The 72089-nt window shown below is 33.6% G+C and overlaps 1 protein-coding gene across 2 annotated transcripts; it reads right to left on the bottom strand.

Moving 5' to 3' along the window:
- Positions 1–23380: 23380 nt before the first annotated feature.
- On the bottom strand, positions 23381–54044 carry LOC131844611 (neuroligin-4, Y-linked-like). Of its 2 annotated transcripts, none has more exons than XM_059193547.1 (10): positions 53359–54044; positions 52166–52383; positions 46609–46758; positions 38592–38792; positions 36794–37289; positions 33057–33147; positions 30554–30748; positions 28816–28967; positions 25686–25804; positions 23381–24525 (listed from the first exon to the last, which is right to left on the bottom strand). In XM_059193547.1, exons 1-10 carry the CDS (start codon positions 53973–53975, stop codon positions 23543–23545), a joined length of 3222 nt encoding a protein of 1073 aa, XP_059049530.1. In that variant the 5' UTR covers positions 53976–54044; the 3' UTR covers positions 23381–23542. The 2 variants fall into 2 exon arrangements, with proteins under 2 accessions (XP_059049530.1, XP_059049528.1); XM_059193545.1 differs by having other exon boundaries at positions 33063–33147.
- Positions 54045–72089: the final 18045 nt, after the last annotated feature.

Here is a 72089-nt window from a genome sequence, read left to right as displayed (position 1 = left end):
GATAGTTGGTTATGTGTTACTATTTGCTGAAATCTGGTCTCGTTTCATACTGTAACTAGAGCGGGAACGACTATTTTATTAAAAATCGGAATAACTTTAATAAATTGGCTCTGATGATCTGAACTTTAAATTTTAAATAAATTTTAAGAAATATACAATTTCCTAAAAGGGCTCAGAGCGATGGAGAAAAAATAGACAAAAATGATATATAATAATAATAATCTCAGGACAATAAACACAGCGCCATCTTGGTCCAAGTAAAGCTAGCTAAAGCTTGTGTTATGTGTACTAGACAACTCATAGTTTTTTTTTTCGTAAATACATACATATTATACATAGAAAACACGCAGACTGACGCAAACAATCATACTCACAAATAAAAATGTTTGTGCCGTGCGAGGAATCGAACCCGCGACCATTGGACGAAAATCGGTGTGCTAGACCGCTAGACCACGGAGATCGTCAGAATATATAAAAAACAGTTATCAAATATACATAGTGTTAATTTGTTTTGTGGTAAAGAAGAATGTTCTAGATGAAACTTGTGACCTCTTCTCATGAAGCGGTTATTGCAACAACTTAACATTTTTTAAATTACATACGGGTGGAGTATCCACCCTTTTGATTGGTGCTCATATATATCGCGTGATGAGCGGTGCTTCCTACTGGCTGGCGATGGTGTGATGCCGTCATCGACGCGTTAGACATCGACCAGTGGTTGTTGAGGATGGCGCCTGTGGAGAATTATACTGCTCACAGCAGAATTGCTACTGTTTTAACATAAAGTTTATAAAAAGAATGGTGGACAAGCTGCCAGCAACACATACCTTTAAGGTATGGGTCTAGTTTTCCATACTTCGCCTAAATAATATGTACTGTGTTAATTATTTACCCACGTATAATTTTATTAAAAGTAAAAAAAAAACCGAACACATTTTGATTCGATTTTTTTTTCTGTCCGCTACTACGACTGATTTAATCTTATTGTGTATTTAATAATAAAATGGTGTAAGTTGGTAGTTTGTAATCATACATTTAGACTTAAAAATGTAAAGTTACAACGATTACTTAAAAGAGTTTCTTACTCATTCTTCTTGTGATCTGAATGAGCGGTGGATTTAAAGAAGGATATCTATGACTATTGAAAAAAGATTAAATTAAATATATTTAATAAATGATTTTATTCTATTATATTCTTTCAACTAGAAACTTAATGCCTGAATATAAATTGTAATTAAAAACAAGTTCAATCATATCAGTTCCATTAATCACCATCAAACAAAAAAAAAACTGCGGCTGAATCGGTTCATGCATTTGAACGCTATCATACCACAGACAGTCAGATAAATCGACTTGTTAAACTTATAACAACCCTCATAAAAGTATTTTTAGTATATTAGTTTTAAAGTCAGTCAATCAATTTTGCTGCAAATGAAAACTGTTTCAAATAGCAAGATCTACGATAAAGCATGCTTGTCTAAATATTAAGAATTCATCATTATCTCGGAATGTTTTTCGATAAAAAAAATCTTTTCTTTATTATCGATAAAAAAAAAAAAATTATTTCAATTTGTCTCGCTAAAATTTATGAAATTATTTGATTTAATATCGAAACTTTAACTATTTCGGACATCAGGATATCATGGACGTTATATGATAACGTGACATCCAATATATATATATGAATATATAATTAAACACGAATATTTTTTGACAAATCAAAGTGTTTACCTCGACGTTACGAATTTGCGATTTTTCCTCGGACAATCTAATGACGGTAGATGAACAAACTGCCGGCATCTATACATTTGCTGTTACTCCAGTCAGCTCGTGACCACGGCTAGTACAACCTAGTCTAAATATCGAGAGATATTTCGACTAGGTTGTTCTAGGCCTTTATCTTATTAATATTATAAATGCGCAAATTTGTTGGTATGGATGGATATTTGTATGTTACTCTTTCACGCAAAAACTACTGAACGGATTTTGATAAAATTTTACTGTAAAATACTTTATACACCAGAATAACACATAGGTTATAATTTAATAAGATATTATTTAAATTGTGCGAAATATAATGATAAATTTCAAGTAAGCGTGATGCGGACGAAGTTACGCGAGTCAGCTATTTACCATAAAATTATTCGTGTTAAAACCTATTTTACTATATTCACAGTATCCTATATAGTTTGTCTATTTTCACCAATCCAGTTAAGTAAAAAGAACACCATCTTGTTATTTGGATTTCGACGATTTGCCTCCGTATACAAAACAACTACATTTCGTTAGAACATAACAAAATTCACCAATATCCGATATGACGTAGAGCACGAGGGGATTTCCCTCGAGTCACACTCCGATATTCCCATAACAATATACGTATTGTTTTGCATCGCTGATTTTTCAATACTACCTGTGAAATTTTGTACGGGACTGCTTGCATGTAAATGTTTTACATGCGTGTTTGGTCGTATGCAAAATGATTGGATTGATCTCATTCTTCTTCAAGGAAGATCATTGGAATTTTATAATACCTAAGTCCAAATATTGCGTGTTTGGTCATATGCAAAATGATTGGATTGATCTCATTCTTCTTCAAAGAAGATCATTGAAATTTTATAATACCTAAGTCCAAATATTGCGTGTTTGGTCATATGCAAAATGATTGGATTGATCTCATTCTTCTTCAAAGAAGATCATTGAAATTTTATAATACCTAATTCCAAATATTGCGTGTTTGGTCATATGTAAAATGATTGGATTGATCTCATTCTTCTTCAAAGAAGATCATTGAAATTTTATAATACCTAAGTCCAAATATTGCGTGTTTGGTCATATGCAAAATGATTGGATTGATCTCATTCTTCTTCAAAGAAGATCATTGAAATTTTATAATACCTAAGTCCAAATATTGCGTGTTTGGTCATATGCAAAATGATTGGATTGATCTCATTCTTCTTCAAGGAAGATCATTGGAATTTTATAATACCTAATTCCAAATATTGCGTGTTTGGTCATATGCAAACTGATTGGATTGATCTCATTCTTCTTCAAAGAAGATCATTGGAATTTTATAATACCTAATTCAAAATATTGCGTGTTTGGTCATATGCAAAATGATTGGATTGATCTCATTCTTCTTACAAGGATGGTCATTGGAATTTTATAATACCTAAGTCCAAATATTGCGTGTTTGATCATATGCAAAATGATTGGATTGATCTCATTCTTCTTCAAGGAAGATCATTGGAATTTTATAAAACCTAAGTCCAAATATTGCGTGTTTTATCATATGCAAAATGATTGGATTGATCTCATTCTTCTTCAAGGAAGATCATTGGAATTTTATAATACCTAATTCCAAATATTGCGTGTTTGGTCATATGCAAAATGATTGGATTGATCTCATTCTTCTTCAAGGAAGATCATTGGAATTTTATAATACCTAAGTCCAAATATTGCGTGTTTGATCATATGCAAAATGATTGGATTGATCTCATTCTTCTTCAAGGAAGATCATTGGAATTTTATAAAACCTAAGTCCAAATATTGCGTGTTTGGTCATATGCAAAATGATTGGATTGATCTCATTCTTCTTCAAAGAAGATCATTGGAATTTTATAATACCTAATTCCAAATATTGCGTGTTTGGTCATATGCAAACTGATTGGATTGATCTCATTCTTCTTCAAGGAAGATCATTGGATTTTTATAATACCTAACAGTTGTCTTTTTCTGAATTAATTTTAGCGTTTCCTTCATCGAAGGATCAGTCTGAAATATGTAGCGTGATGGATAATCACTTCGCCGCTGTAGCGTTACGATATATTACAGCTGTTATACTGCCGCTACTTTACATTATAAAGAGGAAAGATTTTATCGTTTGTTTGTATTACATAAGCACCAAAGCAACTGGACCAATTTAAAAAAATGTTTTAGCGTTAGAGTCCTACATAATGCCAGATGAACATAGTACAAATTATATATTGCAAAACGTTAGGGATCTGTATGAAAGCTTCGATAATGTAATACAAAGTTTGAAAAAAAACATATAAAAAGATATACTTATATCACGTACGTTACATTTCTATAGAGGACATCAATATTGAAGGGTGTATAAAATTAATATATGAATTTTGATATTTTTGTTAACCAGTGTGAACCCGGGGCCGGTCGCTTGTCTCTCATATACAGACAGCGTTCTGTTGCACAATTGATTAAATTCTTGTTTTCACAAAATTTAAGTGTTACTTAGTTACTTGTCTAATACCCGAAATACGCTAAAATTATGAACTCCAACCATCTGGGAGTCTCGTCCAGGAGTTCAGAAGCCTATATTGTATCAGTCACCTATTTTCAGTGGAGATATACAATTGACCTGATCTCATGCTCATCCTATCATCCTCCACTGGTGCCCCGCCAATGTATATATCGCAATGGACTACTAACATTTATAACGAACTTGAGCGTAAAAAAAAAAATACCAAAACATAGAAAAAAATACCAAAACATAGAGGATGTCAATATCGAAGAGCGTTTAAAATTAATATTTTTTATTCTTTTTTTAAATACCCGTGTGAAGCCGGGGCGTGTCGGTAGTCTCATATCTGTATATGTACTGCGATCAGCTGTATAGTTTATTAAATTCTCGTATTCACAAAACTTAAGTACGCCTATTACTTGTCTAGTACCCGCAATACCCTAAAAATATGAACTCCAACCGTCTGTGTGAGTGTTTAGAGGAATCATTTATAATAAGCGACCGTGAACGTCCCATTGTATCCGTCCCATCTCCTCTGGTATCCGCCTCGCTGTTATTTAGCAAAATATTTTTCGTCCCAAGAGATCAGTTTAATAAACTCAACGTTCGCGCTTGCCAAGCGCATTTCCATTTTAATATTTCAGAATTAGCTGTGTGGGGGTCTCGTCCAGGCGTCGCTGTTATGTATTTAGTTTTGAATGAACTCATTTCAACTTTGCCGGTTTATACAAAAGGTTATTGTATGACAGACCGCTTACGTGGTCGCTGACTGACTGACTGGAATTTATTAAAGTTTATGTTACTATACATATGTTAAATATATTGCATTCATATTCAGCTACTACTACCAGAAACAATATTTTACATTAGATTTCAATAAAATTCAGACGCACTCAATCTTTGTCTAATCATAGTGATTAGACAAAGATTGAGTGCGTAGCGGTTTCTATATTGAATATCACATGCCTCAACCTTGTTAATGTGAATTTACTTAGAACAACTTAAACGATCAACATGTAAGTTTCTTGCTCATTCTTCTTGTGATGTAGGTAATCGTTCCTATATTGATTCTGTATTACAAATCTGTATTTTTGCATAGAATTTCACATGCCTCAAAAGCTCTGCAGCACTCTATATTATGTATGATTATATGGAGAAAAAAATAAAAATATTTTTATTATATTATTAAAAAAAATATTACCACATACCTAATCCTTGTTAATGTGTATTTACTTAGAATAATATTTAAAAGAGCAATACGCAAGTCTCTTGCTCGTTCTTCTTGTGATGAATCTGCGTTCCAAATGAGTGATAGAATTAAATATTATATAAGCAAAAGTGCGTTTATTTGAATAAATATTATATCATTTCTATTTCTCTTTTTGTTACCGTCAGTTCCACTGTCAGTTTGTTTAGAAAGCGTGTTTCCAATTATGTAAATATATATATATATTTAATACTTGTTTTGTGCAAGAATGACCACTAGAGTGAGACAGTGTGTTAAACAGCTATAAAATCAAGACTATAAAATATAGACCTAACTTACTCTATTATTCATAGTTACTATTTCGTTTTAATCTTATTTACAAACAAGTATAGTATATATTTTAATTAATTAGCCATTGTTTGCGGAAGTCCGTTTCATTGTTTAAGGCATTTATATTATTTTGTTTAATTCCGCTAGCATTAGAGATGTTACTATTATTCTAATGGTAACGGAATTAAACAATAATATAAATAAATAGGGCACATAGCTCGTAGGACAGATGGCCGTTGGGGCAGTAAAGTCCTCGAGTGGCGACCACGGACCGGAAGACGCAGCGTGGGAAGGCCTCCAGCAAGGTTGACCGACGATCTGGTCAAGATCGCTGGAAGGCATTGGATGCTAGCAGCGCAGGACCGATCGTCGTGGAGATCTTTGGGAGAGGCCTATGTCCAGCAGTGGACGTCTTCTTAAATATAAAATATACGTGATAAATTCATTTTGAGCATATTCCTAAAGTGATTAATAAAGACTGTACGGCAATTTTTATTATTTGTTATCACACAAATATGGTCGAGCGCAGATATTTTTATGTGATAACAAATAATAAAAATTGCCTACAGGCGTAGGGACTGGTCTGCTCTAATCACTACGACTGATTTACTCTCATTTAGTTACTCAACCAGTTGGTTGTATTTATTATTTTCAGTATTTGAGTATTTAATTGAATTAGTGCTAGTTGGTAGTTTGTATTCACACATTTAAACTTAAAAATGTAAAGTAACAACAAAATTATTTAAAAGAGCAACACGCAGTTTCTTGCTCATTCTTCTTGTGGTGAGACTAAAAAAATGTGATGACTATTTAAAAGTGCTTCAATGTAAGTTTATTTGAATAAGTGTTTTCAGTTTTATTCTAAATTTATGTACATAATCAAGCCGCGAAATTGCTTAGCAGTTTGTAGCGAACTCACTTAATACTTATATGTACATACTTACACCTATATGTATGTATGTATGTTTTTCTATTCTTTCTATTCTAATCTAGTTTTTGTCTACGAACAAAAAATATAATCAGGCCGGGAAATTGTTTAGCAGTTTGTAGCGAACGCACTTAATACTTATATGTACATACTTACACCTATATGTATGTATGTATGTGTGTACCTTCGATTTAAACGTCACAATCCTAGCAAATAGTACGGGAAGCTGGCTATCGCATATAACGTAGGGTTACATCCTTTTAATCGGATTAGAGGACAAACACGTTCGAACAGAGGTCTGTAAATTTACTGAACTATGTGGGGTGCTTTCAAACGATTAAAAATATATACGCTTCTCTATTATTTGTGTTTCGCAATGTTGTATTATCTATTTAATTATTATATAGCTTTACCATTATTACTTAGAGAGGTCTCTACCTCCTAGAGTAGAGGTAGAGTAGACCAAATTTTTTTCCACATGATCAAAAAAAGGGAAGAGTGGATTTTCAATTATTGATGTCTTGTTAAATATATTTATTTATATAACTTCAATTCACAAAATACAATGGTAAAAGTACATATGGCGGACTTAACGCCTTACGGCATTTTCTACCAGTCAACCACAGGTTGTGCAGAGAAACTGTAGGCGGTGCAAATGTATTCAATAAGAAAAATAATATAGCACCTAACAATCTAATATTTGTCTGAATATTGAGAAATAAGTAGATACACAAATTAATAATAATATACATTTTTTATTGATATCAATTATTACATAATTACAGTTATACTCACAAACTAACATTCTTATTAAATACGCAGTATACGATTCAGAGAATACTTCTAGTATTGAAACTAGGCCGAGCCTGTATCTTAAATACTAGTTTCTTCCATCAACAAATAAGTAAAAATTAAAATTTAACGTTTTTTGGTATTGAACAAGATTTTAATCTTACAATATAAGTCGTTGTAGTAAAGGTCAAAATACACTCATTGAAAATAATGTAAAAACTCATATGCATCAGTGAGTAATATTTTACATCAAAAACTGCAAAAAAGATTGTACTAGTTCACGTAAATATATTTGTTTTATGTCAAGTCTAATCTCTTGACAATTCGGTCATTAGTTTGAGCTGAGCAGAACTGATAAGAAACTCGGGTTATCTTTTTGACACCTAGCACAAACACACCAAAAATCTATTTGGCTTTCCTTTAAAATGTATAATAATAATAATATATCAGGATAATTCATACAGCGCCATCTAGTCCTAAGCTAAGCAGAGCTTGTTTTACTAGAGAACTGATATGAACAATATACATTTTTTGTGTAAATACACATATAATATACATAGAAAACACATAGACCGATTCAAACAATTCATCAATACAAATTTGAATATGCGACCATCGGAGTAAGGCTGTGTGCTGAACCGCTAGATCACCGAGGCCATCTAAAGGCATAGTTTGTGTTTTCATTAATTTTATTGTAAAATTTATACAACCCCTATTTAAGCGTAAAAGTTTATTAGCCACATAATTTTTAACGGGCCAGATAATTAGGTACGGCCAGCCGCGGCATTAGCATAGAACGTCAAAGCATTTCCACATCAAAGAGTAACCCGGTTTACGTTATTCTTAAAGTGCCTACAGACGACCCTAAAATCAATAACGATATCAGATCAGTGATGGGGCGAGCCCTAGAATGTGTCCTTTATCGTCTCTTGTATAGGGAAGAAGCATCCTCACTTTAGCCTAAAATCGGTGACGATATTAAAGCAGTGATGGGGAGTGCCCTAGATTACTCCTGGTAATTTTTTTATGTGGGTATAAAGCATCTTTAGATTACTCTAATATATGTGGCGATAAGGAAACAGTGACGGGAAGTGCCCTTAACGGCTTCTAAATTATTTCTTGTGTAGACAAAAAGTGTCTTTACATCACCCTAAAATCGGTAGTGATATCAGATCAGTGATGGAGAGTGCCCTAGAATGTTCCTTGATTGTTTTTGTGTAGACAAAAAGTGACTTCGTATTACCTTAAAATTATTGGCGATATCGAAGCAGTGATCAAGAGTATCACAGACTGGTTTCTTAATCAGCTTTTGGGTCCTTACTTAACAGCAAACCACACGCACAAAATACAGGTCGCTCTAAAATATATTATAGCTGACTATACTATCAAAATATTCCGAATCATTATATTATTATTGACCCTAAAAATTTAACTAAATAAATGGTGATTTAGGACACAATCTAGGGAGCTCCCCATCACTCCTCTGATATCACCAACGATCCTCTGTCCGTGTGTAGACGCTTGGAGTAACCCGGTTTACGTCATTCTTAGCGAAATTATTCCGGTTTGACGCTTCGGCAATCTCTTGGCCCTCTGCGTGTCCTTTGGAAATAATTTATGTCGCCCCAACACGTACGTAGTAAGACATTTTGTGGGGTTTATTTGGGGGAAAAATTATGGCGCAATATATAAGTTGATGGCGATTTTGTTTCGTCATCAGAGTGACAAACAATAAAAAAAATAAAAAAAATAGGAGTATTTTTATAGATGACGAGATAAAGCTAATAATAATAATTGCTTTAATAAGTGTACTCCAGGATGATGGAGCACCAGTGAAGGATACAGCATTCACAAAAGTGAAGGATAAATTATCGTACATATCGACCATCGGTCGTAAAGTGGTGTGCTAGACCGCTAGACCACCGAGGTCGTGGTCTAGTGGTCTAGCACACCGCTTTACGACCGATGGTCGCGGGTTCGATTCCTCGCACGGCACAAACATTTGTATTCATGAGTATGATTGTTTGTATCGGTCTGGGTGTTTTCTGTGTATAATATGTATGTATTTTCAAAAAAAAATATCTATGTACATATCAGCTATCTAGTACCCATAACACAAGATTTAGCTGGCTTAACTTGGGTCTAGATGGCGCTGTGTGAATTGTCCTGAGATTATTATTATTATTATTATTATTATTCACGTCACATATCGCACATCGTAGCAAATTTACATTAGTAACCGACTCTACACAAGCAGTTATACCTCCATGTATAACTGTCGTATCTTACCTTTCACGCCATTAATTTCGACGCACTTAATTAGCCACTGAAATAGGTAATTCTTTGAAAAAAGCTAAGAATAAGGCACAGAATGGCAAACTTAACAACTCTAAAGTTGTCTTCAGAGGGACTCTAAAATATGACCACAAATATTAATAAGAAGCTTATATATTTTCATAATTATGTTAGCAATTAAAAAGACATGAATAATAATATACACGTACAGATAAAAGTCAAGTAAAATACAACGTGTTCACTAAAATATCATAATATATTTACTGTAATATAAAATACCTATGTTACCTCTGTACTCTTGTTTTTGTTCATGAATTTGTAAATGAACGAATTTACATTCTCTCAGCGAAGAGGTATGATAAAATATTTTTATCTAAACGTAACCGCTTAAACTTATTGTTTGTACCACACGTCCTAAATGGCGTAGGAGCGCGTAGCTCAAGGTTCTAAGAAATTTGTATCTCCAGAATGGGACAGCGATATGATAACATATAATAGGAAAACGAGACGGCAACTGTATAAAGAATGTTGTGTGGTCGATGGTAAACACTTAGATTAAAAGCGATATGATGAAAATGTATACTTAATAATATACGCCTATAATACTTATATATACACGTTATATAACGTAACATATATATATACAATTAATATCTATACATATAAATAAAATTGGAGTGTCTGTTTGTATGTAATATTGAAATAACCGTTTTTTACTACTACTATGCATATGAATATAAATACAGTACATACACCAAAATAACATTTTTTAGAATTTTTGTCTGTCTGTCTATCTGGCTGTTTGTTCCGGCTAATCGTTGAAAAGCTGAACCGATTTTGACGGGACATTTTTTGACAGGTAGCTGATGTAATAAGGAGTAACGTATTATATTACGTATTATATAATATACTAGCTGTACCCGCGACTTTGTCCGCGTGGAATTTAACTTTATGTTTCTAAAATAAAAGTAGCCTACTTTTTTCTAGAAATATAAAGCTGATTTTCAGCTACTATATTATATAATACGTAATATTATATATACAGACAAATGAAATTGAAGTGTCTGTTTATAATTTCAAATTAACAGTATACTTTAAATGCGTACGAAAGTGTATACAGTACTTATATAAAAACATTAAATGAAAAAAAAATTGTCTGTCTGTTTGTTCTTGCTAATCTTTAAGACGCAAGCTGTTTAGCGCAGGCGACTTTTTACATATGTGTTCATAATATATTATGTTATATCCTAATATATTGTATATACGCAGCTCACCCTTATATTCGCGAACGGGCGTTGCTTGTAGGGGCTGGTCTGCTCTGATAACTGTGACTGATCTTTCTTTCTTTCTTTATTTCTTTCTTTCTTGATTTATTTTGTTACTCCAGTAAATATTTATTATTATTTTTTTTTTCACCTATTTCGCAGTGTCTAGTCACACGAATTTTAAATAATAATAATAAATCTCAGGACAATTCATACAGCGCCATCTAGACTCGAGTTAAAGTTAGCTGTTAAGGGTACTAGACCACTGATACAAATAGATTTTTTTTCGTGAATACGTACATCTATAAATAGAAAACACCCAGACTGATACAAACAAATACAAATAGATATTTTTTTTTCGTAAATACATATATATTACACATAAAAAACACCCAGATACAAACACTCATACTCATGAATACAAATGTTTGTACTATGCGAGGAATCGAACCCGCGAGCATCCGAAGTAAAGCGGAACGCTAAACCGCTACACCACCGAGGCCATCAATATATACATATTGATATATATATATATATATATATATATATATATATATATATATATATATATATATATACATATATATATATCGGTTAAGAACATATTCAAGTAATGAATATTGTAGAAAGAAGATGTATCCTGCTAGAAGTTTGATTAGAAATCATAAAATATACGCAACTATTTTGTAAATAAGAACTTATCCTTTACAAGAATAAGGAAAAGATTGCAAGCTGAAAGGCAGGAAAACTTCCTTGGGGTGTTGACAAGGCGTACGTGCTCACCCTGACGTTGCAGGTCTACAAGGAATAGTAACCCTTATCTACCAGGATGAAAGACTTTCTTATTTATTTATTTAGTTTACCAACAGGAATAATATACGTATTTTAGATAGATAGACAGAATATGCTTTATTCGTTAGCGACAATAATGCTTTTATAGAAAAACTTATAATAAAATCTATAGCACTGACAATATTATGTGATTACGCTAATAATGAGTGCGTAGCGAGTACTATGTTGATTATCGCATACCTCTTACTTGTTATACTGTAATTATTGTATATAAAAAAACATCTATTCAAAAGAGCATTCTATTTCTCGCTCATTCTTCTTGTGATGAATCTGCATTCCGAATGAGTGAATCAAAATATGACTATTAAAAAGTGCTTGTAATGAGTTTATTTGAATAAAGATTATTTCTATTTCTATTTCTACTGCTATGTGATTAGTGTCATGATTGTATATATATCTTTGTAGTATTTATAGTTTGGTTTAGTCTGTATTTATGTTGTTTATTATATATTTATTATAAATGTAATTTTGTTTAAGTATTCAAGTACTTATATATACAGGGCGAAGTAGCTAGTATATATATAAATAAGAAACACAGAAACACTTTCGATAAATCTATGAGGTATCTTGGACTGGCTAATTATGTATTACTAAATAATGTATATAAATTGTAAAACCTGTTAAAAGGCTAAATAAATAAATACAACAAGCCGGCCTTATTGCTAAAAGTAATTATTTCAAAGCATTCATCTTAGGATGACGGATACAATAGTAGGAAATGGTGGGTTATACGCAAGTGTATAGGCGACGGTTATCACTTACCATCAGATCGTGGTTGCTTTTCATGCTACTTATATAAAAAAATATTCAAATAGTTATTGTACAAACAAACATACTCAATGATATAATATTCATCTTCTAAGTTTCGTCCTCATTCTTCTTCTCCGATCGATCCCTATGTAATTCAAACGGGGATCGATACGACGGCCTGAGCCGAGGTTCGAACCCCTAGTGGTATCCGTCAGGCAGGAGTTGGCCTTCAGCCGCTTGACTTGACTTGTTTGATTGCCGGATATCTATTTAATACTTTATACAATTTTAATTATTAAACTATACCGACTTCTCGTACCTCTGGACTCCCTAAGGTTTGCTTGTACAGAATGCTCCTAGCATTAAGCCTTGTACAAAAATTCAATAAAGTTTCAATAGATATTTATACATCTTCGCTGTATACAAATATACAGAGTTCCTTAGTACAAAAACTGTCTATAAAAAGATTGTCCCGGCACCAAAACTTTTCGACTATAACAATTTGCACACGTGATAAACATGGAACTAAATAATATCTGCCCTCTCTGAGCGACGTTACTTAGTTTCGCTTACTCGCACAAACTTCTAAAGTTACTGCGCACTCAGTTGTTGATATCTATAAAGCAAGAGAATTTAATAAAAAAAGGTCTTTGTGTATGGCCGTAACAGATATTGTGACACTCACGTCGAAGTTACTTTTGTTAAGCATTTGTGTTAGGAAATGGTATTTTATAGGGTTCTTCGGGCCGAGTGAAAACAAAATCGTAATTTATTACATCAAATATAATTAAAATTAACAAAATTCTTTTTTCAAAATTTAAAACAAAATATGCTGGCTAACAGAACCGTCCGGCACAGACTTATTACTAACATACAAAATACTCATCGCACAGAGTACAATGATTATCGTGCAGGCGTAGAGACAGCCTTCGCATGCGTGAAAATTGTAAGAACGTGGGGTTGCCAGGTGCCATAATTTCTAAGCATAATTTTTGTAATTAAGCATATTTACATAGTATAAAATGAAATCGCACCCGGTGTCTGTTCGCTTAGATCTTTTAAACTATGCCAACGGATTTCAAATCCGTTTTCTAGCAAGAGATAGAGTGATTCAAGTGGAAGGTTTATATGTATAATACAGGTGCACTAGTGCTAAGCGGGGCCAGATAGATAGCATTAGTAGAAAATTTGTTGTTTTAATTAATAATTTTGAAATGGTGCACCAATGGTATATGTTGGCAGAATACAAGCGGAGGATGTGATGAGCATGAAGTCTGGTCATTTGACTCATCGAGTCATGATGGTATGGAACCGCGTGGAGGTCAACCTGACTTGGTACGTTACTGGTATCATTGGTAATCAACGTCTATGTGACAGACTCGACCCATTGGCTTTGCGGCGAGTTATTGCATCTCTGTGCATTTTCTACCGCATATATCACGGGGAGTGTTCTGAGGAATTGTTCGGATTAATACCAGCTGCTGAGTTTCACCACCGTACCACCCGCCAGAAACTGAAATACCATCCTGATCATCTGGATGAATGGCGGTCTTCCACAGTGCGGTTTTCTAGAAACTTTTTGCCTCGCACAACCACATTATGGAATCACCTTCCAGCAATGGTATTTCCGAACCGATACGATATTGAAACCTTCAAGAAAAGAGCTTATTTATTTTTAAAAGGCCGACAACGTAGTTGCAATTCCCCTGGTGTTGCGGATGCTCATGGGCGGCGGTAATCACTTACCATCAGGTGACCCGCATGCTCGTTTGTCCCCTGTGTTATAAAAAAAAAAAAAAGGATGTATAATGAGTTCAAATTACTAACAATCCAATTAAATTTTGTAATATTATATACTGTTTTTAATTTAACGCAGTCATTATTTATACGTATAATTAGTAAAAATCATTGCCATAGAAATACAGAAATATAAACATTTCAATCCTGAAGACGGTTATAGGATCTCTAATGCCTGGATCCAGTGATTGGTTTAATTAAACAAAACCAATAAAAACGATCGGAAAGTGTATTAAATGTACGTGAAGATACTGTGTACAGTTTGCCGAGATGAATATCGAGCCAGTTCCAGTAGTAGCAAAACACGAAGACGTATGAAGCCCTGCCCACAAAAATATTTTATTTACCATCTACTCGCTGCTCTTCAGTCTACCCGTCATCATGGCCGTTGAAACACTGACGAAATATCAGAAACTCAATAAACATAAAACATGGTAAGATCCGGTGATTTACTAATTATACATATTTTGTAATGTTATATTATTTATAAAGAGCTTCTGCAGATAGTAGTTCCAGACATGTATCATATGGTGCTTCGCTTAGACCCAATGGTCGTGAATTCGAAGCTAGCCAATATAAAAAAAATTTTTGCTTCAACTTGACTTCTGACGACTGACTTCCTACAAAAACCCAATTAATCTAAACACGGCAGTGGACTCGCTCGCTGCTATATTTCATTAAATAATATCTAACGAAATGAGGACATGTTAAATGTTGCGTTCAGTAACGTTGATAATGGACTCTGCCTCTGCCTATGTCATCTGGGATAACGCTATAAAGATATATAATAATTATACTTAAATTCAAGAAAATTATAATGAATACTAGCTACCCACCCCGGCTTCGCACGGGTGTACATATATATACATATAAACCTTCCTCTTGAATCACTCTATCTATTAAAAAAACCGCTCCAAAATCCGATGCGTAGTTTTAAAGATTTAAGCATACATAGCGATATTTTATACTATGTAATGATTTCCATACATAAATTAAATTTAATAAGAAAATTAATAAAGAACATATCTCTACATAAGTTGAACTCAATAACACAAGGAGATTACATGTTGTTTCAAAGTAAGAGACAAATGAAAAACATCAACCCCATTTCAGCAACTACAAAACTACTCGTTGTAAAATAAAATAATTTACAAACTGAACTGTAACACAATTTCCTTTCTTATTTTCCAAGCGCTGAAGTTTCTAGAGTAACAAATAAAAAGAGTCTATTGTCAAAAATCACATTCAATAAGACAAAGTGAAGATTCAGCTTTATCTCCTGTAGACCGCACTTACCAAGTTTTAGATGGCATAAAGAAACTTATTTATCACTCGACATCTACCGCCCAGCCAGTCAGATCGGCAGTTTCCATTTGGGATATAGTTTTTTGATGAAGGACCAAGAGACGCAGTGGAACCATAAAACCCCCTGGCCGAAAAATCGGTTTATCGAGTCTCCAATTTTGCAACTTTTCCTGCGGTTACCGTAATTCCGTTCTTAACATTTATACTAATTCCAATTTACCGACCTACCAATGTATAGCTACTTTAAATAAAACTTAAAACATTAATTCCTTCATTATTAAATAATTAATTTATAAAAATAATCTATACATATAAATAAAATTAGAGTGTTTGTAATATTAAAATAACCGTTTTTTACTACATGTATATGGTACATATACAAAAAATCATTTTATATAATTTTTGTCTGTCTGTCTATCGGTCTGTCTGTTCCGGCTAATATTTGAAATGGCTGGGCCATGGGTAGGCAGCTAATGTAATAAGCAGTAATTTAGATTACTTTTATTTAAAAAACATGGCTAATCTCTTAAATGGCTGTACCGATTTTTACGGGACTTTTACTGGCAGGTAGCTGATGTAATAAGGAGTAACTTAGGCTACTTTTATTTTAGAAAAATATAGTTAAATTCCACGCGGACGAAGTCGCGGGATCAGTTAGTGTACAATATAAGTTGAATAAGGTCTTCTGTTGAATGTTTCAATACGGTATCGCTTCAGAAATATATCATGCTCATTATCCTATAATTTCACTGCTTTCAACTAAAACAGCACACAAACACAGCAGTTAAAATAGCTGCAGCATGTTGGAAATTGAAGTTAACCCAATTTGGGAATAACAATAGTGATTTACTAACCGACTGAAAGACTGCCGATGTGAATGCTTCCCATAAATCTGCGACTGGCAACGCACCCCGTTCCCTTTCCAAGAAATTAAACCCTGTTAGACAAATGCTTTGTTTTCAGATACCAGCAAGTAGTTCGCGTTCAACTTTTGCCTCCGTACATTCGTAACATGGCTTTTAGCAGTTTCATTATATAATTAACTAGTAGGTACATGCCGTTCTGACGATTTTATATTTACATCCACATTTCAAATGATAGATAAAATATAATATTTTATTTATAAAAAAAAACACATAAATGTTATTAATATTATAAATGTGAGAGTTTGTGAGTATATCCATACTCATAAACTTACTTAGGTAACGTTACGTGATTTAGATAAATAGATAGATAGAATATACTTTATTTGCAACGTACAGTAAAGAAGAAGCACAAACAATATAACAAAGGACACATGTATCGTTACAATATGGCGGATTTAGCCAGTCTTACTAAATTTATAATCGCGAAAGTTTGTAAGACTGGATGGGTGGATCTTTGTTACTCTTTCACGCAAAAACTACTTAATAGATTTTGTTGAAACTTTACAGTGATATAGCTTATACATCAGAATAACATATAGGCTATAAATTTTATGCGTTTAAAACCGCGGGCACTACTAGTAATATATGAAGATACATATGTAATTAAGTACGTTTAAATTAGATTTCTCACACGATGATGCAAACATGATTATTAATAAGTTGGATTGTTTGTATTGGCCTGTGTGTTTTGTATGTATATATTTACAAAAAAAAAATGTATCACCCACATACCTACGCTCCGGTTAGTATGGAACTAGATGGCGCTGTGTAAATAGTCCTGAGAAATTTATTACAATAAGGCGGAATTATTGCTTTAAAATTAATTTATTTTTAAAGAAACCTTTTCAAGGCATCCTTAAGGAGACGGGTTTAATTATTAAACACAAATAAAGATTTATTTATTTATTTTATTTAATTATTAATTCATTTATTTATTTATTGTACAATACATTTACATGTGGATTGTTATTTTCTCATTGGTTGTGGCGTTATATTATATAAACTATAATCTTCCTCGATAAATGGGCTATTTAAAACTAAAAAAAATTTTCAAATCGAGCTACTAGTTCCAGAGATCAGCGCGTTGAACCAAACATACAAACACTTCAGCTTTATATATAAGTATAATAATATATAGACAACAAGTAAGTACCTACAATGAAAAGTCTATGCATCACTGGCCGTCTCCTTAACTGGATCATTCACTTAATAACAAATTATGACATCAGTCAACAATAATCCGGGGGCTCTGATATATAACATGATGAGTTAATATATTCAAACTGCTAGACATTCCAATAACGTTTTATCGACTATCGATAACCTTAAAATCTAATAATAGCGTATTGTGATGCTTATTCAAGCATGCTTTAGATAAATAGCGGAGTATATAAATATACTTTTATTGGGTTCTAACATAGATAAATATAAATAGAATTTTATTAACTATTATTATAATCAGTAGGGACATTTAAATTTAAACGATTAAACAATAACTAGCATAACTAACAGTATTTTATATTTGACAAGTCACACACCGCCATCTAGTTCCAAGCTAAGCAGAACTTGTGTTATAAGAACTAGACAACTGATATGAATACTTAAATACGTTTGTCAATAAACGTATTATATATACATATGGGGGGGGGGGAGGGATTGTTAGTAATGTGGACTCATGACCCCATTACTAGCAATGTACCATGTCAGGTTGACCTCCACGCGGTTCCCCCTGGAAACCATCGTGATAAATTCCTGGTGAATTTGTCACGATGGGCTAACTGACGTGACCTCATACGGATCTTATCATCCTCCACTGGTGTCCCGCCAGCGTTAACCATTAGCGAAGGTACACCATTTCATTATAATACATAAAAAAAACCTGGTGGGGAGGGATTGTTAGTAATGGGGAACAGTAGCCATTGCTAACAATTTGCCTTGTTAGGTGGACCTCCACGCGGTCCCCCTGGAAATCATTGTGATTAATTCCTAGTAAATCGTCACGTTGGGCAAACTGACCTAATTTCATGCTCATCCTATCATCCTCCACTGGTGCTCCTCATATCTCAATCATACTAATGTTTGTACTGTGCGAAGAATCAAACCCGCGACCATCGGATGTAAAGCGGTGTTCTCAACCGCTAGACCGTATTATTTATTTATTCATTTATTTCAGGCAACTAGGCCCATATTATAAATACCTTATAGACTAACATACATATAATATAATATTTAAAAACTAATACAATAATATTGTCTGTGTGATCACGGCACTGAAGACGGCAATCTGCCACGGTAGCGCCGATACACCACACCTTTCGGCCAGTAGTCCTCTTTCATGAAGGTGGGCAGCAAGTCGGTGGGAACCAGGGCCACAATATATAATACAATACAATATATATTATAAAACGCTACACACGATTCACTTACGTTGTACGTTATACGATCAATAGCAAAATTAATAATTCTCACCTCTCACCGTCCTAACTGCGTCTCAGTTCACACAACTAACTTTGTTATCGATTGCATAACATTCCCTGCATTGCTACATTGTACCTCCAAAGCGGGAGCTAGATATGGCGATAATCTACGTTAAAATTTAATTGAAAACGACATCTAACTTTATAGTAATACGTGTCGCTTTAGAATGTGGTTTTAGTTATTTCATTCTGATTTTAAATGCTTAGAAAGCAAAAGATTTGTGCAGTAGGCAAGTATTTTTTTTTAATCTTTACAAAGAAATATACTAATAAATAAATCTTATTTGCTTTTTGTAATTTACATTACAATTGTTGTAACACAAAATAAATATATTTTATTTATCTATAATGACATGATAATCTTTATTATTTTTTAATTCGCAATTTTTTCACTTTCATCATTGAGTTGCCTTTATCCTAGAGCAACACACAAGTTTCTTGCTTATTCTTCTTGTGATGAATCAGCATTCCGAATAGGCGGTAGAATAAAAAAAACTTGACTATTCAAAAGTGCTTATAATAAGTTTATTTGAATAAAGATTATTTCTATTTCCTATTATCTGAGATCGGTGTATTCTCATCTTCCACTGATTTCTGCCGTCATATCTGACCTTACTGTCATTTTATACATGATATCCTAATTCACAAAATGTAAGTATTTAATAAATTTTGAAACTAAGACGGAACTAACATGATCTTTATTGTGATCTTAACCTCCTAAGTAGGGGAAAGAAAAAAGATAAAAAAAACTTCCTAAGTAAATAAAGAGAAAAATAATCATTACAATAGAATAGAATAGAAAATCCATTATTCAAATAAACTTAATTGAAGCACTTTTGATAAGCATAGTTGTTTTAATCTACATCTACCTCATCACAAGAAGAATGAGCAAGAAACTCATGTGTTACGCTTTTAAATAATCTTTGTAACTTTACATTTTTAAGTAAAAAATGAATGAATAAAACTACCACAAATTTATTAGGGTTAAAATATATAGGCATTGGATGCGAGCAGCGCAGGACCGATCGTCGTGGAGATCTTTGGGGGAGGCCTATGTCCAGCAGTGGACGTCTTCCGGGCTGCGATGATGATGATGATGAAAATATTAAATACACAATAAGATTAAATCATTCGTAGTCATTATTAATAAATTTAAATAAAATTATAATATCGATAGGTGACTGGTACATCACTACAATTCTCATATTATGTATGCGAACCAGGTCATCATTATAAAGACCTTTTATGGGGTTGTTTATAGTCGGCTGCGACGTCGCTATTAGACCAAGCTCTTGAGACGTTAAAGTCTTCGTGAGCCAACTGCAAGGGAGAGAGGCTTTATTGAAAAGATTCAAGTTGAAGTTGCAGCGAAGATCAAAATGGTTGGTTCATTTGATTTAGTTGCTCATTCAATATAATAGATAGAGAATATATATACAACCAAAGAGAAAATTAAAATTTGCAAATGAATGATGATTTAAAAAAAAAAAAATTGATAGTATAGATGGCACAAGTACAGTAGGTACTAATAATAATAATAATCAATAAGAACACACACACTCACAATCACAAACACACTCACATATACACACATACTGCACTTAATTGGTTTCGGCCCGTAAGCGTGTTAAAAAACCAGCAAAAGCTGAGAATGCGAGAATAGCGTAAATAACAATAATGTCTCAGGACAATTCACACAGAGTCATCTATAATAGTTCCAAGTTAAGCAAAGTTGTTTTATGGATACTATACAACTGAATAAATAAATAAACAATAGAAAATACAATGCACAACCTCATTCCTCCAGCACCGTTCCATCAACGTACAACAAGACGTAGAGAGCGGCTCCACCCCTACACTATTGACATCCCAGCTGCTCGAACTAACCGTTTTGCATCATCTTTCCTTATGCGAGCAGCTAAGGAGTGGAACTCTCTACCAGCGTCTATTTTTCCTGCCTCTTACAACATTGGGTCTTTTAAGTCAAGAGTGAATAGGCATTACTTGAGCTTGCGTGTAACAGCTTAGACCACATCATCACTTAACATCAGGTGAGATTGCGGTCAAACGCGCTCAAATTATGATATAAAAAAAAAACACCCAGACCGATACAAACAATCCTAATCATTAATACAAAATGTTTATTCGTGCGAGGAATCGAACCCGTGACCATCGGAAGGTAAGGCGGTATGTTAATCCACCAAACTACCGAGGAAGTCAAATAATTTACTATGAGAATACTTTTTTGTTTTTAACATTTTAGAGCACCATGTTTCGGTTGGAAACTCATTTTTTATTAATTTTATATATCTACTATTTATATACATACTTTGATTTGCTTTCGATATACTCTTTTATTTTTTTTAATTACTGTTAGGTATGTCACTAGGCTATATATTTATATTCAGGTTTGTTGTATAGATGTAGTTTATTATATATCTAAAGGTATAATTAATTGTATAAAACAATTAAGAATTAGGAGCACAAAAGAATTACTATGTCTAGTAGAGAAAGCCATATTGTAGTATTTTATTTTCCCGCGCAAACGTAATGCGCCACAGATGCACAATATTGCACAGCGCGTAGCCGCAGTAGGATGACGAGCGCGTTATAGCTGTATGTGATTACTATGTTAACTAGGCTTCAGTATTAACAATGACGAAACATATTTTTAACAGTATATGTATTATGTGACTAAAAAATAGGTACTATTTTTAAAATTATATCCTTATTCAGAGATCGGATATTACCTGTCTAGTCAAAAGAACACAACCTACAAAATCTTTCGCTCTCTCTCTGCCTACCCATTTCCCATTTCGTTTAGGGTCGTCTCTCCTAGTCCTACGCCAGGTACATCTGTCTCGGGTCCTCGAGTCGAGTCGTTTATTTCCGTTTTTCAACCTACAAAATGTCGTTATAAAATAATCTTGTTTAATTTCCTTATGCACTGTGAAACTTCATAGACAATTTGGAATTTCAGAATGTCGATTTTCCCCCCAAATTAATGTCGTTTTCATAAAGATAACCACTTACGATCCGTATCTAATTTAGGTTTATGTTAATTTTGTTAATTATTTGAAACCCTCAATTGGACTTCTAAGTAATCTACCTAATCATTTCTTGGGCATCTGTTTACTTCATATATAATTAGATAATGATGTATGAAAAGTTTTATACCTCCTGTTGATCTATTATATTAGAATTATTTATATAATTAAAATTATATTATATCAGATAATAGATTGTATAATTCTCGAGACACAGTATTAGTCGCTACTGTAAAATATTTTCACCGATTTTGATGAAATTTTATATGTATATTCGGTAGGTCTGCGAATAGGTTATTATTTTTTTATACCACTAGTAATAAAAAGTTATTTTTTTACAAAATATAACTTTTGTTATCATGAATTAGTATTAGTAACACTCCTAAATTTTCACCCTTCTACCATCAACCCCTATTTTTAATACCGATATTAATTTATATGGCACAACATGTCCGATAGTATTTACTCGTTAATTATTCAATTCAGATTAATATATAAATTTTATTAAATAATTCATCAATTTGGCTTCATAATTCTAATAAAGTGTTCATTAATGTCCTTCAGTTTCAAGTAAAATCGTTCATCTAATAGATAGGTCTATAAATAATTTATTATTAAATGATTTATACAAAGGAAAATTTATTTTTAGATTCCTTTATAGAATCTTTTTAGAATCTTTAATTTTTTTTTGTATTGCAGATAATTTTGTAAGCTTAGATGTTTATGAAATCTGTATAGTATACCTATATATTATATTCCAGTTTAGGTTTTTTTAGGCTTTTTCCTTAGCACATTTATTAAAAGTTTTCTTTTTGTAAACATTTTTCTGTGCGCACTAAAGTGTAAACTATATATTTTTTTTGACAAACCACACAACATCAGATAGTCCGAAGCTAAGCAGATATTGTGTTATGGATACTAGTCAACTGATATAAATACATATTTTTTTTTGTAAATGCATTGAAAACACCCAGATCAATCATACTCATGAATGGAAATTTTTGCACCGTGCGAGGAATCGAACCCGCGACTATTGAAGTAACACGTTAGACACACGCGCTAAACTGCTAGACTACCGAGACCATCGAATCAAAATAAAACAAGGACTATGATACATTTGATTTTTTATTCGATAATCATATTCCAGTGATTGAGAAAATCGATAACATTTTTATTTTTCTAAAAAAAATTTCAACGCCGTCATCACACATCTATTTACAGTCACAATCCCAAATATATACGAATAACACTTTGAAATTATCGAGAAACACTTTTTAATCGTGTAATGTAAAGTTAGATGGAATTAATTGTCACACTCTCATTTCATCAATAGCCGCTTGAGGGAGAGTGGGGCCGTGAGCCGGCTTGCCCCTCCTGAGGGTGGCGTGGGGCGGCCCCCTCGCGTCCGCCTCCCGCGGCGAGCCCTGCGCCGCCGACCCGTTCGGAGGCTGGAATTTCTGTTGCCTTAACTCTTGTAAGGGCGGGGAGTTATTAAACTGGTTCAAATTCTTCGGCATCGTCGCGTACCCACCCACTTGCGGATAACTCACGTTAGGTAACCTAAAACTGCTGTTTCTACTGCCCAATTTGCTTGGCAATATCATATTGTCTATACTCAGTGACGGGCTCGGCGGTGATTTCGAGATGTCTAGTGGCCCTTTGAAATTAAGACCGGATAAATGAGGGTCGGACATCATTTGCTTTTTCCGATTCTGTCTCTCGACGTCAACTACTAGACTCGGAGCGTGCGTTGGATCCATATGATAATGTGAATGTTTTCCCGATATCGTTTCGAAATGCTTCTCATTAAACCTCTGCTGTTTGCTCCTCGATCTTGTTTTATCTCTTTGATAGTATACACCAGCGAATATTAAAACATTCAGTATCAATAACGAGCAGCCTATTGCTATCGTAACACTTAATGCAGTTGAATATGCCGCATAGCCGGCGGCTTCGAGGTTAGCTAATGCATTATCAGTATTGTTTAATGTTTGCAGGTCTCTTCCATTTGGTAGGATAGTGGCGCATGTAGCTAGAATTGTATCCACTGTCGTTAGAGCTGTGTCCGAATAAACGGATCCATTCCGTCTAATTTGATCGTTGTCATTAATGTTTCTGGCTAGTGGATCTGGTCTAACTATACCCTCATATAGGTCTTGTTCGTTGTGATTTTTGAATAAATTATGCCGTGCTGCAACATCTTCCATTCCAGCTCTGTGGAGTTCTGGGACTAGACGCAGCCAAACTGAGAGCTGGTGTGCACGATAGTGGTTCTTCAGACGAGGTTTCATACCTGAACAAATTAAATAAATTAACATGCTATAACCTTGTCAGAGACTTAAGATTTATTTATATAAACGATGAAACTTTATTATAATTTAATAGCAAATATAAAATGTTACGAGACCGGAGTTTTAATATCATTAAACCTAATTAACCCAAACGCCGTCTAATAAGTTTTTAATTCTAATTGGAATTGAAGTAGCCACTACTTAACTCGGTTGAATAATATTATGACTTTAATATCATCATTTATTAAACGAATAATTACAACCTTCTGAGAATAACATAATGTATTAATTAGAATAACAGAATAATCTAAAACAGTAATTATTATTACGCTTATAAAATGAAAATCAACAATTGAAGATCATTCAATACAATAATTGCATACAAGTAGGCTTAAATTATATAGAATATACTAGTATTCTATAGAATTTAAGCCTACTTGCTTAGTTCTTTAGATATAATTAACATACTAGAATATTATTTTAGTATTTTTATTTATATTCTTCATCATTATAGTGTTTTTGTACACTATAATAATGTAAATATGTTATTATCAAAACAAATCAAATCAAAATATCTTAATCCATGTAGGTCTGTATTACAGACTGTTGTAATATGTCAAATCTACCGTTAGTTTGCAGAGTTTTCGAGCTAAGTAGAACTGACAAGAAACTCAGCTTTTATTTTTTTCAAGGGAGTTCGTAAATTATTAGAGAAATACAGATTTTTTTAATGAATTAGGATGCACGTATGAATTAGGATGAGCACGGATGCATCGTGATCACCAGCATATGCGATTGCATTTTCATCCAAGGAAATAGTCTAATCAGTAGCCATAACCCGAACAGACAAGTCTCCACAAGCAGTACCCATTTACGAGTATGACGGATTATAAATTTAATAATAATAATTACAACAATAATTAATTAATTAAAACTTTAGTAATAATAAATGATAAAAAGAGATATGATTTTGTAGTTAATACAACAGAGTGCAATGACGGAAGTGATATATAAAACAAATGTATAAAAAGAATTCTTCCATTTTAAATATGTATAAAGTGTAGGTCTAACAACTTTAATCCACAAGTAAACCAATAACGGTGTACATAAGGGACTTAACACCTTAAGGCATAAGAATAATAAGAGGTATGATATAAATTACCTATTTCCAAGTATTTCTGATGTGTAGAATCATATTCTTCCCAGTTTGTTCCACGAAATTTGTTCCTTTCCCTTGAAGCCGGTAATAGAACTTCCTGCCGCGTGTTGTCGTTTGGATTTCTGTAACAATAGTTTTCATACTAATTAATAACTAATAAGGCTGTATACAGTATATTGAGAATCAATTTAGTTGACTAATTATAGTCGCAGTTTTGTATTTACACTATTTCTGAGATATTTTGAAGTATAAAAATAGAATAACCAGTAGTATCTATGAATATTAGACGTATTCTAGAGTGGAGACCGCGAATTGGCAAACGTAGTGTAGGACGCCCCGCAGCTAGGTGGAGCGACGACATACGTAGAGTTGCGAGTAGTAAACGAGACGGGCCGAAAATCGTGCCCAGTGGTGTGCCTTGGGAGAGGCCTATGTCCAGCAGTGGACTGAAGTGGGCTGATGATGATAAACATCATCGACAGTCCACACATATCCAGCAGTGGACTGAAGTATTACTTTAATATTTAATGTTTTAACGAAAAGCATAATATTTAATTCCGTCAATTATATTTATTTACTTACGATAAATTTAATGCACTTACAAATCTTAACGATAAGTAAATTACATCTTAAATTTAAAAACTAAAACAATTTTACTCCATATAAAACAAACTAATAAAATTGAATTAGTTATACAATAAAATACAAAATAAATAATTAATTCAAATAATAAAAATAAACATTAATTTCATAATATATTTAGTTTCCAATCTTATTTATATTTTATACTTTAACTGGGTCGTCAGTTACGCACAGATGTGTTACAAATCTTTGAATTTCTCAGCTTGTTAAATACTATAACACCCATGTATTATACATATAAACAATCCTCTTGAATCTCTCTAACCATTGGTATAAACTGCATAAAAATCCGTTGCGTAATTTAAAAAATATTAGCGCACAGATAGCGGTGGCGACTTTGTTTTTTATACTATGTAAAGATTTATAATCATAGTTTTTAAAATTAAGTAACATTGTTCTGTGGACTAGTTGTAAGGTGAAATTGAAGATGCATATACCTTGTTATAGCTGTACGCAGCCACCAGTAGCACTTGCTCATAATTGTGATATTACCTGGGGGCGTAGTTTCAAAGTTCCATTCTATTAGCCAGTATTCTATTAGCAACTAGTTCAATTCCAACAGCGATGTTAATGGATAGGCGCGGAATGTATCGATTTTACATAAGTTTATACTTGAACTTACGTAATCAGTGTAATGATTTATATTATGCGAAATGGAACGCAGCTGTATAAGAATTGTTAGATAAAGACGCGAATGAATTCGAATTTCAAAATTATGTCATATACATATTAAAATTTTGAAAAAAATATCACTGACTCGGTTTTTGGAGTTTTTTATTATATGTATAGATTATGTGAAGAAACACTTTGTATCTCTTTGTATTTTTAAATTGAGCGGATGGAGGAGTTTTGGAGGAAATTTCATATTTTGAACAATTTTAGTTTATATAGAGAAAATGTGCAGAATGCAAATATTTTCTTAATTTATAAAAATAAATACATGTATTATATGTAATATATATACAATGTATTAAACATTATATCAATAAAAAAAACCACACACACTGCACTGCAGAAGCACAGTTGAGATTAGTATATTGTCTATAGGGTTAAATGTAGTGTAATTATTCTCAGATTTTTGTGATATACATATGTTTCAGTTTTTTATATACATGTATTTTATACCTATGTATGTATATCTTTACAGTGAATGGGCGAGATAAATTTAACCAAATCTTCATTATATTTTTAAATTGATTTGCTATATTTACATGTTTTTGGTGTACTTCCAATTTACAAGTTATGATCTATTGACCTCTATTTACAACATCCGTTTACAAAGTTACCGTCGCCGTTTTTATAAAGACTTCATATTTTAAAAATATTATGAAGCCATTTCAATGTTTAACAACAAGATGGCGCAAAAGCCCTTAACGGAACAATCTACTTTATTATAAAATAATACGGTGAACTTTCAAACAAAATCCAGTTTAAAGTCAACCACGTAGAGTTGCTTGTTGCGGCTACCTGTTCATCGGCTCTCGAACGATGGGAGCCCAAACAAGATAACAGCAACTGAAAGTGGATCGTATCCAATCACATTGAAAGTTCATTCTCGTAAAGCAACTATGAGAATAAACTTCAGTAATAAGGGCAGGATTTTCTATTAATTTCAACTGCAAACTACAATTCTGTGCAAGGGTTTTGTATGTAAGCATAATTATGAACTCCTAGAAGAGTGATTTTTTTTTAATGAAGATAATAGAATGTTGCATCCGCCTGTACTAACGGTTTACGCTGGCAGAGCACCAGTGGAGAATGATAAGATGTACATGAGGTCAGATTAGTTAGTCCAATGTACCAAATCTACAAATACAGCCCGATTGCCAGAAGGAACCGTGTGGAGGTCAATCTAACATGGTACGTCACCAGCAATGGGTTCATTAGTCCACATTACTAACAATCCTCTGCCCCCGGGAGTGATTATTAGTAACAGGAATAGTAACTTCATTGCAGCAAGGAATCCTGCACGTCGACCTCCAAACTGTTCCTTTAGGAAATCTAAGAGGTTAATTCCTGGTAATTCCCCGACGATCATTGTTGTAGATCAGTTGACCTGACCTCGTGTTCATTATATCTTTAGAGCTACTAAGTTGAAACTAGGTAAAATAACTCATTCGTTTAACCATTCTTACATAATTGTGTAATGTGTTCATTCTTCTTACTACTGGCCGATCACTAGTAATAATAATTTACTTACTACTAACAAGTTACTTAACTTACCCGGTTCTTACCACTGGCCGACCACTAATAATAATAATTTACTTACTACTAACAAGATACTCAACTTACCCGGTTCTTACCACTGGCCGATCATTAGTAATAATAATTTACTTACTACTAACCAGTTACTTAACTTACCCGGTTCTTACCACTGGCCGACCACTAGTAATAACAATTTACTTACTACTAACAAGTTACTTAACTTACCCGGTTCTTACCACTGGGCGACCACTAGTAATAATAATTTACTAACTACTAACTTACTTACCCGGTTCTTGCAAAATTGGCGACGAACAGCATCATGGACTCTGATAATGCTACTTCAGACTTCGTGTAGTTCTGGGGAAAGTGGCTGAAACCATCCACGAGGGGTGCTCCGAATACGTATGGCAATTCTTCTCCATGAGAGGCACCCATTCGCTGAAATATTAATAACCAATTACCAAAATGTCTCTAAATCACGGGAAGTATTCTGAGGAATTGTTCGGATTAATACCAGCTGCTGAGTTTCACCACCGTGCTACCCGCCAGAAACTGAAATACCATCCTGATCATCTGGATGAATGGCGGGGTCCACACTGCCGTTTTCTAGAAACTTTTTGCACTCGCACAACGACATTGTGGAATCACCTTCCACGATTTCCGAACCGATACGATATTGAAACCTTCAAGAAAAGAGCTTATTCCTTTTTAAAAGGCCGACAACGTACTTGCAATTCCCCTGGTGTTGCGGGTGCTCATGGGCGGCGGTAATCACTTACCATCAGGTGAGCCGCATGCTCGTTTGTCCCCTGTGTTATAAAAAAAAAACTTTTTTTTTATACCACGTAGGTGGTAAATAAGCATACGGCCTATCTGATGGCAAACGGTTACCGGAGCTTATGAAAGCCTGAAACACCAGGGGTGTTACGTGCGTGTTGCCGTCTCTTAAGAAACTTCAATATTCTTCCCTTCTTGAAATCCATGCTGTAGTTTATAGAGAAAACCTCGGCAGGTAGTTCATTCCACAATCTAAGAGAACGCATGAGGAAGCTCCTTTGAAACCGCACTGTCCGTGTAAATATAGTATTCCAATCTCTCCGATCGATTTCCGTACAATTCCAACGGGGATCAAAATTATGATCGAGTATTCGAACCCCTAGTGTGCCTCAGACTAAAGTTACATCCGTCAGGCAGAAGTTGGCCTTCAGCCGCTCCATAAGTCCTTCAGCGGGTTTGGAGTGCTAATTGCACTCGCTACCATTCGGAGAAGCTACAAAGGCCAGCTGCGGCTAACAGCATTAGAATAGTTTGACAAAACAACTAATAGAAGGGCCTAATATAAAAAATGTTATTTTCATAAAAAAACTAATTTTAACTTACAGAAAATCATCAAAATCGGTTCGGAAATTATGAATATATAATCGGAAGTAAATTGGTATGATAAGCCGTTACACCATAGAGTTTGTTGACATACATGTTATATATTAATTTAGTACTGTATAGTTATGTACACAAATTTGTACAAAAACCGAAAAAAATAATAACTATATAACTATATACATAACTTGTATATACTATTAGTATTGATTTTGAGTTGAGATACTACAAATTTTCCTTATTCAGAATTTCATAATATTTATATATGAAATATTCAAATGTGTTCTTTAGTATATACACTCATTTAATGTATACAAACATGAGTATATATCTAAATAACATTGTAGTGTCTGTTTGTAATATTGAAATAACCGTTTTTTACTATATGCATATGAATATAAATACGGTACATACACCAAAATAACATGTTTTAAAATTTTTGTCTGTCTGTCAGTTTGTACCGGCTAATCTCTGAAATGGGTGGACCGATTTTGACGAGACTATTTTTGGAAGGTAGCTGATGTAATAAGGAGTAACTTAGGCTACTTTTATTTTAGAAAAATAAAGTTAAATTCCACGCGGATAAAATCGTGGAAATTATGTACCTATACAATCTAAAAATTATGCAAAACCAACCCACAACTTACTTGAGGATAAAATCCATCTTTCGTTTGGTAATCGAATACATAAAAGAAAGTCTTAGTAGGTCTCCGCGGTCCATCTTCGTCAGTGAATACTGGCTTAGGCCCTCCGCTCAATAAGTCCCCACTTTGTACCAACGGCGCTACATACTGAGCATCCGATAATGCGGCGACGGTCGCATCTCTTGTGTTTATCGGATTCTGTAAGAAAGGATTATGCTAACTTGAGATAACAGACAAAGCCTACTGTTTCTGGTCGCATATAATATACATAAACAGATATTGTAGGCGCAAATACATTACAACTGTTATATCATTGGGCTCCTTAAAATATGGTCGAGCGCAGTGATGGCTGCCTCATACGTCATACTCGTGAACGATTGCTGCTTGTTGGGACTAGTTCGCTCTAATCACTACGACTGGTTTGCTCTTACTTAGTTACTTAACCAGTTGGCAAAGCTAAAAGAATTTGACAGGCACTCTCCGCATCATCCACTGGTTGACGCCAAACGTTCGTTGATGACGACATCACACCATCGACCAGTCCCTCCGATCGATCCTCGGGATCAAAATTATGATGGCCTGAGCCGAGGTTCGAACTTCTAGCGGTGCCCTCAGAGCTGTAAAGGCTAGCTGCGGCCAACAGATGAGAGTAGTCTATAGTATAACTAGACCGGCTCGAAGGACCATGAGCAGCAGCGGAATTTTATGGGTGCTTTGAAGGAAGCTGGCTTGATGAGATGGTGATATTTTAATTAAAATCCAAAATTTGTTCACAGCACTGTATTATCTCCGATGTAGCGGCGAGAAGAAGAGAAAATGTTGCCATATTCCATAAAATATAAATTTTATTTTAGTGTTGCAATATAAAAAGTTGCAACAGCCGTATGTAATTTTAAAATACAATTGTTGTTGCAATAAATGCTTTCGAATAAGCAGAGGTCACAAATTTGATTTATATCACACTTTTCCTTGCCACAAAACAAATTCATTAATATATATATTGTTAGGCAAATGTTTATTTTAGAATCATCTCCAAAATGACATGTACATTTTCGTAAATTAAATTTTGGAGAATTTTTATGTTTATATTTTTCCCGCTTACAGAGGATTATATTAACTGAAAGAGAATATCCAAACCCTTTGTTTTTAATGCTATTAAGCCCCATAATAGCTTATTATACAATAGATATATAAATGCTAAATTGAAATAAGTCTTGTGTAAATAATTTAGAATTAAATCCAATATTAAATACAATAAATATTTTAAGATTTTTTATGTTAATTTTGAACACTTTGTTGATCTAAATATTTAACTGGACTAACATGAAATACTCCGTAACTTATGATTTACCCCCTTATCTCACCATTTTACCAAAACACATCATTAAAAAGACTACGGCTGACTGAAATGGATGAAATAGAGCACTCACATAGACGTCTTTGAATAGTTAATAATAAGTATAAGTCTTCTTATGTTAAGTGATAAATATAGTTACATAAAAACAACAAATATATTTGAATATTTAATTTATTCATATAGGTCTCTTACTCTTATGATATGTCAAATCCACCGTCAGTTACGAGTGCTTTCGAGCTAATAAAAACTGTCAAGAACTCAGCTCATATTGTATTCAAATGAGCTTGTAAATGATTACAAAAATACAAATCCATTTTAAAATTTATTTAGAGAGAATGTAGTGATTAACAGCATATGCTAATAAATTTTTGTCAAGGAAATAATTTAATCATTGGCTTTAATTTGATATCAAATTGAATATCATTATTCATATAGGTCTCTTACTCTCTTATGATATGTCAAATCTACCGTCAGTTCGAAGATCTTTCGAGCTAAGAAGAACTGACAAGAAACTCAGCTCATATTCTATTCAAATGAGCTTGTACATGATTACAAAAATACAAATCCGTTTTAAAATTTAATTAGAGAAAATGTAGTGATTAACAGCATATGTTAATGTATGTTTGTCAAGGAAATAATTTAATCATTGGCTTTAATCTGATATCAAATCGAATAAAATATCATTATTCATATAGGTCTCATACTCTCTAATGATATGTCAAATCTATCGTCAGTTCGAAGATCTTTCGAGCTAATAAGAACAAGAAACTCAGCTCATATTCTTTTCAAATGAGCTGGTACATGATTACAAAAATACAGAATCATTTTTAAATTAAATTAGAGAGAATGTAGTGACCACCAGCATAAGCTATTACATTTTTGTTAAAAGGAAATAATTTAATCAGTGACTCTATACCGAACAGGTAGACCAAGGAAGGGATGGGAAGATGTAATTACTGGAGATATGGTGGAGTGCGAGGTTTCTGAAGACGATGTCTGGGAAAAGTGGCGGAGAAAAACAAGGAAAGCTGACCCCACTACCATCTGGGATACATAGGAAGAGAGAGGCTCTATACCGAACAGACCGGTTCCCACAAGCTCTAGTTCACGAGTATTACAAACTTATTCTAGTTTATAATTAAAACAAACCTCTACCGTTCTTTCCCAATCTGTGTACTCGTTCACTATCGTATAGAATATCTCACTCAAATGGTATGTATAGGAATTCCTGACGTACGTCCTGAAATATAATATCCTTATTTGAATAGATATATGTATATATATAATATATAATAACCCTAGACAATTAACACAACGCCATCTAGTCCCACGGTCAGCAGAGCTCGTGTTATGGGTACTAGACAACTAATATACATACTTAGATATATTTGTTTTTGTAAATTCATAGATAATATACATAGAAAACACCGAGACCGATACAAGCAATTACAATCATACTCATGAATATAAGTATGTACCGTACGAGGAATCGAACCCGTGTCGAAAGCGGTGTCCTATACAGTTAGATCACTAAGGCCATCTAATAATAATAATATACATCTTCAAGATTGTCATCCCGAGGAGGGTAGACAGAGGCATTGTCATAGGCAGTTGATCGCGTTGTGATAAATACAACACTAAACCACATTCAGCCAGGTGTTTATTAACTTTATTAATAAATGTATTTATATTATTTTGTTTAATTCCGGTACCATTAGCATGTGTGAGATCAAAAATATTCAGTGCGGAAACCTGACCACCGCACCGAAGCGTTATGACCTTCCCTAACAGTGATCAAATTCCGACCGCATTGGATTTTCATCCTTGTTCTGATACGTGTTTCACCTAACGAGGCATCATAAGGCAATTAATAGTGTTCAGATATAGCTTATCTTCCTAGATTTGGGCCTTGGGTTGTGTTTGACGACCACACTACAACTCACAGAGGTTGGGGGGAAGGGGCTTGTTAGTAATGGGAACTAGTAACCCTCATTGCTAGCAATGTACCATGTTAGGTCGACCTCCATGCGATTCCTCCTGGAAACCATCGTGATGAATTCCTAGTGAATTTGTCACGATGGGCCACCTGACCTCATACATCATCTTATCATCCTCAACTGGTGCCCCGCCAGCGTAAACCGTTAGCGCAGTCGGGTGCAGCATTTCATTATATTCCCCAAAAAAAACTCACAGAGGTCGAGTATATACCACGTAATTCAATAAATCATTGATTTTTGTTTGTCATCGCTGTTTCTTCTATAACCAAAGAGTAAGTCAGAAATATATATTTATACACCAATGCTATTTTAGACAATTCGGAACATATGTTCTTCTAAATCTAAGTGTAGTAAATTATTAAGTCATAACGTTCTCTTACAGTCCTTGATTTTTTACTATTATAATAATATATCTGTTAACTTCAGTTTACAAACAAAACATTTAAATTTTTTTTTTTATTGTTGGTCAATATTGAACTCAAAACTAAATGTCTCTAACTGATTGTAGTAAATCACTAAACCACAATACATTTTGAAGTCCTATCAGCACATTTTTTAATAATTTTTATAATCACAATAATATATTATTATTAAGTTATATTTAAGCGTATAGTCAGTCGTTATAGTGCAGCCTGTGGGTTAGATATACGCAGAGGGTATACAACGTTCTTCGCGTACAATATAATGGGTTTAGGATGTTGTTTGGGCTCCCTCGGTTCTGTAGCGCATCAGAGATGTTTGCAGCAGCGCGGATGGTTCTGAAGTCATAATGCGAAATAGAACTGCATCACTGATGTGTATAGAATTCGGGGGAGCGCAAACAGCCTCCTAAACACCATATCCAATATGTCTGATTGTCCACTTCAGGGGCACTTGATATCGCTGCACTGCTGCGGACCCAGGGCTTCTGGACGTGGACAAAGATATAAATATATGAATGGAAAGAACATAAATTGTAATTTACTAACAGAGTTTATAAGCTGTTTACTAACATAATATGGATATATATCCGAAATAAATGAAATAATAATAATGATAAACAAGTGATTGTAATACTTTTTTGAAGCTATAAAAGTAACTGATAATTTCGGTTTGCAAATAAATTTTATTAATTTTTATTTCGGTCAGAATTGAACTCAAAATATCCGAGTCTAAGTCACTAAACCATGATACTCTTTTTAAGTCCACAGTACATACTTTACTAATTTTTATTAATCGTAAAAATATATTATTATTAGATGATTGTGAAACTTTTTAGGAGCTCTCATACAGAGCCTCAGGTTACGAAATTTAATTACTGCCAAGTCCTCTAAGGAAACTCAATTTCAAATATTTACTCTCACAACAGCAAATGCTCGGGCCTAATAAAATGAACTTGGCCTTACTATTATTAAAAAAACTTTTCTACATTTTTTTATTTAATTACATGTTATTATATTCTTTTATATGTTGTACAATTTGTCTGTAACATATAAATTACTATTACTCAGAGTTACTTATAAGATAAATACTATTGCTCATAGTGACAACTTTTTTAGGAAATGTATATATCTATATGTCTGTCTATATGTTTATTTATGTCGGATTTCATCTTATACAGTACAGTTTATAAGATGAAATAGATACTTTCTTACAGTAAAGAACTTATAAACTTTGTTAGTAAATTATAATTTATAGAGATATTCTCTCAGACTATATATCTTACATATATGTGTATGTATGTATATGTAAATAAATTTTGAATTGATTCTTAGTAATATAATTAAATTGGAATTCATAATTTTGTTTTTTAAATTCTACATAATTAAATAATAAACTCAACAAAAGTTACTATATGTATAATTTGAATTTAATTTTAAACGCAATATATATCCAGTAATAATTAAATAAAAATATTTTATAAACTATATTTTTTTTATTCTTTACACTAAAATGTGTACAAAAGGCGAGCTTAATTTCATATGACATTCTTCACTACCTAACCTTTAGATAGAAACAGAAAGCGCTGTAGGGCAATATTAGCAAAAAACTGTGATAATACTACTATTATATATTATAATATATTTATATATATCTCTATCGTCTTATATATAAGACGCCTCTGTGGTTTAGCGGTTTAGCACACTGCCTTACTTCCAATGGTTCGATTCCTCACACAATACAAACATTTGTGTTCATAAATATGATTGTTTGTATTGATTTGGGTGTTTTCTCTATACATTATGTATGTACAAAAAATATTTAAGTATATATATCGGTTGTCTAGTACCCACACCACAAGCTCTGCTTAGCTTGGGACTAGATGATGTTATGTGAATTTTTATTATTAATTATTACTAGTTGACATGCGCAACTTCGCCTGCATCATACTTACAAAATATTGTTCCTTATATTTGACGACCTCGGTGGTCTATCGGTCTAGCACACCGCTTTACATCCGGTTGTCGCGGATTCGATTCCTCGCACGACACGAACATTTGTATTCACGAGTATGATTGTTTGTATCGGTCTGGGTATTTTCTATGTATAATATATATGTATTTACGAAAAAAAATTATCTATGTATTTGTATCAGTTGTCTAGTACCCATAATACAAGCTTTAGCTAGCTTAACTTGGGTCTAGATGGCGCTGTGTGAATTGTCCTGACATTATTATTATTATTATTATATATTGGCCCAATTAACATACTATATTTATAAATTATAGCATATATATCATTCAGTTGTATAAGCTATATTACTGAAAATTTTCATCAAAATCCGTTCAGTAGTTTCTGCGCGAAAGGGTAACAAATATTCATCCTAGAGGGTCTATGCATACATACTTACAAACTTTTACGTTTATAATATTAGTAAGACTTACATGAATTTATTATCAATAATAATACCTTAACATTCGATCTCTTCTATCAGGCTCTATTCCATTTTGGACATCGTGAGCTGAGAATTTCCATAGCGCTTCACTGGTCACAACTCCAAACAACAAATCATATTTATTCTGGAACAATCTTCTACCACTATCACTTCTCTTCTTATGTACATTCATGTTAGCATTCATATTATTCAATGGTCCGAAACTAGGAAAATCACCCGTGGAGTACAAAGTCAGAAAGTCTTTTGCGAAATCTGTCTTTATAACAACACCGTCTACTGAAGGACCGAATGCTGTCAAAAAATTGGGAGGTGATATGTCTACTGATAACAATTCTTCTATAGACACCTCTCTAAGACAGTCCACTATGACCTCGTGGTCTTTCGTAAGGTCTTCCGGTATACTACAGTTCATTTGTTTAGCCAATTTTAAAGAATAGTATACAGGATCGTCTACTATAGCCCAGGAACTTAAAGCTGAACCTGATAATAATATTGCTCTGTGAAATAAACCTGAAACAATACATTTTCATTAATAATGACACGAGTTATTGTAACTATATTAAATAAAATTTCATATTTTATAAATTTACTTTAAAAAATCCTATACATACATTTAGAATTAAATATAAACGGAATATTCATTTAATGTTAAACACCTATGTATATACCTATAGATTGTAAATAAACTGGCTTTTTTAAGAAAAAGGTAAAAGTAATTCAATTGAGTTTCTTGCCAGTTCTTTTCAATTGGATCTATATATTGAACTAGACGGTTGGTTAAAAATTATAATGTAAATATAATTGCATTCATAAGCGGCTAAAATGTCCTACCTAATGAATAAATTATTTTTGAATTGGAATTTGAATTTACTAAAATACATGAAGAAGAATTTTTATTTATGTATTATATAAATAACTTTGCACACAAATACATTCTCATACATCGTAAACGATCATCGTTTGAGTATATGTATGTATTTACGAAGGCATGACATATGTAGAATAAATATCTAATACATTAAAAAATTGTGGATAAGTAGATTTTTCTATGTATTTTCTAGTTATTTCAAAATAAATAAACTTTTTTTTGCTTTAATCATGATCTTATTTCTTTTATTTTTCAATTACCCTAAAATATGGCCAAGCGCAGTGATGGCTGACTCATTCGTGATATTCGTGAACGAGTGCAACTGGTCTGCTCTAATAACTACGACTGATGTAATTTAATATTTAATATTTGACCCTAATAAATTAGTGCTAGCTGGTAGTTTGTACTAACACATTTCATTTTTCAAAATGTAAAGTTACGACGATGTGCTCATCACATACGAGTAGTAGCTTTCCGAATGGGCGATATATTAAAAGAAGGATATTTGTGACTATTCAAATGTGCTTAAAATAAGTTTATTTTAATAAAAGATTTTTTATTCTATTCTATTCAATGATAAATGATAATGATAAATACATTAATTAAAATTGCATTTATCTTTACATACATTTTCATACCTATTTATAAAATGGTCTTAATTTTAACGTTTTATTTTCTTTAGTAATCTTTACGTCTCTCTCGTGTGTGGTGGCCCCACTGAAAATCAGCACTGTGGTATATATATACTGCAGTATAAATGCTGAGTGGGAGTCACATTCAACGTTACTAGTATGTTTTAGCTTTTAGCTTTTAAGTTGTATAGTATATAAGATAGATAGCATCTAAGAATACTGTAATGCTGAATAAATGTCTTTATTATTATTATTATTATTAAATGATGTTTAATTATTATTAATTTAAAAGTCGTAAATGCAATTTCTTACCAGGCATAACGGTAGGTGATATCATAAGAAAGTTAATACAGGCGGCTCCAGATCCGTGTCCCATTAGTGTTATATTAGTTGGATCGCCTCCAAACAGCGCAATGTTCTGCTGTACCCAGTGTAATGCTGCAATCTGATCCATCAGCCCATAATTGGCAACACGAGCCTTCAAATGAGGTGTCGGGTTTGCATTTAAAAAACCTGCGAAGAGAATATTACAATTTTATATTCTACTAGGTGAGCCGGCAAACTTTGCCTTTATATTATTGCCTTATAAATATATTATTGCCTTATAAATAAAATTGGTATTAGAAATAGGGGTTGGTGATAAAATAGTATAAGAATTTTCGGCTTTTTTATGACCTTCGAATTTTGAAATCAACTATAAAATCTTACCAAAAATTCTTCTAATCCCATACATTAGAAGAATTTTTGGTAAGATTTTATAGTTTTGTTTGTTTTAATTAGGGGATATTTTCATGATAATACAATATCAAAAAAATATTTCCTATTTTTATATCAAATAGACTTTAATGTGTCAGGATTAAAGTCATTTTTTTAGATAATTGTCAGATAATCTGGTTCGTGTCTTGTATGTATGAGTAATTACAACGCAGTAATTACTCGCTAAGTGGATTATTCCTCAACTACGAGTACATACTCGTACATCAACCATTTATTTCTTTATTCAAGTCTGTATTTTGACAGTTATATTTTTTTTGGTACGTGTTTTCCTACCTTAGGAAAAGGCAAAAAGACTCAGCCCATACAGCCATTGTCTTCGGTATACAAATTTGAATTAAGAACGAAATGGTTGATAATTAACTAAATTCTTCAAATTAGCGATGTTTTAATAAATTTTAGTGTCAGCGTGATGCCAAAAATCAATATCAATTAACTGCCAAAATACATATTTGAATTAAGAACAAAATGTTTGTTGATTTTTATTATTGATTTTAGGGCTGTTGATACAGAAAATTACATATTTGAATTAAGAACAAAATGTTTGTTGATTTTTATTATTGATTTTAGGGCTGTTGATACAGAAAATTACAATATATTACAATATCAATATTTATATTTACTTTCTATGGTTATAAATTCTAAATACATCTTATTTATTATTCACAAAAACAGACAGCACTGTACACTCTGCTGTAATATACACAAAGCATTTGAATTTCAATTTATTTCTCATTTGTGTTTCGAGTACGAATCGAGCGGGTTTCTCCCAAGAGACAACTTTAATTCATGGAGTGCATTCCATTTGAACGTAGAAATGGAAGAAAGTACATCCCTCTGTATGTTTACCTAAATTTACATAGTTCTTTTACAATATGTTGTAAAAAATATACTTTAGCAACACGCAAGTTTCTTGCTCCTTCTTCTTGTGATGACGCAGCTTTCCAAATGGGCGGTAGATTAAAAAAAAAATGTGATGGCTATTCAAAAGTACTTAAATTAAGTTTATTTGAATAAAAAAAATTCTATTCTCTTCTGTTACTACGACACCCAGAAGGGGTAGTCAGAGGCACTATTTTTCTTTATTTTTTTTATTGGGTTGTTTGGGCTATTGTCAGATATTGTAGCACCTGTAGCACTGCGACCTACATAGATCTATTGTGCTCGCCCTTTTTCAAAGTTCGCTACCTAAACCCGTCAGGTAGTCCCTGACGGGTCTAGGTACTATTAGGCACTATTAGAATCGATGTAGTTATGAATGCATTTGATATACCCACATTTTGGTGTATATTCTTTATTTATTTATGGTATCTATGCATATAAATAAAATTTCGAGTGTCTGTTTGTAATATTGAAATAACCGTTTTTATTACATGCATATGAATGTAAATACGGTACATACACTAAAATGACATTCTTTACAATTTTTGTCTTTCTGTCTGTCGGTCTGTTTGTTCCAGGTAATCTCTGAAATGGCTGGACCGATTTTGAAGGGACCTTCTTTGGCAGGTAGCTAATGTAATTAGGAGTAACTTAGACTATTTTTATTTTAGAAAATAAAGTTAAATTCCACGCGGACGAAGTCGCGGGAACAGCTAGTAATATATATGTATATATCCTTAAAACATAAGGTAAAAATTTGCTCCCTGAAATTCTGTGCTTTAGGATACGCAGTAATCCTTCCCTATACAATAGAGTGACTCAGAAAATATATTGTATTTATTATGTATATAAGTAGTAGTATTTTTAAACAATTTTAACTTTTTTTCTGTTTGTAATCTATATATAGATATAATTATTAATTTGTATGTAAGATAAAAAGGGATTTTATTATATACTAGTTGCTCGCCCAGTGGCTTCGCCTGGGTGTACATGTATTATACATATAAACCTTCCTCTTGAATCACTCTATCTATTAAAAACCGCTTCAAAATCCGTTGCGTAGTTTTAAAGATTTGACATACATAGGGACAGACAGTGACACCGACCTTATTTTATACTATTTAATGATAACGATAATGACTAGCTGTGCACCCGCGTTAAATTTCAATAAAAAATATAGCCCATGTTATTCTGGTGCATAACCTACATATATTATATACTGGAAAGTTTCACCAAAATCCGTTCAGTAGCTTTTGCGTGAAAGAGTAACAAACATCAAAACTAATAAACTTTATATTATTAAGATAAAATTTATAATATATTATATAACAAAAAAATTATACGCTCTTGTCTCAAGCGACGTTGTATTGAAATTGTTTATTGTACGTGTTACCATCACTGGAAGTCTAAAACGTGAATTTCCAACCAAAGTTTTATGGTATCGACCAGATTCGAACTCACTACCTTTTGGTATAACTACAAGGCCACGACGGTTATTTAAATAAAAATAAACTGCGTTCATTAAATGAAATGTTTTTAAAACTTTTACGATACCAGATGTAGGTCCCGTTTAACATGCCGCACTTTGTGAATTTCTATAAAACCGGATTTTATTTTGTATTTTAGTCGTACCCAAGTTTCGAGACCATGTCGTTGACATTCAAAGTATTTCGTGGAATAAAAAAAGACATCCGATTTGGAGTTTCGACATCTTTTTAATTCCGTAATTTAAATTAAACAGAATCTACCGAAAAAGGCGAGCCCTTTAGTAAACTCCGAACGTTTCGCCGTCCCTTATTTACTCAAAGAGTTTTGTATCTTTTATTTGCGGTATGGGCTTAATATAAATCTATACATATTAAAAAAACACACACAAACACAGAAGGGGACTTTTTTAAACCGTTCAGATATTTTTCTACATTTTTTTTGTCATTTTTAAACTCAAAAACGCTTGATTGATTAAAAATTCTTTAATCCATACTAAGTTATATTATCAACGATTAGAATAGACTTATTCTATGCAGGCGATATTATATAAAGGATACAAACTCGGAGGGGGACTTTTTAAACCGTTCAGATATTTTTCTACATTTTTTTTGTCATTATTAAACTCAAAAACGCTTGATTGATTAAAAATTCTTTAATCCATACTAAGTTATATTATCAACGATTAGAATAGACTTATTCTATGCAGGCGATATTATATAACAGATACAAACACAGAGGGGCACTTTTTTAAACTGTTCAGATATTTATCTATATTTTTTTTTGTCATTATCAAACTCAAAAATGCTTGATTGATTAAAAATTCTTTAATCCATACTAAGTTATATTATCAACGATTAGAATAGACTTATTCTATGCAGGCGATATTATATAACAGATACAAACTCGGAGGGGGACTTTTTAAACCGTTCCGATATTTTTCTACATTTTTTTTGTCATTATTAAACTTAAAAACGCTTGATTGATTAAAAATTCTTTAATCCATACTAAGTTATATTATCAACGATTAGAATAGACTTATTCTATGCAGGTGATATTATATAACAGATACAAACTCGGAGGGGGACTTTTTAAACCGTTCAGATATTTTTCTACATTTTTTTTTGTCATTATTAAACTCAAAAACGCTTGATTGATTAAAAATTCTTTAATCCATACTAAGTTATATTATCAATGATTAGAATATGCCTATACTACGCAGTTGATATTATAAAACATACACAGACTCGGAGGGGGACTTTTTAAACCGTTCAGATATTTTTCTACATTTTTTATTGTCGTTATTAAACTCAAAAACGCTTGATTGATTAAAAATTCTTTAATCCATACTAAGTTATATTATCAACGATTAGAATAGACTTATTCTATGCAGGCGATATTATATAACAGACACAAACTCGTAGGGGGACTTTTTAAACCGTTCCGATATTTTTCTACATTTTTATTTTCATTATTAAACTCAAAAACGCTTGATTGATTAAAAATTATTTAATCCATACTAAGTTATATTATCAACTATTAGAATAGACTTATTCTATGCAGGCGATATTATATAACAGATACAAACTCGGAGGGGGACTTTTTAAACCGTTCAGATATTTTTCTACATTTTTTTTGTCATTATTAAACTCAAAAACGCTTGATTGATTAAACATTCTTTAATCCATACTAAGTTATATTATCAACGATTAGAATAGTCTTTTACTGCATAGGCGATATTATATAACAGATACAAACTCGGAGGGGGACTTTTTAAACCGTTCGGATTTTTTTCTACATTTTTTTTGTCATTATTAAACTCAAAAACGCTTGATTGATTAAAAATTCTTTAATCCATACTAAGTTATATTATCAACTATTAGAATAGACTTATTCTATGCAAGCGATATTATATAACAGATACAAACACAGAGTGGGACATTTTTAAACCGTTCAGATATTTTCCTACATTTTTTTTGTCATTATTAAACTCAAAAACGCTTGATTGATTAAAAATTCTTTAATCCATACTAAGTTATATTATCAACGATTAGAATAGACTTATTCTATGCAGGCGATATTATATAACGGATACAAACTCGGAGGGGGACTTTTTAAACCGTTCCGATATTTTTCTACATTTTTATTTTCATTATTAAACTCAAAAACGCTTGATTGATTAAAAATTCTTTAATCCATACTAAGTTATATTATCAACGATTAGAATAGACTTATTCTATGCAGGCGATATTATATAACAGATACAAACACAGAGTGGGACATTTTTAAACCGTTCAGATATATTTCTACATTTTTTTTGTCATTATTAAACTCAAAAACGCTTGATTGATTAAAAATTCTTTAATCCATACTAAGTTATATTATCAACGATTAGAATAGACTTATTCTATGCAGGCGATATTATATAACGGATACAAACTCGGAGGGGGACTTTTTAAACCGTTCCGATATTTTTCTACATTTTTATTTTCATTATTAAACTCAAAAACGCTTGATTGATTAAAAATTCTTTAATCCATACTAAGTTATATTATCAACGATTAGAATAGGCTTTTTCTTCATAGGCGACATTATAAAACATACACAGACTCGGAGAGGGGCTTTTTAAACCGTTCAGATATTTTTCTACATTTTTTTTGTCATGAATAACCTCAAAAACGCTTAACTGAATAAAATTCATTAAGTTCATACTAAGTTATATTATCAACGAGTAACATAGACTTATTCTACGCTAGCGAAGCTGAACACACCTGATCACTGTACTTATTACACTTTATTAAATATATTTTTTTGTCGTGCGAAAAAAATCTACTTTCTAGTGGGGTATATTCATACAGATATCTCTCATTACATAGAAATTTAAATGAAAAGACGAGCACCGAAACAATTTCACGAAACGTTATCGAATACAAAATGATCAATTTCAAGAAGAATGAAGTGTTTAAAAAGCCTATCAGAATCTCGACTGAAGGTAAATGTTACATGTATATGAATTCTTGGCGCGCGTGTGTCATTAAAGCTAGGAGGGGTGGTATAGGATAGAGTTGCCAACCGTCCTATTTTCCCAGGACATGTCCTAGTTTTTGAAGTGTCCTGGGAAGTCCTGAATAGTTATTTGTCGGCGTCCTGAGTTTTTTAAATATTCGCGCCTCAGTAATTAATACTGATTGTCAACAGTATAGTTTTATCAAATACTTTTTATTAAAAATCTGATTGTATTAATTACTTTAATTTTACTATATATTAATATAACTATTGCAACACTATTACTGCGTTCTGTTTTTAAACTGGATAGTCCTGGATATTTGAACTTTCAATCCTGGTTTTTAAATTTGGGCTTGGCTACCCTAGTATAGGAGCATATTAAAGATGTGATATTCGGCGCTCCATTCTCTCTTCGATGAGGAAACGACGTAAGTGCTATGTTTTCCGTATTTTACACAAAATTGTTCAATAACACAATTACGGGATGAAAATGAATCTGTTTTAATGTGTTTATACTAAATTGGACGTAAAGTGTATAATAATATCTCAGAACAATTCACATAGCGATTTTTTTTAAATGGATAATAATGGAATGATACACCAGTCTGCGCTAAAGGTATACGCTGGCGGAGCACCAGTGAAGGATGATAGGATGAGCATGAAGTTAGGCAAGTTAGCCTATCATGACGAATCCACCGAGAATTTACCACGATGGTTTCCAGTGGGGACCGCGAGAGGTCGACCTAACATAGTAAATTGTTAGGAATGGGGGGGTTACTGTTCCCCATTACTAACAATCCCTTCCCCCATTCACACATCGTCATCAGCTTAACCACTAAAACTACTGAATGTAATTTAACAGATGTTTAATGATAAACAAACAAGCGACCAAATATGTCTTATTGCAAGTTGAGATAAGGGGATTATTAGTAATGTCAGGTTAAGGTCAGCGGTTTCCCCTGGAAACCATCACGTTAAATTCCTGATGAATTTGCCACGATGGACTAGCTGTCCTGACCTCATACTCAACTTGTCATCCTCCACTAGTGCCCCGCCAGCGTAAACCATTAGCGAAGGTTAATGAAATGCCACCCGCATTCATTATCATCCATAAAAAATCATGTTTAGTTTGCTACTGACACGAAATTAGATATAATTTTTATAAAGTATTGCTATAAAGTTAAAGTTAAAGATAGTTGATTTCCAGATCTAGACATATTTACTTGTAATTTGCTGGAGTTTCGTAAGATGGCAGTAGATTATTAATATACATAGTATGTAAAATTATGATTGTTTTTTTTCGTTTTCCTTGTGTAACTAGTATGTATATATTAGTAACTACTGTGTTACAAGACCATGGTCCGGCTTGCTGTCTTGTAAGGTTCAGAGTGCTGGCCCGTAAAGGCGACGAATGAAAATGACTGCGTGCAACTGAAATGCGAATGTTGAGGTGGATGTGTAGTGTGACAAGAATGGACAAGATAAAGAATTAATACATTAGAGGAAGTATGAAAGTGGCGCCGGTGTCGGAGAGGTTGAAGAGTAATCGTCTATCGTCGTAAGGGCATGTAATGCGTAGGAATGAAGATAAGATTTTAAGGAAGGTGTTACATATGGATGGTTATAAGGGCAGAGGAAGGCCGAAAAAGAGATGGATGGACTGTATGAAAGATGGTATGGTTAGGAAGGGAGTATATAACGAAATGACTGCGAACAGGGATGAATGGAAGAAAAAAATATATTACGCTGACTACAAATAAATGGGATAAGGAAGAAGCAGTCGATGATAATTAGTAAGTAGTGTGTATAAGTGTGTGTATATGTATACAATCTTTCTAACTGTATTGGGAAACTGCGAAGCTCGCTTGGTAGGACGTAAATAATAATAATATTTCAGGACAATTCACACAGCGCCATCTAGTCCCAAGCTAAGCAGAGCTTGTGTTATGGGTACTAGACAACTGATATAAATACATGGATACATTTATTTTTGTAAATAAATACATATTATACTTAGAAAACACCCAGACCGATACAAACAAACATACTCATGAATAAAAATGTTTGTACCGTGCGAGGAATCGAACCCACGACCATCGGACAGTAAAGCGGTGTGCTAAACCACTAGACCACCGAGGCTGTCTGTAAATAAGTAAATATATAAATAATTTTAGTCACTCACCCAGTACTCCAAGTCTGAAATTCAATGTAACTACAATCAAATCAGTATAGCTAGATAGCACACTGCCGTCGTAAGGATTCCCAGAGCTCCACGAGTAACTCTCGCCATGAACGTAGACCAACACTGGCAGGGCTAATTTTGTTTCGTCCACTGTAAACGGTAAAACTTCATTAGTAGTTGTAGAAAGTGCAAGAATAATAGTATTTCGACTAGAGCACTTTATCTTAAACCAGCTTTTGCACGCGGTTTCGCTTTCGTTAATTTGTCCCCTTAGGGTTGGAATTTATCAAAATCCTTTCTTAGAGGATGCCTACGTCATAGTAGCTTTATGGATGCAAAGTCTCAGCCCGATCGGTTTAAAATTTACAAAGTTTCATACAAACTTTCATCCCATATTTTATCCCCTTGGGGGTAGAATTAATCAAAATCCTTTCTTAGCGGATGCCTACGTCATGACATCTACCTACATGCCAAATAATATTTTCACCAGAGTGCTTTATCTTAAATTGTACAAAGATGTCGCATTCTTAACAGTAGACTGCATAACTAAAAATAACTCTAAAACTATAAGCCCTAAAGTTGATTGTAGAATGTTTTGCTTCATCTTAACTTTTTCAACATATTGCACACTTAACTGCATATTATAAACTGCATAACTAGAAAAAAACTCTGAAGTGTTATGCTTAAAGTTGATTTTTAAGCATTTTAATTAACTTTGAAGAAATATAGTTTAATTTTAGATTAGTTTTAATTACAAAATATTTAGTAAATATTATTATTATAAAATATAAAAACTTAAAGACGTAAATAATACTCATTGATAACTACTACTAATTCATTACTCCTTTTACTACTTGTTATTACGTTATGTATCAACTGTGTTAATATAGAAAGTAAAGTAAATAAGAAAGCCTCAGTAGTCTAGCAGTTTAGCACACCGCTTTACTTCCGATAGTTGCAGTTTCGATTTCCCGCACGCTGCAAATACTTGTATTCATGAGTACGTTTGATTGATTTGATCGTTTTATATGTATATTATATATGTATTTATAAAAAAATACTAGTTGTCCCGGCAAACGTTGTTTTGCCTTAAAATAAAAAAAAAATTTAGGGTGGACTACCCCTAACATTTAGGGGGCTGAAATATAGATGTTGGCCGATTCTCAGACTTACTCAATACGCTCACAAAATTTCATGAGAATCGGTCAAGCCCTTTCGGAGGAGTATGGGAACGAAAACTGTGACACGAGAATTTTATATATAAGATAGTTAAGTATTATATTAGGTGTCTAGTAACCATAGCTTAGCTTAGCTTGAGACTAGATGGCGTTGTGTTAATTGTCCTGGGTTTTTATTATAGTGTAAAAAACTTAAGTTAATACTAATTTCATATAGTCTAGACAGCAAATATGGTTCTATACATATAAAAAAATCAAATAGAATTTATTCCAAATGTTAAAACAGTAGTAGCAAATCTACTGTGAGCAGTATAATGCTCAAACCCACAGGCGCCATCATCAACCACCACTGGTCGACGTCAAACGTTGCGTCGATGACGGCATCACATAATCGACCAGTGAGAAGCACCGCTCATCACGCGACACATATAAGATAATAAAAGGGTGATACTCCACGCCTATGTAATTTAAAAATTTAAAGGTTGTTGCAATAAACACTTAATGAGAAGTTTAATTTAAAAACAACTTAATAATAATAATAATAATAATAATACACACACTCACATATACATACACGTGCACACACACATACACACACTCTACACTTATTTGGTTTCGGCCCGTAAGTGTGGAGAGAACCAGCAGAAGCTGAGAAAAAAAAAAAAATAATAGTTTTGTCATCCACAGGAATTATACCAAAAAGTCTGAACAAACACCTAGACACGTTGCAAATCCCCTCCTCTACAATAGACCTATTACAAAAAGCCGTTATACTAAACACATGCCGAATAGTAAGAAAATTTCTTTCTTCATCACATAACTCATCCATGCTTGGCTAAGGCCCGCGTGTTTGAATATATTACCCCTGTAAAAAGGGAGTTAGAATATATGTATATATATATAATAATAATAATAATAATAATCATTTATTCAGCATAAAAAAGAGTACAGAGTAAAAAAGAAAACTTAAAAACTAATAATTCGCAAAAGCGTGTCAGCATGTCACAGCGCTGATTTTCAGTGGAGCCACTTGAAAAAAAGAAATAGCATTCGTGATGAATTTAAATATATAAAATGAAGAATGAGTTATATAATAATAATTTAATAATATAAACAGCTCTTCCATACCAAAAAACAAATGAACACCAAACTTCAAATCATTAGATAATTCCATCGTAATGCCAAGAATTTACAATTACATCGTAGTAAATTTTTCTTCAACTCAAATTCCCATTTAAATTTTAAACATCCGGCGCGAGTTAATTGGGGAAATTAAATATTTATTGCAGATTCTAAGGCTGATAAGGATCGTTTTAATTATATATTCGATTATAAAATGGAAGACCGAAGCAACGGCGATTTAATATTAAAGGCTGCAAAATTTTGCCTTTCAACGAGTCGTCGCGACGCTCTGAGGATTGAACTCGGATTTCTTAGCTCCTCGTATATGGGAATGCACTCGATTCAAGTCGAAACTTTCAGCGATGCATAGAATCGGATGAGCACTGGAATCCTGTCGAATCGAGTTGTTGGAAACTTCTATTATTTAAACATTTTTTATTAAAAAATTAATAGGAAATTTGAAAAATACCAAAAATATACAGCTTAATAGACAGAATGAAACCTGAGTAATTATTAATAATTACATAGTCTAAAAACAAAGTCGCTGTCGCTGTCTATCCGTCCCTATGTATGCTTAAATCTTTATAACTTTCGAAGCGGTTTTATATGTATATTTCATGTACACCCCGGGCGAAGCCGGGGCGAGTAGCTAGTTTCCAATATAATGAAGTATTTTTTGTTCCTAATAATTTTTGATTATAATCAAAACATTTATAAAAATTTTGACAGTGTTGATAACATATTCAAAATTTAATAGTTATTTTTATTTGTATACTAGCTGTACCTACGATTTCGCCCGCGTGGTATTTAATTTTATTTTTCTGCAAGTGCAAATAAAAGTAGCCTTAATTACTCCTTATTACATCAGCTAGCTTCCAATAAAAGTCCCGTCAAATTCCAGCCACTTCAGAGATTAGCCAGACCAAACAGACAGGTAGACAAAAATTGTAAAAAAATGTTATTTTGGTGTATGTACCGTATTTATATTCATATGCACGTAGTAAAAACGGTTATTTCAATACTATAAACTGACACTCCAATTTTATTTATATGTATAGATGTATAGATTGAACGGCAAACAAAAACATACGCATATATATGTAGTTAATGGTTATGATCAGATAAACAGTCAATCTTTCTCGTCCTTTCTAGCCCATGACAATAATCAATTGTACAATTTTGTGACTTCATCTTTAGAAGTTCAGAAAACTTGTCTATAGACAACATTCCTTTTGATCTTTGTAGGATCATTTCGATTAAGCTTTGAAGGCTCTGTACTAAATAAATGTCTAGATGATGGTTTAATAATTGGTTTGCTAATTTAAATGGCCTATTATCATTATATCTTGAGGAACGCCAGCGAACGTAATTAACTAATATAAACGTTGAGAAGAAATTCCTTTGCCAGTTACACGGTACCCTCTTTATGTATATTTTCAATTTATTTCAAAGGAAACTTCTCGATTCCAACGTATTTTTTATGTTATGCGATAGCTTTCTCAGTTTTAAAGGGATTTCGATGATTACTAATAATAGGAACGCTGATGAGATAATTCCACGTCAAACGCCAGGTAATGTGCAAGTGAATTTCAACCATTTTCGTTAATAAACAGATTGCAAATTGAAATACCAAATTTAGAATTGTCATACTAAATTTAAAACGTGACTGCTCAATTCTTATGAAGGTTTTAATAAGGAATACTTTCAAATACCATAGGCCACAGAGCAAGCAAAGAGTCCTCTTTGCTTGCTCTGTGGCCTATGGGAAATTGTATAATTTCATGTGGCTCTTGACTTCGCTAATAATAATAACTTTGGACAATTAACACAGTGCCATCTAATCCAAAGATTAGCAGACTTTAAATAATAAGCACTAGACAATAGACAGAAATAATTACGCAGATATTTTTTTTGTAAATAAATATATAAAATAAAAAATACCCAGACATACTACAAATATAATACAAATAATGATATTCATTAATACAAATGTTTGCATCGTGCTAGGAATCCAACCCGCCATCATCGGAAGTAAAGCGATGTGCCAAACCACTAAATCATCGAGGCCGTCAATAACATTTTGCTACTAATTCTGTATAAAAATTTAGCATCATGATGTTCGACCAGGATAGTCTCTGAAACTGCAGAAGTTTGATTAAGGATTCTGTTATTGCTAGCTTTGTAGTGCTAGACCAAGGTTGTCGATATAATAACTAACTATATATAAAAACATTTCGCAATTGGAAATTGAATTGAATTTTTACTAAAAATTAATTCTCTAATAGTGTTATGTGACTTTAATCAAATATTAGTTTATTACATAAATACATTTATTATCTTAAAACATTTTCTAATTAATTTCTAAGAATGTCTCGTAATTAGAACTCTAGAGAGAAAATTTAATATCACACTTAAGTTCTTCATTATTGACGTTGATTTTATAAATGTACTTACTTCTTTATATTTTAGTCTTTCATGAATACTTGAGTCGTAATCGAAGTTTTAAAGAAATTAATATAATTTAAGACAAAAGTATTTAAATCCTAATAAATAAGTAATAAATTAAATTAATTAATTAAAGTAAATTCAATATCGTTTGTGTTGAAACATCATAGATTTAAAATAAGAATGCGCCATGAAAGAAATTAGTTTATTAATAATTGATGTAGCATATACATATGCATCAATTACATTATAATATTAAAAATGTGAATGTCTGTAAGTCTGTATATTTTTATATACCTTTTCGACGTTATTTAACTTAACAGATATTTATAAAATGAGATGATGATAAACCACGTGGAATAGACTAGTAGTCTAATTGGTAGCAGGAGGCCATTTTAGGTGATTCCTGGTACACCACGATGGGCTAAGTGACTTTCTTTTTTTAAGGAGAAATCTTCATAGATTCAGCCTCCAGCTTCAGGGAATTCAGCCTTCAGGGGAGCGAGTGGGATATGTGAGATTCTTAATCACTGTTTCTCTTTGATCTGTCTGAGGCCTCTGGATATACTGCAATATATTACCGGTGCCTCTGTAGCTTGGCTCACCCTGTAGTATGCGAAGAGCCAACTGACCTTATTCTCATCTTATCATCCTCCACTGGTGCCCCGCCTGCGCAGGCGAGTGGACCGTTCCCTTATTTCCATTAAAATGGATTTCACTTATTTTTCATGACTTATTGGTCTCATCTAATTAAATGCTAAATAAACTGGTTTTCCTAGAGAAAGTTGATCTCAAAAAAAGGTAGTACTTACTTTGTAAAGGAGCGAATATGTTTAAATACAAACAATCTTCACTTTGATTCTTAAGGTAAGGCATCAGTCTTTTCATATACTCTAGTCTGCCTTTAGGCATTTTTTCTAATATGGTCCTTTCGTCGTTGAGATCTGGTAATTTTTGAGGACAAGCTGGACCTGGCCTGTCTGATACTCTCACACCGTCCCATGGCGAGGGTGTCCTAGTAGGACTGAACCTAAAATGTATAAAAAGTTATATATCTGGTGCAGAAGCAGATATCTCAATTTATGACGTATCATTATTCTTCTAATCTAAAATTTTAAAGAGGTAAAGGAGCAGGAAGAGAAATACGAACGGTGAAAATAAGTATTCACGTATATCGGCAAAAGGGGCTTCTTAAACCTTAAATACCTGGGGTAGGGTACAAATCCCGGGAACGGTTCAGAGATTGCCTTACACACGTTGGATCTACCCATGGTAAAGCCATGGAATGCTAAGACTTGATTGTGAGGTTGTAGGGGGTAATCTCTGGATCTACTGATCCGATTTTGAAAATTATTTTACTGTTGGATAATCCATTTATCCAGGAAGCTTAAATGCTATATGACATCACGCTATGACTAATAAAAGCGGAGCTGCAATAGAAAATATAGCAAAAAGTGTAAGGTAATTTTTTTTATGTAAATGGAATGGCAAACAAGCGTACGGGCCATCTGATGGTAAATGGTAACTATCCCTTACATGAGCAGCACCGCAGAATCACATCAACATATACTCTATCGCGCCATCACTCATTTGGCGCGATAGAGTTTGATTTGGTTTGCAATTCCACTGGACTGACAATACCAGGTCATGCCTCCGTATCCTCTAATTTACCGTTACCAAAATCACTTACGCTAGTAAATATTTTAAATAAATTATTGTGCATATAATTTGAACGACCGATAAGGTTGTCGTTGATAATGAATAAAAGCAATGTCTTATGTGATGATAAAATATAATTTTTCAAATTTCTATAGTCTGTCTTCATACACGTTGTATTCGTCTCTAGTCAACTGTTCTATCTGTTCTAGTTATATCTTGCAAGTAGTCCTATCAAAGATGCCGCAACAATTTGGAATATTATATTTTAACGCTATTTGAATTATATCATTTGTAAAACTGTTAATTGGCATAATGTATTTATTTAAAATAATTTTAAATATTTTACCTGTTCGATCCAACCGGAGGTGTAGCATAAGGAACTCCTAGGAAAACTTCCAGGGGACTTAAATATCTGTGTTCGTCCATAGCCAAAACTATGCCCTGTAATTTTCCATATTTAGTTTGAACTATTCGACTACTTATTTTAAATTTAACATTAGACTTAGGTAGAGGATTTGAAGGATTCAAATAATATTTCTTGTAATCTTCATAATTGCTGTACGCGTTGTTTTCACTGTTGTAAAACTTATTATTCAAATGTAAAAAACTTTCACTATTATAATACGGATTGTGTTCAAAATTGACTTTAGTGTAATCTACATTCCCGTTTGCGTTAGCGTCATGATCATCATAATTATCATCGTGTGGCGAATCACTTTGACGTTTATTAGCACTACCTTTGACACTTTTATCACTGAAATGACGATTCATGTTTGTGGTATTAGAATTAGCAGTTCGTATAGATAAACAAATCACAATTAGAATGCAATATAAATTGAAACACACTATTTGGGCAGGACTTTTGAATTTACTCTTCTTATGCTCACTTATTCTGGTACCATGATCACACATGCTCGGATAGCCTTTAGTCCGTGCTTTATGAAACTGTCCGTTTCGAAGCATATTTCATCATGTTATCATTTTTGTAACACGTTCGTTGGTCCGACACCTCATGTCACTATGATTGTTGCAGCCGTGGCATCTGTAACAAACAAATTATCAATTAACAAACTGCCTTCTATATAGCAATTGAAAATTTGTATCCTTGTTCCTTAACTTGCTATTAAAAAAAAAATTAAACAAATACGGACCTTATCACACAGACTTAGTGTTAATTAATTATAGGAAACTTAGATCTCGTTTATCAATCTTAAAGGCAGAATCTTCAAGCTGATACCAGTGTATTGATTTTGAAAATTGAAGTACTTATTTTTATAATCACACATTTTGTATAATCATATTCATCGGTGTTCTAGCGGATTGACACACCGGCTTACTTCCGACGGTTGCAGGTTCGATACTTCGCACGGTACAAGCATTTGAATTTATAAGATTTTATACTTAAAAAAATGTGTCTATGTATTTACATAAGTTGTCTAGTTCCCAGAATACATGTTATTAGATATTCGGGCTATCTAGTCCCAAGCTAAGAGAGCTTGGGACTAGATAGGTCGAATATCTCAATGACCCAAATAATCAAACATCTTGTTTCAAATAATTGTTAGGTAACCAAAACTTGTTATTAATTGCCCCAATCTAGCAATTTCGGGGCGATTTCGTTCTAAACATTTTTAAAGGAAGGAAAAAATAGAGTTGACTGGGTAATTGGTTAAGCATTCAATCATCATTTATCATCGAAGTCCCTGAAAGTTTATTAAGGGCTAACAAACGGGATTTTCCTAAATAATTTATAGAGTTATAACAACTTTTGTTCTTTTCCGTCTTCTTACGAGATTCGTGGTATCTAGAAGTTAAACAATAATAATAATATCCCTGAACAATTTACACTAACTAGTGTAAATTTGTCAGTTTTCAATTTAGCGCTAACTAGTCCTACAGTAAGCAGAATCTATGTTATGGGTACTAGATAACTAATATGAATAGTTAGATACATATTATATACAATATTCTCGTGTCACAATGCTAGTCATACGAAACGGCTTGACCGATTTCTATGATATAATATATGTATATTTAGTAGGTCTGAGAATCGGCTACTATTTATTTTTCATACCCCTAAGTGATAAGTAATGAGTATTTAATAGAATTAGTGCTAATTGGTGGTTTGTATTCACACACTTAAACTTAAAAATGTAAAGTAATAATAAAATTATTTAAAAGAGCAACACGCAAGTTTCTTGCTCGTTCTTCTTGTGATGAGACAGCTTTCCGAACGAGCTGTAGATTAAAAAATGTAATGACTATTCAAAAGTGCTTCAATGTAAGTTTATTTGAATAAATGATTTTCTATTCTATTCTATTCTATAAGTGTTGTCCACGCCTACAATTTTTTTTTGGGCAAATTTATTTTTATTTTGTTATAATGTGGCAAGAAAAATATATCCTTAAACCCAATAACCCTAAATTTTCACCCATTACCATCATTTATCCATCCATAATCATCAACCACTATTTTTCAACTTATATGACAAAACGTTTGCTGGGTCAGCTAGTATTATTATAAATACATACATAATATACATAGGAAACACCCAGACCTATACAAACAAACATAATAATGAATACAAATGTTTGTAACGTACGAGAAAATGAACCCGACACCATCGCAAGTAAAGCAACGAGCTAAACAACTTGACCACCGACGCCATCAATGGTAATGGTACCCATTTAATATATTAAATATTCACATAGTGATAGTAAATGTAAAGTAAGTGTAATATTGCTTTTAGAAGGTATCGAATATGTTTAATATAATACTGAATAACAAAACAATATCTATATCACCAATACTTCGAAATATGGAACAGCCTGATATCCCGTGTAAATATAAACTGCGACTAACTGATATCAAACCGTAACCAAACGTCGTATTAGGTATATCTAATACAATTCCTACATGCATGCATGTACTGATATCTCCAATGAAGCGGATGACACTTTACAACAAGTTACCGAAAGAACTAATTCATTAAGAAAATTTAAATATTTGACCAAATTAAAGAAAAAAATATTTAATGATGTAACCCAAAAAAGCCAAAGAAAAAAGTTTCACCGTTCTAGCTTCAAAAATGACGATATTTCATACAAAATTACATCCCTATTTCATTTTAAGAGTATTGTATATATAAACATTGATTGTCATATTAAAGTTTCAAGCTTCTTGTCTTAAAAATTACGATACTTCCATACAACCTTTTGTCTGCCCTTTCAATTCCGTACAATCCTTTTTTTGTCGCATTAAAAAGTAGCATTTATCCTTTCACAGTCTACACTGTGTACAGAATTTCATTTAGATCGATTTCGTAGTTTTGGCGTAAAAGTGAAACAGACAGTCAGACAGAGAGTTAGAGTTACTTTCGCATTCATAACATTAGTAAGGGAGTAAGGATTATTGGTTATCATAACATTATATGAAAATGTTTTTTTTTTTATTATATGTAAATATTTTTTTAGTATTCAAACACAATAAAAATTATTTGTTACTAAATGTTCTGATACTCATACTGAACGAAAACACGTATGAGCTACATATTTAAATAATTTCTGTAGTATGAATGTCACTTACAGATATTAATGCTATACCCTATAGGCGAAATTACTGATATCTAATAGATCACATAGCAAATAGATCTGTATGCGTGAATATTTACATGCTTATCTAATACAACATAAAAAATAAAAAAATAATATCTTAATTTCTCACTCATACTATTAATATAAATAATAAAGTATCTGTTTGTCTGTTTGTTACTATGTTACGAGTAAACGACTGACTAAAGTGAGTAAATGATCTTAATTCCTTATTACACATGATAAAGTGTGTCACTAAGATAAACGCTACAAAATACCTTTTATACAAAAAAAATCCCTAATAAGATCAGATCAGTCCCTGATATACTAATTGTATCAGCGTATTGTTAAGATACATTATCTAAATATCCTAAGGGAGATACATTTTTCAGGTTGCTATGTAGGGTACATGTAATTATGTACCAAAACCAGCTGTTACCGCATCTTAGCTCACGCGAACCCGTTATGTTCTGCTCTCGTGGGAATTTCACAAAATCCTTTCTTAGTAGATGTTAACGTAATAAAAGGAAGCCATATTCGCAATTTCCAGCTCGTATGCTTTTAGCTGTGCATTTATAGACCAGTCTGTTAGTCACGACTAGTGCCTCCATATATACATAGATACTCCATACATAGTATGTGGGAAAGAGAAAGTATTATGTCGTCTCTAGCGCACACTGCTGGCGTCATACGAGTATTAAGCAGTGAACGGCGAGTGAGATCAGTGTATGTTTGAGAATCAATAATTAAGAATTAAACAGTACAATGCCTCTGTTTCTATTGTTATTTTTTTATATGAGTTTCACTACCATTTTGAGAATTCCTTTCGGAAGTTTGACATGTATAAGATATCAGTTGTTAAATACCGGTGCACATTGTTATGCTTGTTAACAGTTAATTTTTTAATTTATGGAACCCATAACATGGTTAGCACATATCGCTGGTGAGATATCATTGTAAGAAAATGAAACAGTACTGTTAAAGCGGTTCCCTAGGGATATGTATCCCGAGAGATATATTCCTTCGATAAGACTGCCGTCACAGATCACGGGCAAAGTAAGGAGTTACGAGCGTACCTGGCTTTCTGCTATGGCGTCTTGGTGCAGGAATCGATGATCGACGACGATGATGATCGATGAACTGATCACACACACAACACGCGCGGCGGAAATTAGTGTATATACACCTTGAATATTGCACACTATCTATATACACCTTGACAATTCAATAGTTTATTAAATCGTAGTGATTCAATTATTATAAAACGTAATTATGTGCGAGCGGCGTTTCTCAGACACGAGCGGGAAACGAAGAAGAAGCGCCATCTTTCTTTCCATCGATGGCGCGGGCGTACTCGGCTCCTTTCGGCCCTAGATCGTGAGTATGTCTGTCCTTGTCTATTACACGAGATGTGCATTTAAACTAGTTGTGGCGCAAACATTCCCCCGGCCTTAAAGGGTTGCCTTTAAAAAAAATATACATATATATACCACTGGGAAATGAATAGCAGTATGCGGAAGATATATATAAATAAAATGAGCGGTATATTAATGCGTATAAGATTAATCATAAGCGGGAAGTTATCTGAGGTTATGTGAATACGATATATGAATGAAAGTTATATATAACTAAGCTAAATCTAAATTTTACTTATATTAAATATATAACTATTGATGCGGCAATGGGCACAAACGAACTACCGGGCGAAGGTAGCTACCCTTTGAAGTCCTAACAGTGACCACTCGCGTAGTTCCGTCTTTGGAAGGATGTACCTTTTCAACGACAGCTAATGGCCATGAAAAGGGCGGTGCGTTATCTATTACTAAAATTACAACAGTACCCTCCTTAATGGGAACTGATGGAAGATTCCATTTAGCGCGTGTCTGCAATTGATGCAGATACTCCATTCGCCACCGGCGCCAGAAAGACTGTACAATGCTATCCAGAAGGGAATGGCGTTGATTTAAATCGTGCGTGTTAGCTTCTGGCGCAGGAATGGATGAAAGAGGGACAGTATTTAAAAAATGAGCCGGCGTAAGAGCAGACGGCTCAGCGGGGTCACTACTTCTAGCTGTGAGTGGACGCGAATTAATAAGTGCCTCAACCTGAGAAAGCACTGTTATAAGTTCCTCATAAGAGAGAATTTGTGATCCTATCACCTTAAATAAATTATTTTTAACTATTTTTACGATGCTTTCCCAACTTCCACCGAAGTGGGGAGCAGCGGGAGGAATGAATTTCATACTAATGCGATTTTCTGAAAGTTCTAATTCTAAATGCGGGCGATATTCATCAAGAAACTTATATAAATCGCGAAGATACTTGCGAGCACCCACGAAACATGTTCCATTGTCCGTATATAAACAGTTTATCGGGCCTCGGCGAGATAAGAATCGTTTAAGTGCGGATAAGAAACTAACCGTGCTTAAATCAGTAGCAACTTCAATATGAGTAGCACGGGTTGTCAGACAAGTGAAAATACATAACCATGCTTTGCGGCCTTTAACCCCCCGACCACGAATAGGTGTGTACTGTAAGGGACCGGCATAGTCACAGCCTACATGCGTAAATGCCTTATCAACTTGAGTGACGCGGTGGCTCGGTAGATCGGCCATGAGTGGAAACGTAGGGCGCGGTTTTATTTTAAAACAAGCGTTACATTTATGAATGCGATAACGTATTAAGCGGCGAGCGGACAGGATCCAGTACTTCTGCCTGAGTAAGGACATAAGTAACTCTGGTCCTGCATGAAGATGCTTCTTATGATAAAAGTCGATAAGAATATCGATAACATGATCGCGGCGCGGTAAAAGTAGAGGATACTTAGTGCAGTAATCCTCAGCGGAACTTGACAAGCGACCACCGACGCGGATGACATCGTCCTTGTCTATAAATGGTCGGAGCTTGTTTAAAGCGGAAGAACAATATTTATTATTTTTTAAATTATTAAACTCATGTGCAAAATATACTTCTTGCACGGCGCGGATTAACTTTATTTCAGCAAAATCTAAGTCTTCACTCGTAATAACAGTATTACGAGGAAGGCGTTTAATAAATTTATATATATATACAATAGTCCGTAATAATTTAGAATATACAGAAAAGCGTTGAGATAGCGCGTAAAGTAGTGATTCAGAGGTATTTGAAATTAATGTGTGTATAACAGTCCGTTGTTCGGGAATGTCTTCATTCGATAAGTCGTGATTGACAACAAGTGGCCACTCGGCCGGGTTACTTAATACCCATGAAGGTCCGGTGTACCATAGCGGATGGTTTACTAGCTTGTCTGGTGTGAGTCCACGAGACAGGCAGTCTGCAGGATTGTCGGAACCAGCAACGTGATAGAAACAGTCTGCCGGGACGTTATCGATAATTTGTACTACCCGATTGGCAACGAAAGTTTGCCAGCGGTGCGGAGAAGAGTGGATCCAACAAAGAGCCACTTTTGAATCACTAAAGGCGTATATATTATTCACAGGATACCGTGGTGCGATAGTATCAACAACCTTACGAAGTAGTTTTGCGAGTAATACGGCTGCGCACAATTCTAATCTCGCGATGGATACAATTTTTACAGGCGAGACCTTTGACTTGGCGCATAATAATTGAACAAAATATTTATTATCAACCTGAATGTGTAGGTAGACTACACCGCCATAAGCACGTTCACTAGCGTCAGCAAATCCTAAAATATTCAATTGACAATCCTCAACCACACCTAAGTGTCGCGGTATGCGAAGCCTATTAAGCGAGGGCAGTTCTAAACAGAACTGTCTCCAGGCTGCGATGATATGATGCGGGGGTTGAGCATCCCAATCACATTTCAACAACCAGAGTTCCTTAATAAGGAGCTTGGCGTACAAAATAGCGGGAGCCACGAAACCTAAAATGTCCCATAAACGGGCAACAGCGGAGAGAATAGCGCGCTTAGTACATATAGCGTCTGGCGTGATTACCTTGAACTTAAAAGAATCATTAGAGTTATCCCAAAATAGACCTAAGATCTTGTGCGGGGTGGAATTATCGAATGATTTGTCACTGAGGGTTTTGTGTGTATCCGGGATGTGAGCAAGCACGTCGCGGGAGCTGCTCGTCCACTTTACGAGATCAAACTGTGCCATTTTAAAAAGTGCAATAAGTTCGTTGCTAATGGTAATAGCCTGTTCATCTGTCATAACAGAAGATACGATATCATCCATATATAGTGCAGACGAAGCAACAGCGGCAGCAGCAGGGAATTTATCCCCTTCATCTTCAACTAGTTGTTGAACAACGCGGAGCGCGAGAAATGGACTCGACCTCAGTCCGAAGCATACACGATTAAATTCATATTCAGTCACAGGATCATCGGTGCTGAAGCGGTACAAAATTCGCTGAAACCTACGATCGGGTTCGCGTACAACTATTTGATGAAACATTTGAAAACAGTCGGCGGAAATACAAACTTTAAAAAGACGAAAGTTAATTAAAATACTAAATAAATCACCCTGTAGGTTGGTACCACTATGCAATATATCATTTAACGAACGACCAGATGTCGTTTTACAACTGGCATCTAAAACCACGCGCAATTTAGTGGTGACCTTATCCTCTCGTAGCACTCCGTGATGTGGAATGTAGTACGAGTACGAGGGTATAAGTGAATTGTCTTGATGCGATTTAACTGGACTTAAATAGCCCTTATCAATATATGCGCGAATTACTTCGTTATAAGAAAAACGAAAATGAGGTGACGCTTCCAACTTACGTTCTAGACATAAATAACGTCTATGTGCGGCAGCGAAAGAGTCGCCTAAGGAGAACACGTCCTCTCGAAACGGCAGGGATACGATATATCTACCACTATCATCACGAGTAGTGGTGGCGCGAAAATAATGTTCACACTCGAGATCATCTGCACTCTGAGCGGGCGGCGCGGATATCTCCTCCAATTCCCAAAAACTTTGGAAGAGAGTGTCCATACGATCATGAATCACGGAACAACATGACGTTGTATATGCGGTATTTAATAATGCGGAATTAGGCGATGCGGAATTAAAAGTGGGTACGGAACCCATGATTACAAACCCTAATACGGTTTGTATCGCAGGCGGAATATTACGATGCTTGCTATGCACAATACCCGGCAATAGCAAGTGCGGGAATATAGAACTACCTATAAGTACGTCTATATTACTAGGAATGGCAAACTCGCCGTCTGCCAGCGGTAGGTTTTTAATGTGTGAAAATGCGGCGGTATTGACAGGAACGGAAGGCAAACTGTCCGTAATACGGTCAACAACAAGCGCGGAAATATTAAAGCGAACATTAAAATTAAAACGAGAAAATATATTAAATTCTACTGAACCCTTAACGTTTTTTTGTGAGCCACCAATACCCTTTACCATCGTAGATGAATATTTTAATTCATTTAATAAACCTAAGCGGTCACAACATTCATCAGTAATAAAATTACTTTGGGACGCACTGTCCAATAAACATCGAACTAAGTGTTGTTTACCTAATGCGTCATACACAATAACGCGTGCAGTTGCTAGTAGCACAGTTTTGTTACTGAGCGCGCAAAGTGACAGACCACTCTGCTTGGCCACGGCCTCGCCACTGTGTGACGGGAGCGGGGGTGAGGCCATGCTACTACGGGGCGCGGGCGCATCGCGCGCGGGCAGCGAGCCCCGATCCGTAACAAAATGTAGCAAAGAATGATGGCGCTTTTGACATGCACGACACGAAGATTTTGATCTACAAACACCTGACTTATGCTTGGTACTTAAACAATTTACGCATGAATTGTTAGCTTTAATATGTTTATAACGATCGAGAGGTGACAATTTTTCGAATGCACTACATTTATAAAAATGATCATGCATATTACTATTACAAAGTGAACATTTTATAGGTGTTACACTTGAAACATAAGACTGCGGGTCCGGGTACTTAGCAGGCGGGCGGTATTTATTAGTAGGCGGGCGGTATTTATTTGACTCTGTACTGGTGGCGGGCGCGGGTTGTGTATTTTCATATATGCGGCATTGTGTTTTTATAAAATTAATAAATCCGTCAAAATCACGTGATTTTGTTATAGAAGAGTGTAATTCGAACGCGCGTAATGTTTCTGAATCGAATTTACGTTTTGCAATATATAATAAAATGAAATCAGATAATTGTTTTATACCTAAGCCCTTTAATGACATAGCGGCGGTGACATACTTATCTATAAATAATTGAAAACTTGCGGCGGAAGGCATTTTGCCTAATTTAAGATTTAGAATCTGGTCTAAGTAATTAGAACCGAGAACGTGAATATCTTGATACTTATCAAGCAGAGACTTAAATATAATTTCATAGTTTTCGGCGCAGGGTGTAATACCTGCAAATACCGATTGTACTTTGGGTGATAACTTACCCAGTAAATAATACAGTTTTTCTGAGTTTGTAAGTGAGGAGTTGTCATGGACAGTAGATTTGTAACTAGCGTAAAATAAATTCCAATCTTGATAATTGCCGCTGAAGGAGACTAATTCCAGGGGGGAGCCTGGGCCTAGATACAGGTGCATCTATCCCACACGAATTCCCACCCGTGGGCGCAGAAGAAAGATCAGAAAATGTCTGTTTAATTGAACAAAACAAATCTTCAAATGAGTCATATACATGAAAATTAGGTACGGCAGAAGGATTCTCATCAAGCATCCTACTATTATATTCATCAAGTACATCTTGAAACTTATTACGAACGTCATCGATGGTTATACATGAACTAAGAAACATACGTCTTTTTTCTTCCGATTCCGTAGCCGACTTCGACTTATCGTAAATACTTTGTATTCGTTGAAATAAAGCATTACGTTTAGCTTCTAACATAATAAGTTGACGACTAGGTGAAAAGGTAGGCGCATCTTTATCTTTACGTGACATATCTAATGATTTAACGCAATATAACTATAGGTAATTATACAGTGACCTGTCAATAGACAGCGTAAGCGGACAGTAACGAAAATAAAAATTATATGTAGGTATGTAGCGAGAACACGGTTAAGTGTTGCGTAGATTACTATATAAAATATAATGGAATGCGGGATATAGACATTTATATTTGTATATTATAGGTGTGCGGGATGTACAAGTATATTATGTATAATATAGTTATAGGATACAATTTTAAGACTATACTATAAATGCGGTGATATAAATATTTATTATCTAAAGAGATAATACAGAGGAATGCGGGATATCATATGGTATTCTATAGCGGTATATAATAAATATGTTTATAAATAATAAACTATTACACATATAGGTGCTTGGTTGCGGTATAATATAAAGAAATAACAAGGCAATCCTATATGGCTACGCGGGTATGTCTGAGAAACAAATAAGTAATATAAGACTAAATAAGCGGATTTTATATTATCAATTTTGAAAGCGGTTTCTTAATAATAATATTAAACGAAGGACCTTGCGAATAAATAGCAAAAGGGGTACGTTATTAAATGTAACTCAATTTAAAAATAGCAAAATATCCGGTTCGCAACGGGCCAAAAAATGTTAAAGCGGTTCCCTAGGGATATGTATCCCGAGAGATATATTCCTTCGATAAGACTGTCGTCACAGATCACGGGCAAAGTAAGGAGTTACGAGCGTACCTGGCTTTCTGCTATGGCGTCTTGGTGCAGGAATCGATGATCGACGACGATGATGATCGATGAACTGATCACACACACAACACGCGCGGCGGAAATTAGTGTATATACACCTTGAATATTGCACACTATCTATATACACCTTGACAATTCAATAGTTTATTAAATCGTAGTGATTCAATTATTATAAAACGTAATTATGTGCGAGCGGCGTTTCTCAGACACGAGCGGGAAACGAAGAAGAAGCGCCATCTTTCTTTCCATCGATGGCGCGGGCGTACTCGGCTCCTTTCGGCCCTAGATCGTGAGTATGTCTGTCCTTGTCTATTACACGAGATGTGCATTTAAACTAGTTGTGGCGCAAACAAGTACTATACTATAATAATAATTCTGCATTGTATCCAAACATACTACTATATTTATAGCCATCCAATTTTGTGAGAATAAATAAATAATAATATAATAATATCTCAGGACAATTCACACAGCGCCATCTAGTCTCAAGCTAAGCAGAGTTTGCGTTATGGGTACTAGACTACTGAGATAAATACGTGAATACATTATTTTTTAAATAAATACATACTATATACATAGAAAACACCCAGACCGATACAAACAATCATACTCATGAATACAAATGTTTGTACCGTGCGAGTAATCGAACCCACAACCATCGGATAGTAAAGCGGTGTGCTAAACCACTAGACCGTCGAGGCTATCGTAAATAAATTGTTATTGCGAAAACAAGGTGCATAGCTTGTCTTCTCTAAGTAGCAAATTCGTGTTTTTGTAGCAAAGATTTAATTCGTAGCGTATCTTTTTGACATGAGTTTTCCGGCGGAGATTTGTGTCAAGTGTCATGTTCAGATGTCTTGCTTTAGTCTTGTCAGGTAATACCTACATACTGATATAATTTATATAGTTATACTTCTATTTAATATAAAATATATCTCACAATGTTTGTAACAAAATTCCTAGTAAACGGATTGATCGATTTTTTTATTTCTATGTGTATTCGGTAGATCTCATAATGGGACTTAAGCTATTCTTCATACCCCTAAGTGATAGGGGTGGATTTTATATTTTTGATTTTTTTTAAATAATTTTTTCAATTCATATTCATCCCTACTTTTCCCTCTTCCCTACTTGTTTCATCCTAATTTTTAATAGCGATATTAATTCTTTAATTTCAAATTTATTTAACAAAACAATGTTAGCCGGATCAGCTTAGTTATACAATTTAAAACTCAAGAACGGCTAAACTGATTTCAGTGTCATCAGATTTATTGGATTCCTTCCGCTCCGAATAAGAATAAGTAATATATCGGAGAAATTCATGTATTGAAATACACAAAAGCAACACTTATACACTATTAATGTTTTGCTTAACTTTACTAGCTATTTGCAGTTCACCATCTTTATTGTTAGACCCATAAAGTTTCTTATTGTATGAGAAACTATAAAAACCCAATCGATAGGCTTTGCAATGTCGAGATCGTACCGTAAAATATTTATTTTTGTACAATAACTTACGACGTTTTTTACTGTATATTTATTACATGTTCATTTTTTTATTATTTCTTGGAACGTCGGATATTTTTCTTACATAACGCCAGTAGTGTCTACATTTGTCAGTCGTACCTACAGAGGTATGTTATTGCGTTGACAGGTCATTTAATTCAAAGTTTTATATAAAATTTCATCCTCTATATCCCTTTGGGGGTAGAATTAATCGAAATCCTTTCTTAGCGAATGCCTACGTCAGAACATCTACCTGCATGCCAAATTTCAGCCCGATCCGTCTAGTGGTTTGGGCTGTGCGTTGATAGATCACTATGTCAGTCACCTTTGAGTTATTTATTTATTAACACTTTATTGCACCAGAAAGACAAACAATTAAACAAATAACAAACAAGTAATAAGTAATAAGGTACAAAAGGCGGTCTTATCGCTTAAGCAATCTCTTCCAGACAACCTTTGGGTAGAGGAGAGAAGATAGAAATTGGCAGATGACGCAAGAATGGACTAGAGAAATAAAAAAGGCATATTATACTAAATAATAATAATTTACCTATATATATAATACAATTTTTAACTTTACCGTCTATTTATATATTGGAGATAGCTGTATTTGTTCATGAGCATTTATCATATTTTAATTTTAAATGTAATAATAGATTAAAAAGCCAACTGGCCCTACCAGAACCTAAAATAGAAATGTTTAGGGCGAGTCCGTATTACCGATCCATTGTAATATATAATAAAATCCCGGAAACCATAAAACAAGAAGATAAAATTAATTTATTTAAAAAAAAACTACTGACCGACAAAGCTTACTATACAGTAAAAGAATTTTTAACAGACGTACTATAGGAGCTAACTGGACACTACAACAGATCTAAATTTTAAATTTTATTATTGGAATGAGTCATCTACGAAATTGCCATACTCTTTAAACAGAGTCCATGTGTATTGTTAATTTATCATATGTAAATTTATGTATACGCATGTGCAAATATAAATAAATAAAAATAAATAAATTTATATACATATATACACACAAATATTATATACAAATACAAAATACACAGGAGTGTTAAGTAAGTAATTATGTAACACGCAATTTCCAATAAGCTAACTGGATGAAGACAGAACAAGAAAAGTTTAGTTGGAGAGATAGTACATTAACAGAGTTCTTGAAAACGGACAGTGATGATGTTATATATATTTAGATTTAGATTTGAAAATTCGTGCTTTGCTAGTCTGATAAAACATTGTCGAATATTCTCTCTAACTACATTAACTCAATCACGTAATATCTTCCTTTTCCGTTCTACCTTCCCTTTTTATCTCAGTAAATCACAAGAATAAATCTTTAACTTCCTGAATTATTACGCCACATGATAAACCTACACCTTTTCTATATACATATATATAATAAATGTGATTATTCACTGTTATTCACGTACCTACACCTACGCATGAAATATATATATGAGAAAAATATTATAGAGGAACTTTAACATAATAAAACCCAAAGCAAACATTTAATCGAGTACGCTAATCTCTAAAATTACCGATTTAGGTGCGGTTTTTTTTATGTGTGATAATGGAATGGTATACCGCCTGGACGGTAACGGTTTATTCTCGCGGAATATCATTGGAGGACAATTACATGAACATGCTACTATTACTATTATGGAACACAGTTACCTAGATACACCAATACAATAATTGCATTTAATTATGGTTAGTAAGACAAACTCAGCATTGTCAAAAGTGAGGTGACACAGTTTAGTACTGCAGTGTCTAAACTGTACCTTACATTTTCCTATTGTTATTTAGTATATAATATCAATATTTTATGTACATTTGTCAGTCCATTATCATCTGTAACATACATCGTCTCAATATCATTACCCGCAACAACTATCAGTTAATATTAATTAATAGTAGTAGTAGTGAATAGTTTTAAATAAATACATACGCAATGCTCTGATAATGAAGTACAACCAACAATTTTTTTTTATGGATGATAATGAAATGGTGCGCCCGCCTGCGTTAACAGTTTACGCTGGCGGGGCACCATTAGAGGATTGTAAGATGAGCATGAGGTCAGGCCAATTGGGTCATCCTGACGAATTCACTAGGAATCTATCACGATGGTTTCCAGAGGGAACTGTGTGAAGCTCAAGCTGATATGGTACATCGCTAGCAATATGATCATCAGTCTACATTAATAAGAATCCCCTTTCCCCACTCTAACAAGTATTAGTAGAGACAAAAAATGCAGCATTAATATATATATATATATAGTTAAAATACCATCGAACTTTGTAAACTGAATTGTCTAGAGATGGCAACTTTGAAATGGGTCGAACAAAACTAAACTTTATTGATTGTGGTCAAACCTCAAATAGTTAATGAACGTTACTCCAAATCAGATCCAAATTCAATAGAAATTATTAGTTATATACATGATGCCAAAAACCACACTTTGATGTTACCAAGTTTGCTATAAATATTAACTTTACAAGTAATTGCTGTTTATTATTTATATACTTTTCTGAATTTTGCTATTCTAGCTGTTTATATTTTGAAAAGAAAGTTGAATACGCAAGTTTCTCATTAATTCATCTGAATTTGCTTTAGCTTTTATTCTAGAATAAAAAAATACTATTCAAAAGAGTTTATATTTCTTTATTTATTTATTCATCCAATACAAATTGTGTAGGATAACATAATAGTAACATTACAGTAATTTTTTTGTCAACAACGTAATAGCAACTTAAATATTAAATCTCGATATGTCAGCTAGCATACCGAGACACACAGATACACAGTGCAGTAGGTCCTCATAAGTCTTTATGGTCATAGTCATCTACGAAATAGTAACACTTATTCAATAAAAATATAATATAATATAGTAATTTTATTTAAATATTAATAATTCTGAATAATCACACAACATCATCTAGTCCCAAGCTAAGTAGAGCTTCTGATACGTCTTTTTAGGATTACTGATAAAAATATATAAAATCCTTTTTTGTAAATACATATGCAATATACAATACATTTATACTCATTATCCGTCATACTCGTGAACGAGTGCTGCTTGTAGGGAGTGGTCTGCTCTTATCACTACGACTGATTTAATATTATTGCATATTTATATTTGACCCAAAAAATTAGTGCCTGTTAGTAGTTTGTATTCACATGTTTCGACTTATAAATGTGAACTTACAAGGATTATTTAAAAGAGCAACACACAAGTTTCTTGCTCGTTCTTCTTGTGATGAGACAGCTTTCCGAACGAGTGGTAGATAAAAAACAAATTGTTATGACTATTCAAAAGTGCTTAAATTAAGTTTATTTGAATAAATGATTTTCTATTCTATTCATTAATACAAGAATTTGAATCCGCGATCGTCAAAATTAATACGGTGTTAGAACGCTAGACCACCGGGGCAGTCTAAATAAATATGGAACTCTCTACCAGCGTCTATTTTTCCTGCCTCTTACAACATTGGGTCTTTCAAGTCAAGATTGATTAGGTACTGTTTGAGCTGGTCTGTAACAGCTTAGACCACAGCTTAGACACAATTACATAGGTACTTAATATTATAAGTCTATAGTTGTGAACAAGGTAGCAAAAAAAAAACATACAAACGCATGTTAGGTACCTTTTTACGACAATTTAGCTTTACAGGTCTTGTAAAGTTAGATTATATCATTATAACGGATATAGGACTAACTTTTATGAGAAAAAATTTAGGAAACCTATATGATACTATCTCTTACTTACGACTAGATCTGCTTTTTTTAGTTTTATTCAACCGTGTATTCGTGAAAAGGTCACAAATCGACAAACAGCCACAATTTGGTATTTAGAAACTAAGATTATAATAGTTTATTTTATATAACTTAAAAATAAATATCTAAATACTAGCTGATCCCGCACACTCCGTTCCGCCTCAGAATAAATTTCTGAACGCATCCCGTTTGACAGTTTGTATGGGAAAATAAAATTGTTGTTTTTAGTATTCTCTATGCAATTTATTCATATTTTATCACCGTTTAAGCCTTCCCTGGCCTTTAATGAATATTTCAAGACTAAAATCAGCCAAATCGGTTCAGCCGTTCTCGAGTTTTAGCGAGACTAACGAATAGCAATTCATTTTTATATATATAGATTTCAAAGAACATGCCGCATGGGTTGTTTAAAGGAATCTCACGAAATCAATTCGAACGTGTTCACACGAGAAAGCGGCTGCTATTTTCGTTTCCCCTTCAAAAATGCGACCCAAAGGAAATGTGATAATTTATCCTACAATAATATACGCTGACACGAAAAACGATCGAGGGAAAGTCCTACCGTATTCCCACACTGGCCTCCGTATAATGAAAACAACGATTCAATCTCAAAAAGTACCTATTACATTGCTATTTTTGTTTACGATTGTTGCGTTCGCGAAAATGTTACAAAGCAATGAATACGATTCTATTCGAGTCTGCCGTTAGCGATATCGTTTACATAAACTTCCCCGTGTCCCTTAGGAAAATCTAATAAACCTTGAAACCAAATGGAAGTATCTTATTACCTTTGAGACTATTTATCAAATATCCAGTCAAATAATACAATTAGAATCTTAATCTGCTCAAGTAAAAAAATAATCTTTAGATATTTTTACAACAAAATCGCCGCCGCTGTCTATTCTCTTATACCTTTTAAACTAGCTTTTTCCCGCGGCTTCGCTCGCGTAGATGTAAGCATTATTATTAATTAGGTGTAGTTTTTGTAGCTTTACTTTTGTTTAGCATGTGTAAAAAATTAGGGCCTACAAAATCTAAGAAGATTTATACAAACTCTCATCCATATTTTATCCCCTTAGGGATGGAATTTATCAAAATCCTTTCTTAGGGGATGCCTACGTCACAGTAGCTTTATGCATGCAAAGATGCTCAGCCCGATCGGTTTTAAATTGACAAAGTTTCATATAAACAGTCATCCCCTATTTTATTCCCTTGGGAGTAGAATTAATCAAAATCCTTTCTTAGCGGATGCCTACGTCACAACATCTACCTGCATGCCAAATTTCAGCCCGATCTAGTGGTTCGTTGATAGATCACTATGTCAGTCACCTTTGAGTTATATATATACAGATGTGTATTTAGATTATAATTTATTTAATGGAAAACAATCGACGACATACACTTTCTATATACACTACATGCGTTGAATTGTAGAACAATTATTTTGAACCATAACTGCAATATCAACTCGTTCCACCTGACGTCGATTGTTGACAATGTCTCTGACTACCCCTTCTGGATTAACAGTCTTGAAGGTACATATATTAAAACTAATATTCACGAGATGTACAACTTTATTGTCACCATAAGAACATTCAATTCTGCTGTCAACTCAACGCGGCATACCTCTTTCTGCTATCAATATGAGGCTTATGCTCTGAGGCAAAAGGCTTGTTTTGTGTAATTCCAACAGCATTTTACCATTTGCTCAATTTTCAGCTAAAGCTTAATGTCAAATTAGTGTCAATTTACTGTTTCGCTCTACTGCTCACGTTTATTACAGTTTATTAGGGACACTTTTCTCGATTACGCTATATATACTCGTATATTGGAGAAACAGCGAGTTATTTTTACTAGCACTAACAAAAAAACGGCCAAGTGTAAGTCGGAAGTAAAGATGTTTTTTATAAGTTCCGTAAAATTAAACCAACTTTGTACGTCTGTTTGTCATCACATTAAATTTAAAAAACTACTGATACCGCTGAATTGGTAATTTCAATCAGTCTTAGGTACTGTAGAAAGAATTCGCATATGAAATGCATAATAACAAAGTATCTATGTTTATTTTCTTTTGCAATAGGGGTCTGAAGTTGATGAAATAGAAAAACCATTCAGAACCGAGCAGCCAGAATCATTGGTAATCAACGTCTAAGTGACAGACTCGACCCTTTGGCTTTGCGGCGAGATATTGCATCTCTGTGCATTTTCTATCGTATATATCACGGGGAGTGTTCTGAGGAATTGTTCGGATTAATACCAGCTGCTAAGTTTCACAACCGTACCACCCGCCAGAAACTAAAATACCATCCTGATCATCTGGATGAATGGCGGTCCTCCACAATGCGGTTTTCTAGAAACTTTTTGCCACGCACAACCACATTGTGGAATCACCTTCCAGCAAATCATGTTTTATTTTTACTATAATCTTTGTATAATCATAATATTTGACTTGAAAAGAAGGCTGGTATATATAGGTATTTCCGTCAGTAGTAGAAAAGTACATGACCTCAAAAATGTATAGATTGGCTTAAAACCT

This window comes from Achroia grisella, unplaced genomic scaffold (genome assembly GCF_030625045.1).
Source record: "Achroia grisella isolate CSIRO2021 unplaced genomic scaffold, CSIRO_AGI_Agris_v1 utg402, whole genome shotgun sequence".
NCBI lineage: Eukaryota > Metazoa > Arthropoda > Insecta > Lepidoptera > Pyralidae > Achroia > Achroia grisella.
Note: the sequence above shows the minus strand (reverse complement) of the source record. Positions and strands in the feature narration are given on the sequence as shown.

Bases quoted from the DNA above. Each gene is read 5' to 3' on its own strand.
- LOC131844611 (XM_059193547.1), bottom strand. From the start codon at position 53,975: ATGCTTCGAAACGGACAGTTTCATAAAGCACGGACTAAAGGCTATCCG. The intron at 52,384-53,358 runs GTAAAATATTTA...TATACATTTTAG, and splicing joins CCTCCGGTTGGATCGAACAG to GTTCAGTCCTACTAGGACAC. The intron at 25,805-28,815 runs GTAAGTAAGTTA...CTATTGTTACAG, and splicing joins GCCAATTTTGCAAGAACCGG to AAATCCAAACGACAACACGC.